At 42.4% G+C, this 71,644-nt stretch overlaps 3 protein-coding genes across 13 annotated transcripts in view; 1 reads left to right on the top strand and 2 right to left on the bottom strand.

Moving 5' to 3' along the window:
- The window catches only part of pde1ca (phosphodiesterase 1C, calmodulin-dependent a), a 170,195-nt gene extending 142,998 nt beyond the window's left edge, over nt 1–27,197 (top strand). For 3 of the 7 annotated variants that reach the window (XM_045702121.1, XM_014157412.2, XM_014157411.2), the window contains 9 exons: nt 934–1,035; nt 4,127–4,247; nt 5,688–5,769; nt 6,081–6,201; nt 11,725–11,751; nt 16,469–16,644; nt 17,096–17,395; nt 17,887–17,958; nt 24,796–27,197. In XM_045702121.1, coding sequence (XP_045558077.1) covers nt 934–1,035; nt 4,127–4,247; nt 5,688–5,769; nt 6,081–6,201; nt 11,725–11,751; nt 16,469–16,644; nt 17,096–17,395; nt 17,887–17,958; nt 24,796–24,977 — 1,183 coding nt within the window. In that variant the 3' untranslated portion in view covers nt 24,978–27,197. Of the gene's footprint in view, nt 1–933; nt 1,036–4,126; nt 4,248–5,687; nt 5,770–6,080; nt 6,202–11,724; nt 11,752–16,468; nt 16,645–17,095; nt 17,396–17,886; nt 17,959–18,903; nt 24,088–24,795 lie in introns of those variants that run through there. The other 4 variants (XM_014157410.2, XM_014157413.2, XM_045702123.1 and 1 more) reach the window with 3 other exon arrangements.
- A 1,495-nt stretch (nt 27,198–28,692) lies between these two features.
- Nucleotides 28,693–30,548, bottom strand: ppp1r17 (protein phosphatase 1 regulatory subunit 17). Of its 3 annotated transcripts, none has more exons than XM_014157557.2 (4): nt 30,342–30,548; nt 29,732–29,908; nt 29,148–29,324; nt 28,693–28,878 (listed from the first exon to the last, which is right to left on the bottom strand). In XM_014157557.2, the coding sequence occupies exons 2-4, from the start codon at nt 29,808–29,810 to the stop codon at nt 28,808–28,810; spliced, it is 327 nt and encodes a 108-aa protein (XP_014013032.1). In that variant the 5' UTR covers nt 29,811–29,908; nt 30,342–30,548; the 3' UTR covers nt 28,693–28,807. The 3 variants fall into 3 exon arrangements, with proteins under 3 accessions (XP_014013032.1, XP_014013033.1, XP_045558081.1); XM_014157558.2 differs by having other exon boundaries at nt 29,732–29,872; XM_045702125.1 differs by lacking the exon at nt 30,342–30,548 and having other exon boundaries at nt 29,732–30,181.
- An 11,493-nt stretch (nt 30,549–42,041) lies between these two features.
- On the bottom strand, nt 42,042–64,509 carry itprid1 (ITPR interacting domain containing 1). Of its 3 annotated transcripts, none has more exons than XM_014157402.2 (17): nt 64,222–64,509; nt 62,987–63,119; nt 58,561–58,606; nt 58,247–58,287; nt 56,132–56,185; nt 54,298–54,346; nt 53,211–53,288; nt 52,738–52,940; nt 51,670–52,190; nt 51,417–51,477; nt 47,146–47,258; nt 45,202–46,953; nt 44,195–44,322; nt 43,800–43,911; nt 43,223–43,519; nt 43,013–43,067; nt 42,042–42,748 (listed from the first exon to the last, which is right to left on the bottom strand). In XM_014157402.2, exons 1-16 carry the CDS (start codon nt 64,246–64,248, stop codon nt 43,020–43,022), a joined length of 3,663 nt encoding a protein of 1,220 aa, XP_014012877.2. In that variant the 5' UTR covers nt 64,249–64,509; the 3' UTR covers nt 42,042–42,748; nt 43,013–43,019. The 3 variants fall into 3 exon arrangements, with proteins under 3 accessions (XP_014012877.2, XP_014012881.2, XP_014012882.2); XM_014157406.2 differs by lacking the exon at nt 64,222–64,509 and adding an exon at nt 63,314–63,399; XM_014157407.2 differs by lacking the exons at nt 56,132–56,185; nt 58,247–58,287; nt 58,561–58,606; nt 62,987–63,119; nt 64,222–64,509 and adding an exon at nt 54,990–56,108.
- Between the last annotated feature and the right edge of the window lie 7,135 nt (nt 64,510–71,644).

Below are 71,644 nucleotides of genomic sequence, written 5' to 3'. Positions count from 1 at the left end.
GTCTGCTCCTCTCTCTAACCTACCTCTAAGCTGTCTGTCTGTCCACTCCTCTCTCTAACCTACCTCTAACCTGTCTGTCCACTCCTCTCTCTAACCTACCTCTAACCTGTCTGTCTGCTTCTCTCTCTAACCTACCTCTAACCTGTCTGTCCACTCCCCTCTCTAACCTACCTCTAACCTGTCTGTCTGCTCCTCTCTCTAACCTACCTCTAAGCTGTCTGTCTGTCCACTCCTCTCTCTAACCTACCTCTAACCTGTCTGTCCACTCCTCTCTCTAACCTACCTCTAATCTGTCTGTCTGCTCCTCTCTCTAACCTACCTCTAACCTGTCTGTCTGTCCACTCCTCTCTCTAACCTACCTCTAATCTGTCTGTCTCCTCCTCTCTCTAACCTACCTCTAAGCTGTCTGTCTGTCCACTCCTCTCTCTAACCTACTTCTAACATGTCTGTCTGTCCACTCCTCTCTCAAACCTACCTCTAACCTGTCTGTCTGCTCCTCTCTCTAACCTACCTCTAACCTGTCTGTCTCTCCACTCCTCTCTCTAACTTACCTCTAACCTGTCTGTCTGCTCCTCTCTCTAACCTACATCTAACCTGTCTGTCCACTCCTCTCTCTAACGTACCTCTAACCTGTCTGTCTGATCCTCTCTCTAACCTACCTCTAAGCTGTCTGTCTGATCCTCTCTCTAACCTGTCTGTCTGTCTGCTCCTCTCTCTAACCTACCTCTAACCTGTCTGTCTGTCCACTCCTCTCTCTAAACTGCCTCTAACCTGTGTCTGCTCCTCTCTCTACCTACCTCTAACCTGTCTGTCCACTCCTCTCTCTAACCTGTCTGTCTGATCCTCTCTTTTATCTACCTCTACCATGTCTGTCCATCTGTCTGTCTATCTGATCCTCTCTCTAAAATGTCTGTATGTCTCCCCCTCTCGTAGAGAGCTACGGGCGCTGGTGGTAGAAATGGTCCTTGCCACGGACATGTCCTGTCACTTCCAACAGATCAAGGCCATGAAGAACTTCCTCCAGCAGCCAGAGGCGTGAGTGACTCTTATTTAGCTCTATAATTATCTAGACCAATATATCTAAAATAGCACCCTGTTCACTATAGTAGACTATAGTGCCAGTTCAGATTACTCCCCACACATTTGTTCTAAACCATAGCCTGCCCTACCATAAATGCATTAAATGATACCAAAAATACAATAACCCCAAGCTGCTGTCTCTCTGATCAAATATCCAAAAGACCAATATTGCTGAGACGTTTGTTGTTTTCTTAGACTTCTGTTGACTTCTGTTATAGTCTCTCTGGACTCTTGTTCCTTGCAATCTTCTCTGCTTCTCTGCTTGGTTGAAAGAATGACGCCGGAAGGGATGGCTGCCGTTTTACGGGCTCCTAACCAACTGTGTTATTTTGTTTGTTTTTTTGCGTTGTTTGTAACTTATTTTGTACATAATGTTGCTGCTACCATCTCTTATGATGAAAATAACTTCTGGACATCAGAACAACGATTACTCACCTTGAACTGGACGAAGAGCTTTTCTTTAACGAGTCCGACGCGAACGGGCCCAAATCCCAGTCATTTGCGTGAAGAAAAGACGGGGAAAAAGGGGGCAGAGGTCGGTCTGCCGTCTGAGAATTCATACAAGAGTGAGTAACCCTCCACTACCATCCGTTGTATTGGCCAATGTGCAATCATTGGAAAACAAAATGGATGATATACGATCAAGACTATCCTACCAATGGGAAAATAAAAATTGTAATATCTTATGTTTCATCGAGTCGTGGCTGAACGACGACGCGGATAATATAGAGCTGGTGGGATTTTCCATGCATCGGCAGGACAGAGAAGCTATGTCTGGTAAGATGAGGAGCGGGGGTGTGTGTCTATTTGTCAATAACAGCTGGTGCGCGATGTCTAATATTAAAAAGGTCTCAAGGTATTGCTCGCCTGAGGTAGAGAACCTTATGATAAGCTGTAGACCACACTATCTACCAAGAGAGTTCTCATCTATATTATTCGTAGCCGTCTATTTTCCACCACAAACCGATGCTGGCACTAAGACCACACTCAAGGAGCTGTATAGAGCCATAAGCAAACAAGAAAATGCTCATCCAGAAGCGGCGCTCCTAGTGGCCGGAGACTTTAATGCAGGCCAACTTAAATCCATTTGACCTCATTTATACCTGCATGTCACATGTGTAACCAGAGGGAAAAAACCTCTAGACCACCTTTACTCCACACACAGAGACGCATACAAAGCTCTCCCTCGCCCTCCATTTGGCAAATCTGACCATAATTCTATCCTCCTGATTCCTGCTTACAAGCAAAAACTAAAGCAGGAAGTACCAGTGACTCGCTCAATACGGAAGTGGTTAGATGACGCGGATGCTATGCTACAGGACTGTTTTGCTAGCACAGACTGGAATATGTTCTGGGATTCATCCAATGGCATTGAGGAGTATACAAACTCAGTCATCGGCTTCATCAATAAGTACATCGATGACGTCGTCCCCACAGTGACCGTACGTACATATCCCAACCAGAAGCCATGGTTTACAGGCAACATCCGCATCGAGCTATCGCAACATTAATCCGGACGCTTGTAAGAAATCCCGCTACGCCCTCAGACGGACCATCAAGCAGGCAAAGCGTCAATACAGGATTAAGATTGAATCCTACTACACCGGCTCTGATGCTCGTCGGATGTGGCAGGGCTTGAAAACTATTACAGACTACAAAGGGAAACCCAGCTGCGAGCTGCCCAGTAACGCAAGCCTACTAGACAAGCTAAATGCCCTGTATGCTCGCTTCGAGGCAGGCAACACTGAAGCATGCATGAGAGCACCAGCTGTTCCGGACGACTGTGTGATAACGCTCTCGGCAGCCAATGTGAGCAAGACCTTTAAACAGGTCAACATTCACAAAGCCACGGGGCCAGACGGATTACCAGGACATGTACTCAAAGCATACACTGACCAACTGGCAAGTGTCTTCATTGACATTTTCAACCTCTCCCTGACCAAGTCTGTAATACCTACATGTTTCAAGCAGACCACCACAGTCCCTGTGCCCAAGGAAGCCAAGGTAACCTGCCTAAATTATTACCTTCCCGTAGCACTCACGTCGGTAGCCATGAAGCGCTTTGAAAGGCTGGTTATGGCTCACATCAACAGCATCATCCCGAATACCCTAGACCCACTCCAATTTGCATACCGTACCAACAGATGATGTAATCTTAATTGCACTCCACACTGCCCTTTCCAACCTGGACAAAAGGAACACCTATGTGAGAATGCTATTCATTGACTACAGCTCAGCGTTCATCACCATAGCACCCACAAAGCTTATCACTAAGCTAAAGACCCTGGGACTAAACACCTCCCTCTGCAACTGGATCCTGGACTTACTAATGGGCCGCCCCAAGTGGTAAGGGTAGGCAACAACACGTCTGCCATGCTGATCCTCAACACTGGGGCCCCTCAGGGATGTGTGCTTAGTCCCCTCCTGTACTCCCTGTTCACCCATGACTGCGGCCCACTGCATCACTGGGGCCAAGCTTTCTGCCATCCAGGACCTATATACTAGGCAGTGTCAGAGCAAAGTCCAAAAATTGGTCAAAGACTCCAGTCACCCAAGTCATAGACTGTTCTCTCTGCTACCGCATGGCAAGCAGTACTGGAGCGCCTAGGAACAAAAGGCTCTTTAACAGCTTCTACCCCCAAGCCATAACACTGCTGAACAATTAATCACATGGCCACCCGGATTATTTACATTGACCCCCCCATTTGTTTTTACACTGCTGCTACTGGCTATTTATTATCTATGCATAGTCCCTTTACCCCTACCTACATGTACAAATTACCTTGACTAACCTGTATCCCTGCACATTGACTCGGTACTGGTACCCCATGTCTATGGCCTTGTTATTGTTATTTTATTGTGTTACTTTTATTGTTTTTTACTTTAGTTTATTTGGTAAATATTTTCTTAAACCCTTTCTTGAACTGCACTGTTGGTTAAGGGCTTGTAAGTAAGCATTTCACGGTAAGGTCTTCGTCAGTTGTATTTGGCGCATGTGACAAAGTTTGATTTGATTTAATTTGCTCTACACTGTTTTTCTCTGTAGGATTCTCAAGCCCAAGGCCTTATCACTGATTCTGCACACAGCTGACATCAGCCACCCAGCCAAGAACTGGGATCTGCACCACAGGTGGACCACATCACTCCTGGAAGAGTTTTTCAGACAGGTCAGTCTATACTAACCCCTTACCCCAGATCTCTAACCCCTGACCCTTAACACCTAAAACTTCACCCTAAACCCTAACCACCACTTGGGCACCATTAAGAATGCTGATATAGATCAGGGGGACCTGATCCAAGATCAGCACTCCTACTCTGAGAGGCTTCATGAATATGGACCCTGGTCAGATAGGTATGGGACAAGGTCCAGTGTACCAAGTCTAATACGTAGTGCTGGCATCTTCCTAATCCTACTACCTTCCCAAATAGGTTTTCATTCCTTCCTTGCTCAACACTAATCCCATTAATCTGATACTAGACTACCACTCCTCTCACAAGACAAGAAGTAGATCTCCAAATAGTGAAACCTGAAAAATCTGCACTTCTGAATGTCACATTGTCAAGTCATTATTTATAAGAGATATTGGACAGTAATTTCACAAGGTATTTCACAAGGACATCCAATTTCTTTAAACAAAAGGAGGATATTACTCTATATGAATTGCATAAATTACATCTGTCATCATTATGAATATAAAGTGACAATGAGTAATATAGCTGTTCTTGAAAATTCTAAATATATTTAAAAAATGGAATACATTATAAAATTGCATTGGATATTAACAAGGACATAAAGAAATTTACCCGGAGTCAACCAACAGTGAATCCTATCCCGATTTTCTATTAGGGATATCCTCACCATTACCATTACATGCTAATTAACACCTCACTCTGTTCTGTGAAAATGAAATTAGCCGGTAGAGTGTGGTCTCTTTCTAGAATTTGAAAAAATGCTGCATCCCATAGGCCTCTGGTCAAAAGTAGTGCACTACATAGGGAACAGGAGGGTGCTATTTGGAACAAAGCCATGGTGAAATGTAATCGGTTCATTCCCAGGTGCTGCTCCACTAATCATATTAATAGAAATGTCAAGTATAATGAATGACCAGGACATACCAATATTTTTTTACTATACATAGTTTTCCTTTTCTTAAATTGGCTCCTTTGATGTTGTTCTGTTCAGGCCGACTGACAAGGTTGATTTTTAGGGGAAGTCAACAGTACTGGGAGATAGAAGTAGAGTGGAGAGAACAAACTGGGGTGTAATCACCTAGGATAGAGGCTGTTTAACATTCAAATGACAGTTGTTGTTTTTTTCTCTCTGCTGGGGCCAGTAATAAATGCCCCTACTTAGGGTTGCAAAGTTCCCCAAAATTCCCAAGTTTTTCAGAAGTAATGTTAAGAGAATTCCGGATTCACTGCTTATTCCCTTCTGACTCCGGAAATCTTCCAACAGAGATTTCTGGAAAACCTGGTAATTGAATTTTGGAACGCATACCTCTTCCCCATGTCTTTGGTATGAAGTACACTTACGCTGTGAGGGACTGCATCCCTCCATACATAAAGACTCAGAAGCAGTGTTCACTGTGGTCATGTTGTGTTCTCAGGGGGATAAAGAAGCAGAGCTGGGCCTGCCCTTCTCTCCTCTGTGTGACCGAAAGTCAACCATGGTGGCCCAGTCTCAGATTGGTGAGTCAGTGTAACATTGTTGTATAGATAGATAGATAGATTAGATTAATGGATGGATGGATGGATGGATGGATGGATGGATGGATGGATGGATGGATGGATGGATGGATGGATGGATGGATAGATAGATAGATAGATAGATAGATAGATAGATAGATAGATAGATAGATAGATAGATAGATAGATAGATAGATAGATAGATAGATAGATAGATAGATAGATAGATAGATAGATAGATAGATAGATAGATAGATAGATAGATAGATAGATAGATAGATCTCAGTGGTTCTATATGTCTCTCATTCCCTCAGGATTTATTGATTTCATCGTGGAGCCCACATTCACAGTCCTCTCAGACATGACAGAGAAGATTGTGACGCCACTGATCGACGAGGCGTCTCGTTCCGGCCTGGCTGGGTTCAGACGCTCCAGGTGACACTGTCAACATACTGACCTTATTACACACACACATGCATGCATGCACACACACACACTCACACATACTGTACACACACATTCCAAAATGTGATATATCAATTTCTTAAAATGTTTGTAAATGAATGTGAACACACATCTTGTGAAACAGATAGAGCTATTATTTGTTCATCTTACCATGACATGGGCTAGTGAAAAGACAAAGGTGATTTTGTTTCAAATATGTTGCAAGGTCATTTTATTTTAGAGTAACAAATAATCATGTGGTGTGACAAAACGCTATGTATCCAGAGGTAAATAAACGCTATGTATCCAGAGGTAAACAAACGTTATGCATCCAGAGGTAAACAAATGTTATGTATCTAGAGGTAAATAAACGTTATTTATCCAGAGGTAAATAAACACTATGTATCCAGAGGTAAATAAACGTTATGTATCCAGAGGTAAATAAACGCTATGTATCCAGAGGTAAATAAATGTTATGTATCCAGAGGTAAATAAACGCTATGTATCTAGAGGTAAATAAACGCTAAGTATCCAGATGTAAATAAAAGCTATGTATCTAGAGGTAAGTACACGCTATGTATCCAGAGGTAAATAAACGCTATGTATTCAGAGGTAAATAAACACTATGTATCCAAAAGTAAATAAACGCTATGTATCCAGAGGTTAATAAACACTATGTATCCAGAAGTAAATAAACGCTATGTATCCAGAGGTAAATAAACGCTATGTATCCAGAGGCAAATAAACGCTATGTATCCAGAGATAAATAAACGCTATGTATCCAGAGGTAAATAAATGCTATACAGCAGAGCTCCAATAGAAAAGGTATCCAGATTGGGTTTTAAACAGTTACGTGTAATAAATGATCAATTATCACATAAATAAATATAAAAATAATCAATTTGTTTCAACTGTATTGTGCCTATCACATAGCCAATATATTGTATCCAGAGGGCGAACAGTGTCTACAGTCATGGCCAAAAGTTTTGAGAATGACACAAATATTGATTTTCACAAAGTCAGCTGCCTCAGTTTGTATGATGGCAATTTGCAGATACTCCAGAATGTTATGAAGAGTGATCAGATGAATTGCAATTAATTGCAAAGTTCCTCTTTGCCATGCAAATGAACTGAATCCCAAAAAACATTTCCCTTGCATTTCAGCCCTGCCACAAAAGGACCAGCTGACATCATGTCAGTGATTCTCGTTAACACAGGTGTGAGTGTTGACAAGGACAAGGCTGGAGATCACTCTGTCATGCTGATTGAGTTTGAATAACAGATTGTAAGCTTCAAACGGAGGGTGGTGCTTGGAATCATTGTTCTTCCGCTGTCAACCATGGTTACCTGGAAGGAAACATGTGCCATCATCATTGCTTTGCAGAAAAAGGGCTTCACAGGCAAGGATATTGCTGCCAGTAAGATTGCACCTAAATCAACCATTTATCGGATCATCAAGAACTTCAAGGAGAGTGGTTCAATTGTTGTGAAGAAGGCTTCAGGGCGCCCAAGAAAGCCCAGCAAGCGCCAGGACCGTCTCCTAAAGTTGATTCAGCTGTGGGATTGGGGCACCACCAGTACAGAGCTTGCTCAGGAATGGCAGCAGGCAGGTGTGAGTGCATCTGCACGCACAGTGAGGTGAAGACTTTTGGAGGATGGGCTGGTGTCAAGAAGGGCAGCAAGAAGCCACTTCTCTCCAGGAAAAACATCAGGGACAGACTGATATTCTGCAAAAGGTACACAGATTGGACTGCTGAAGACTGAGGTAAAGTCATTTTCTCTGATGAATCCCCTTTCCGATTGTTTGGGGCATCCGGAATAAAGCTTGTCCGGAAAAGACAAGGTGAGCGCTACCAACAGTCCTGTGTCATGCCAACAGTAAAGCATCCTGAGACCCTTCATGTGTGGGGTTGCTTCTCAGCTAAGGGAGTGGGCTCACTCACAATTTTGCCTAAGAACAAAGCCATGAATAAAGAATGGTACCAACACATCCTCCGAGAGCAACTTCTCCCAACCATCCAGGAACAGTTTGGTGACGAACAATGCCTTTTCCAGCATGATGGACCTTGCCATAAAGCAAAAGTGATAACTAAGTGGGTCGGGGAACAAAACATCGATATTTTGGCTCCATGGCCAGGAAATTCCCCAGACCTTAATCCCATTGAGAACTTGTGGTCAATCCTCAAGAGGCGGGTGGACAAACAAAAACCCACAAATTCTGACAAACTCCAAGCATTGATTATGCAAGAATGGGCTGCCATCAGTCAGGATGTGGCCCAGAAGTTAATTGACAGCATGCCAGGGCAGATTGCAGAGGTCTTGAAAAAGAAGGGTCAACACTGCAAATATTGACTCTTTGCATCAACTTCATGTTTGTGTCATTGTCATTAAAAGCCTTTGACAGTTATGAAATGTTTGTAATTATACTTCAGTATTCCATAGTAACATCTGACAAAAATATCTAAAGACGCTGAAGCAAGCAAACTTTGTGAAAATGTATATTTGTGTCATTCTCAAAACTTTTGGCCACGACTGTACAATGTGTGTTTTCTTTTTGGACATTTAAGCAACTATAATTTGTAACTGTCATGTAGGCTAAATGCATCATAATGCTCATTCTGTTAACGGGAGCTAACATGGCTGCCATATACTGTAATGTTGTAGCAAAGATTTTCATAACTAACCCAAGATAGACCCCAGCCTGTCGTTTCCAATGGGAGCAAATGAATCATAGTGGGCATAACAAGGAGGTGTGCAGAGCCAAGCACAAGCTAGCGAGAGCCTATTGGCCGTTCTAGCATGTATTTGCATATTTCCGTTAGGGAACGTTTACTCTGTGAAGTGAACGTGTGGAATAACTCAATTCGCCCTTGCACTCCCTCTAAACACAAAACTTAGTCCACTGTTCGTAGCAGATTTTAGTTTGGGAAACAGAAAACTGTATTGAGATCAAATGTTTCATTGATGAGAAAATTAGCAGAATGTTGGCCAAAATCCATCTTGCTCCATCTTCTCGCACTGCCACTGCCGGCCACTGGGTTTCCTCTCACCACCATATTTGGAAGTATTTGGAAGAAACACCAACCAATATTTGGAAGAAACACCAACCAGATGCTTCACATTCATACATCCGGTGAAATATCTGTCTCATTGTTCTATCTGTGGTTGTAGTGTCGTGTAAATGCATAATAATGCAGAAACCTCAATGTCACAACTCTCATGAAACTCGAAACAGATGCTACTGAATGTAGCACGTTTTGGTCAGGAACTGTGTTGGATATCGCGTTTTGCAACAAAAAAAACATTCTAAAGCAAGTAATCTCAAGTAAATGTTTTAAAAGCATGATAACATCCATAACTCATACACAATGAAAGGGACCCATGTACATTTATTTCAGATTTTTTTTAAATGCAAACATGAAAAATGTGTGTTTATCATGTTTTGGAATCAAACCCTTCATATTTACCCTGTGTTTTGGTCTAGTGAGTGATGATGATATACTGCAGGTGAATCATACTGATGTTATCTAGAGTGCAACCAAGCAGACAGATGTGAAGATGACATGCTCATCATATGTCTTGGCGAATCTATAACATAATTTAAAATCTCATCCTTTATATGACTCCTAGGGAGATGAAATAAACATGGAAAAACATACATTGACACATCAGAGACTGGGCTGTTCTTCAGATACAGATTGATCCCAAATTCCACTCTATTTCCTACATACTGTAGTGCACTACTTTTGATCTGAGCCCTATGGGCCCTGGTAAAAAGTAGTGCACTATGTAAGGAATAAGGTGCTATTTAGGATGTGGACGCAGTGATGCTCTAAAAATAACAAGCCGGGGGTCCTCCAGTCGTCTGTCTAATGATAACTAAATGAAGCTGAACAACATGTCAGCTGGTATGAGTAATTATAATCTAATTTCCTGCCCAAGGCTCTATGGCTGTGTCTCCACTGACTGGTCTCTGTCACGTATGGCTGTGTGTGTGTGTGTGTGTGTGTGTGTGTGTGTGTGTGTGTGTGTGTGTGTGTGTGTGTGTGTGTGTGTGTGTGTGTGTGTGTGTGTGTGTGTGTGTGTGTGTGTGTGTGTGTGTGTGTGTGTGTGTGTGTGTGTGTGTGTGTGTGTGTGCGTGTAAATGGCTGAAAATAATAAAATAAAATACTTCTCATCGTGCAAAGATGTGCTAGTAGTCTTATGGCTGTACACATCAGCTGTAGTTTCCTGGAATGAATTACTCCTTTTCATCGCTGTTTTAGTCAGTCTGAGTGAGACACACTAAGAGTCAACAGACACATTAAGAGAGACAGTGTTGTCAGTTAGAATAGAATAAATGGTCTGGGATAATACGTCCATGGTGACTAGGTGACAGCCAGTGTCTGGTGGTTGAAGAGGACAGACTGATTGTAGCACTTAGTAATCTCTCCATTCTCTTTATTCTCTTTATTCTGCTCTCTAATGGTCATCCATTATGGACCATGTTGCTATAGTTTTTTATCATGCAAACACTACATTGTGCCATTTATTCACACACTGATGGGCTTCATACTGAGTCCAGATCAGCTCTTAAAGGCCCAGTGCAGTCAAAAATGTAATTTTGCTCTGTTTTATAGACACTCACCAGCTAGTTTAATAGGTACACTTATCTTGTTACACCTATCTGAAATGCCCAGGAGGGCATCCGTTTCTGAGATACTGGATCTGGCGCACCTGGCACCGAGGATCTTACCACGCTCAAAGTTGCTTAGGTCACTCGTTTGCCCGTTCTAATGTTCAATCGAACAGTAACTGGATGCGATCCATTTTCGTGAACGGGTTGTGTACCTAATAAACTGGCCAGTAAGTGTATATTTCCAAACTATGTGGTTGGAATAATACTGTTAAATTGTGAAAATGATGATAATGCTCTTTTAGTGTAAGAACTGTTTGAAAAGACAGCCTGAAATCTCTTCCAGGCTGTTAATTTGTTAATAGAGCAATATTTTTTATTTTAGCCTTTATTTAACTAGGCATGTCAGTTAAGAACAGATTCTTATTTACAATGATTGTCTACTGGGGAACAGTGGGTTAACTGCATTGTTCAATGGCAGAATGACCTTGTCAGCTCAGGGATTCGATCCAGCAACCTTTTGGTTACAGCCCAATGCTCTAACCGCTAGGCTACCTGCCACCCCAAATAAGAAACAGAGTTCCAAAGCTCTTTGCTAAGCTACTTTTGTTTATTTTTTACCATTTTAATTGAAAACAAAAACAGCTGCATTGGACCTTTAACATTATCACCAGTGCCCTTTGATGGGCCTGATACTGAGCCCAGGTCAGCTCTTAACATTTCCATAGGCTCTAAAGACATGAGGAACAGTTTTAACACGCATGTTCATGCACGTACCACTTCCACTGCACATGTGTATTTACTTATATTTCTTTATTTGCCTCTTCTTTTTTACTGGATGCTTGTGTTATCTTTCTTACTAGATTTTTTATTTAATATTTTTTTATATTTCTTTTTAGTTGCTGTACTGAGAGGAGAGCTGGCAAGTAAGCATTTCATTGTACTTTGATTTGATTTGACAATAACACAAATGTTCTTTCACCCTTGCTTGCACACACACACACACACACACACACACACACACACACACACACACACACACACACACACACACACACACAGTCTTGTACAACTAACCTTGTGGGGACACACAATTCAATCCCATTTAACATCCTATTTTCCCAAACCCCTAACTCATATCCTTACCCTGACCTTGACCCTAACTTTAACTCGAAAACCTAACCTTAACCCTAACCCGGAAAAACATTTTCTAATGGCGGTGGAGGAAATGGCTGCCGTTTTACAAGCTCCTAACCAATTGTGCTTTTGTGTGTGTTTTTTTGGTTATTTGTAACTTATTTTGAACCTAATGTTTCTGCCACCGTCTCTTATGACCGAAAAGAGCTTCTGGATATCAGAACAGTGATTACTCACCTCGTACTGGACGAAGATTTTTTGTTTAACGAGTCGGACGGGAAGGATTTACTTCCGACACCGGACAGGGCATAAATCCCAGTCATTCGCATGAAGAACAAATGGAGATATAGGGGACGTAGGTCGCGGTGCCTTGTAAGAATCCGACGGTGAGTGAGTAACCCGCCTCTACCTTCGTACTATTATTCAACGTACAATAATTGGATAAAACACTGGATGAGCTCCGATCAAGACTATCCTAACAAAGAGACATTATAAACTATAATATCTTATGTTTCACCGAGTCGTGGATGAAGGACGACATGGATAACATACAGCTGGCTGGGTTTTTGGTCCATCGGCAAGATAGAACAGCTGCCTCCTGTAAGACAAGGGATGGCGGTCTGTGTCTATTTCTCAATAACAGCAGGTGCACGAAATCTAATATTAAGGAAGTCTCTAGGATTTGCTTGCCTGAGGTAAAATATCTCATGATAAGCTGTAGACCACACTATTTACCAAGAGACTTTTCATTTATATTTTTCATAGCTGTCTATTTACCACCACAAATGATGCTGGCACTAAGATTGCACTCAACGAGCTGTATAAGACATAAGCAAACAAGAAAATGCTCATCCAGAGGCGGCGCTCCTAGTGGCCGGGGACTTTAATGCATGGTAACTTAAATCCGTTTTACCTCGTTTCTATCTGCATGTTGTATGTGCAACCAGAGGAATTAAAACTCTAGACCACCTTTACTCCACACACAGAGATGCGTACAAAGCTCTCCCTCGCCCTCCATTTGTAAAATCTGACCATAACTCTATCCTCCTGATTCTTGCTTACAAGCAAAATCTAAAGCAGGAAGTAACAGTAATTCGCTCAATACAGAAGTGGTCAGATGACACAGATGCTAAGCAACAGGACTGTTTTGCTAGCACAGACTTGAATATGTTCTGGGATTCTTCCGATGGCATTGAGGAGTACACCACATCAATCACCGGCGTCATTAATAAGTGCATCGATGAGGTCATCACCACAGTGACGTACGCACATACCCCAACCAGAAACCATGTATTAGATGCAACATCCGCACTGAGCTAAAGGGTAGAGCTGACGCTTTCTAGGAACCGGTGTCTAACCCGGACACTTGTAAAAAAATCCCGCTATGCCCTCCGACGAACCATCAAACAGGCAAAGCATCAATACAGGACTAAGATTGAATCCTACTACACCGGCTCCAATGCTCTTCGGATATGGCAGGACTTGGAAACTATTACGGACTACAAAGGGAAGCACAGCCGCAAGCTAACCAGTGACACGAGCCTACCAGATTAGCTAAATGACTTCTATGCTCGCTTCGAGGAAAACAAAACTGAAGTGTGCATGAGAGCACCAGCTGGTCTGGACGACTGTGTGATCACGCTCTCCGTAGCCGATATGAGTAAGACCTTTAAACAGGTCAACATTCACAGGGCCGCAGGGCCAGACAGATTACCAGGATGTGTACTCAGAGCATGCGCTGATCAACTGGCAAGTGTCTTCACTGACATTTTCAACCTCTCCCTGACCGAGTCTGTAATACCAACATGTTTCAAGCAGACCACCATAGTCCCTGTGCCCAAGAACACCAAGGTAACGTGTCTAAATGACTACCGACCCATAGCACTCACGCCTGTAGCCATGAAGTGCTTTGAAAGACTGCTCATCATCAACACAATTATCCCATAAACTCTAGACCAACTCCAATTTGCATACCTCCCCAGCAGATCCACAAATGAAGCAATCTCTGTTCCACTCCACACTGCTCTTTCCCACCTGGACAAAAGGAACACCTACGTGAGAATGCTACTCATTGACTACAGCTCAGCATGGGCCGCCCCCAGGTGGTAAGTGTAGGTAACAACACGGGGGCCCCTCAGGGGTGCGTGCTCAGTCCCCTCCTGTACTCCCTGTTCACCCAGGATTGCATGGCCATGCACGACTCCAACACCATCATTAAGTTTTCCGATGACACAACAATGATAGGCCTGATCACCGACAACAATGAGACAGCCTATAGGGAAGAGGTCAGAGACCTGGCAGTGTGGTGCCAGGATAACAACCTCTCCCACAATATGATCAAGACAAAGGAGATGATTGTCGACTACAGGAAAAGGAGGGCCGAGCATGCCCCCATTCTCATTAGTGGGGCTGTAGTGGAGCAAGTTGAGAGCTTCAAGATCCTTGGTGTCCACATCACCAACAAACTATCTTGGCCCAAACACACCAAGACGGTCGTGAAAAGGGCACAACAGTCTCCCCCAGGAGACTGAAAAGTTTTGGCATGGGTCATCAGATCCATAAAAAGTTCTACAGCTGCACCATCAAGTGCATCCTGACTGGTTGCATCACCGCCTGGCATGGCAACGGCTCAGCCTACTACCGCAAGGCACTACAGAGGGTAGTGCGTACGGCCCAGCAAATCACTGGGGCCAAGCTTCCTGCCATCCAGGACCTCTATACCAGGCGGTGTCAGAGGAAGGCCATAAAAATTGCCAAAGACTTCAGCCACCCTAGTCATAGACTGTTCTCTCTGCTACAGTACGGCAAGTGGTAACGGGGCACCAAGTCTAGGTCCAAAAGGCTTCTTGGGGGACCAGTATGAAAAAAAAAGAAAAAAAAGAAATGTATTCACTACTGTAAGTCGCTCTGGATGAGAGCGTCTGCTAAATGACTAAAATGTCAATGTAAAATGTCTATCCCCAAGCCATAAGACTCTTGAACAGCTAATCAAATGGCTATCCTGACTATTTACATTCACCCCCCCTATTTTTACACTGCTGCTACTCTCTGTTTATTATCTATGCATAGTCACTTTACATCTATCTACATGTACATATTACCTCAATTACCTCAACTAACCTGTGCCTCTGCACATTGACTCATTGTACCGGTACCCCCTGTATATAGCCTCGCTACTGTTATTGTATTGTTGCTCTTTAGTTATTTGTTATTTTTGTAAATACTTTCTTAACACTTATTTTTCTTAAAACTGCATCGTTGGTTAAGGGCTTGTAAGTAAGCATTTCACTGTAAGGTCTACACCTGTTGTATTCGGCACATGTGACAAATAAAATTTGATTTGATTTGAAACCTAACCCTAATTCCTAACTCTAACCCTAAAACTAACCTTAGCTCCTAAACCTGACCTTAAACCTAATTCTAACCCTAACACTAATTCTAACCTTAACCCTAAACCTCAGAGAAATAGTATTTGACCTTGTGGGGACCAACAAAATCTCCCGAGGTGGTCACATTTTTTGTTTGTTTACTATTTTTGTGGGGACTTCTGGTCCCCTCAAGTATAGTTAAACACGTCCACACACACACACAAATAGACCTAACAACATCAGCTGGGATCATCAACTGTCCTGCTGTTACATCAACAAAGTCATGCCATCATCATCAACAGAATAGAAGGATTATAAACATTACTTGGAACACTCATCCATCCCTCCCTCCATCTTCCTCCTCACCCCTGATTTGTCTCTTTCTCCCTGTCTCTCTCGCTCTCACTCTCTCTCTTTCTCTCTCTCTCTCTTTTCTCCGAGGCATATCTGGATAAAGAGGCTTAAACACTTCCTCACTTTCTTTCTCTGTCATACACAAACAGTCATACACACACACACACACACACACACACACACACACACACACACACACACACACACACACACACACACACACACACACACGCACATTAGTTGTAAAGTGGTTGTAATGACGTCATTCCAACCAGCTTTGCCCGCTAGACACACACTTGCAGATCGTGTTTGCAAACAGCCACATCTGTCCACCTCCTCTTCTTACCCCAGCCTCTGCAACCCAGTCCATCTGTCTATGTATATAATGCTCATTATACACACGCAGGGTGATTATAGTGGTACTAGAATCACTGAACTGTAAACCCTCATTTCCTCAATGTCTCAAATTGAGGTTTTTCAGTTCAGACATCCATTAAGCATGGCTGTGATGTCCAATCACATGTTCAATATAATCCCTCTGTAGAATCTCAATAGATTCTCAGTAGTTCATTACGTTGTTTTGTGTATGACAGGTCAGTCACGGAAGTGTACCACGGTGGTGGGTTCAATTCCTGCAGGGATCATATACAATGTATGCAACTACTGTTCTGTGGTTTAAGTCACTGTGGAATCGAGTGTCTGCTGTGGCCATATTCCCAGTAAGTATGTAAGGTGTGTGTTACAGGCCAGGTGAATGACATTCTCTGTCTCTCTTTGTATACAGTCTAAACAGTATTCCAGTGGGGGATGGGAAGCGGTCCAGTGTGATCAGTACAGGCTCAGAGGGCAGTGGAACACTCAACTGTTCTCCGGGAACCATCGACTATAAGGGCTTCAAAGCCACCTGGAACGAAGAGGTGCACCAGAACAGAGAGAAATGGAAGACCCAGGCTGCTAAAGGTACACTGGGGCTAGGGCCCCTCAACCCCTCACAGGGAAGGGTCTGGCAGGGTTGGTGGGTTTGGGGAGTAGGGTATGAGACAGAATGAGGAGGATGAGAAGTGGAAGACATAGGAGGCAAAAGGTACAGAAGAGCCGCAGGCAGGAGAGGGCTTGTCAGGGTGGGTTTGGTCCAGGAACAAAGAGGTGCACCAGAACCGAGAGAAATGGAGACCCAGGAGGCTATTGGTAAAGCAAAACAAAAAAATAGGTGGGTTATGGGAATGATCAGTCCAAGGCCATGAGGTGGAAGTATTGTCAGTCTTAGGACAAGAGGAAATGAAGACCCAAGCAGCTAAGATATACATTAGACACCCTACGCAGGATAGGGCTTGGCTGGGGGTTCGGTGGGTTAGGGAGTAGGTGGAGTAGGGCTCTTTCACACATACAAAATATGTTTTGGTTCTGACAGATCTGGAGGAGAAAACCAAAAGGGAAGCAGAGGAGAAGGCTTCGCAGGAGGAGACAGAGCCTGGAATGACAGAAGAGAAGGAAGAAAAGAAAGAGAGAGATGAAGAAGGTACACAAGCCGAGGGGGCGAAAAAGGAAGTGGTGGAGGACGTGCCCAAAGAGCAGGAAGGGAATAAGGACCCAGGGGGGGCCGTCGGGACCACAACAACATCAGGACCGGGACCGGGGCTGAATCACTTGGACCCCAAGGAGCCTGAAACCAGCAGCACCAGCACAGAGAAAAACCAGCAAGTGCAAAACGGTACGTGTTAGTTTACAGTCAGTTACAGGCTCCTACAGATATGCTCTCTATTTATAATACTTGGTTTAAAGAAGTTGTGAACAGCATCTACTTAAAGTGCCAAGTAGTGATTAGAATATGGTGGACCCAAAGTTTGAGTCAGTTTGTCTGGTGGTCTTCTTGGTGCTCTCAAACTGTTGTTGCTATTGCTTCAGAAATGGTAGTGGAAGAGAATGTCTTTGCTGAATCCTTGGCTGCTCTCCTGATGATTTTGTTGTAAAAGAGTGCCCTCTGCTGGTCAAATATGCATGTAAAATGATTTTAAAATTGCATTTTGAAACTGTTATCATATCCTCTTCAATAAGTCTGTATTTTATATACTCAGTGACTATTTTGTTTAATCAGTGTTGTCTGTCAGGGGGATGTGTGAGGCATCTAGTGGACAGTGGTTTCTGGCTTGGTTTGTGCTGGGGCATTGTGATGGTTGATGACAGTGTTTTATTTGACTCCAGGGGAAGTCCCAGAGGACCTAGACTCACCTGACTCTGGCTCTGATGATGACAGTGAGAAAAACACTTCTGACGGTAAAACAACATTTTCTTTCCCCTCGGGGCGAACCTCAGCTACGTTTCCACAATCAAATACACGTCTCCTGTTTTTAAAGCGAAGAGTAGAAAACAAGCAGTTTCGGTTATGACAAGGTATGGAAAAATCACATTAAAACATTGTAGTTTGGTCCTGCAATTTAGAATTTCTATTCAGAATTTTTTTTGATTTGACTAAGGCTATGATGTGACAGCACAGGACTGTGACTGACTCTCTTGTGGAAACATGTCTAATGTCACTCACACGCTCACTCACCCCTGCCATCCTCCACCACCTCCTCCCTCTCAAAGGCAACCTCTTTCTATCCTTTATTTCTTTTATCCCTTCCCCTGAGTCTGTCCTTCACGTTACTATGGTGACAGTGTGTTCAATGATCATTATCTACAGTCTTGTTCCAGCCTGACAGGGACTTTGTCATTGTCCCTCTATACATAACATGTTCTTTTGTTATCAGACTTATCTCTGAAACTCAAAGCTATTCTTCCGAGCAAACACAATCGCTCTCATTTAGCTGTTAACACCCTTTGACAACTGACTCTCAAAACCATCACCCCCAACCTCAGTTACGAAACTGACCATGTGCAATTTTTGGGGTCATAATGTACCTACAGCTTTCCTGTCATTTCGACAGACTTCCCGAGCGTAGACGTTGCTGACGCCTGACAGATCCTATAACACCTTGATAGGTATTTAAGTATCAGCTAACCACATCATATGTTATAGCAATTTGCCAGTCGATGACAAAGTCGATGACGTGGCATGCAACCATTGGTTGTTGCGTCAGCCTCGCCTTAGCTGTGGATCACGGCCTATATTGTCATTAACCCCTCCCCCTTCCCAGCATGCCATGCAGCGGTCCAGGAGACCAGGAAGTTGGAGCAGGAAGTTTTAAGTGTGCCATATGTCCTCTTCCCCTCCCACAGATACAGAAGAGGAGGATTCTGACGACAGTAATCATGACAGTTTACCTGCGTCTCTAGCGGCTGCAGCAGTGGTGGCTGCTCCTACGTCCAATCCAAACTAACTGCCCATTCAGTTCCCCAACAAAGACTTAATTTACCAGGGGACACCTCTCTCTCTCTCTCTCTCTCTCTCTCTCTCTCTCTCTCTCTCTCTCTCTCTCTCTGTCTAATGTTCCAGATTGCCCTCTGCTGGATGTGTACTGCTTTTATTTTGGTGTATTCTTTTTTTTCAACACTATACTCTTAGAAAAAAAGGTGCTATTCAGATCCTAAAAGGGTTCTTCGACTGTCCCCATAGGAGAACCCTTTAATAACCCTTTGTGGTTCCAGGTGGAATGCTTTTGGTTCCGGGTAGAACCCCTTTCCACAGAGGGATCCACATGGAGCCCGAAAGGGTTCTACCTGGAACCAAAAAGGGTTCTTCTATCTATGGGGACAGCTGAAGAACCCTTTAGGAACCCTTTTTTCTAAGAGTGTAGTTCCACTTTTGTCTGTCTCTGGTGGAATCCTGCTTTTCCGTCTGCTTTTTTCTCCCAAATCAAAGCTTAACTTGCCGGTCCATGTGTTACCATGGTAAATGTGCTGGTTTCAAATTAGCACAAACATTTCGACCTTTGCCATTTCTTGAGCCATGATGGACTTATAGGCTCTTTCTTCCAACTGGAGAGGGGCAGGCACACGCACAGGCTGATACATGAGAGGGTAAGGCTAAAGGACAGGACAGTGCTGCCCTGTGTTGGCCTGGCCTCCACACTAGCTAGGCCCTTCCAGAGGAGCTGTCAGTTTGCTCTGTGTATCTTCCTCTGCTCCTACTCATCACAGCAAAGTTCTGGGTGATGGAAGAGTGGCCTGGTTTGCATTTGGACCTTCAGACCACTCTGTGTTTGTACAGTATGTGCATCTGTGTGTGTCGAGCAAAATGTAAACAATGACGAATTTAAGAAGGGTGTTGAAAGAATGGCGAATCTACATACAACTGTTATTATTATTTCCACCAGTGTAATTAATGAATAAAGTACAACGACATTTGTCTTGCTTATATTGCATACATAAAATATATAAGATAAACGATTGTTAGATTTGTTTCGCTTTTACATTTCATTTTGCAACTAGAATGCACTTTCTAACTAGCACACATCAAATAAAGTGAAATGAAGTCATGGTTACCCGTTAACGTACAATCTAAATATGAAATCCGAAACGTATTGGCTTCATCATTGAAACGTCTTCTTAGAGAGAAATAACACATATTTAGTAATACGAAGAAACAATATTGTGTACGGTAATGTATATAAATATAATGATGTATTGTGTTGACCTATGATTCTCTAGCATTAGAATTCCCATATGTTTATTGTAAATCTAAAGAAAAAAGTAACTATGTCCAGAGAACCATGATTGATTCATAAGTTGTCTCTAAATAGTATGTCATGTTCTTATTTTTACAATGTACTGTAGGTGATTTATGTTTTCCACAGTGCAGGCTTGATTGATTTCCAACCATCAAAACGTTATTGTGATGACATCATACGACTGTTATTAAGCCGGGCGCAACAACCATATTCATTTTACGGGGCAGGGGAAATCAACCGTTTATAACATGTTACAATGCCAAAATATACTGTATATGTGTGCTTAGGTTTCGCTGCTTACTTTTCTCTCCAGTTCCTGGCATATCTAGCTAGGGGAGTTCCCTGGTTACCAGAGTATAATATGTATTTATTGTACAGAACATTTCTATGTTATTTATGAATTATTGTGTATAGTTATAATTTTGAATGTCTTAATGTAGTCAACAGAGAGAAGTAACATGTTTCTAAGACTTCTGATGTACAGTGTCTCTGCTGAATCTGTGCTCCCCAATGACATGGATGAGTGGGTTAATGTTTCATTATTTCAAAGTGGTGTGAATTCATCATTATGAGTTGGTTATTTGCGCTTTGCACTTCAACTCCAGGACTTCTTCTGACTTTGCTTTAAGACACTGCAGCTCAACACAATATCCTCATATCCTCAAGTCTTTCTTTATCAAATGCATTGGTGCATACAAAGCATGAGAGTTTAACCATATGTGGATAAGAATTGGGTTGAGAGAGTCAGTTAATTCCCACTCAACGTTCAACTGTGATGTGAAAACTGTTGAACAAACTTGGAATCTGATTGATCCATCTTGATTTACCAATACATACATTTTCTACAAATCATTCACAGCATGTAAATATAATTTCATTTTTTTGTGTTAATAAATTAATTTAGCATTAACAGAATTATTATATCTCAAAAACAAAGAAAAACACAGAAAACGAAACCAACAGAACAAACACTAGGTTACTACACGTAATGAAATGTAGAAAGTAAAGAATCAAAATATTTCATGTTGTGTTCAAGAAGCAGACTTATAGTACATGTACAGTATTGACTGGGTCATCTTTGGGGCTTTCCAAAATGGCCTCCAGGTTCGCTGTGTAGAAATTCCTGTTGCCTTGACCAAAGATAGAAAAACAACAGATATTATAGATATGCTAGAGTTAAAATAAAACTCAATCTACAAAAGGGTAAATGCTTCTGTTTAAGCTCCTCAAAATGATTTATTTTGCTCCAGAAGGAAGAATCTTTGCCTTAAAATAGATATGTCTTTACTACTCACTTCAGTGTTGCCCTGTAGAACAGTCTATATGTCTCTATCTAGCTAGCTTGCAAGCTTTTGTGACATCTTTCAGCACAAGATCTTGTCAGTGTTTAGTGATTGTTAATACTTTGTGGCAGCTATCCCTTTCCATGATTTCTAGATGTTGTTTCTTGTGATACAAAGGGATAGGGTCTGTGTTACCTTTTTCTTTCTTTTTTTACCATTACATATATTTGTATCTGACCGCTACCCTGTGGTACTAGTTCTGTCATTCAAAATCGTACTTAGTCATGCCTGTTATCTGGACTGTGGAACATTGTCATAGTGAAGAATCCCTGAAGAACGTAAAAACATGCACAGACCCATTTTTATGGCCACATTCTCACGCCTTCATTTACTATTTTATGACATGCAATCTTTGTGAATTTGCTCCCTTTACTTCAACTCAAAACCAGCAATATCATGCCTTCCTGAAACAGCGTCATATATTGTCAGATATTTACATTTTGATCGGTTACCATCCTTGCATTGAAAATGGTTACATACTGTGTGTGAAGGGTTTAAATGGACATGTGTAAATGAGGATAAGCTGATAGGTGAGTATAGAATCTATAGATCATAGTTTTTTGTGAATTGGTGTGTGAGTGGGTATATGAAGTGTAGTATGCTTCTATGTTCTATTGCTAGGGATTAGTATAGGTTGATATTGAAATATGACATTATTGATAACAAACTATTGCCAGTACAGTAAGTTCGAGGCCCACGGTTTAGTAGTGCCAGTATAGTCATTTCTGTGACCCCCACTTTCTCTATGACCAACTCATCAGCAAACCCTGGGATGAAATCACAACAGACGAAACCATGTTCATCTTGTTCTAGTTTTTTCGCCATATATCCCCTTATTTCAGTTTTTTTTACTGTGCCATGAAAAAGTATTTGACCCGTCTGATTTTCTGCATTATTGCACATTTTCACATTGAATTTGGTCAGATCTTTTTGTGGGATGGTCTCACAGGAGGTTGGTGACACCTCAATTGGGGAGGACTGGCTCGTGGTAATGGCTTGTAGTGGTATATAGAGGGAATCTGAGAGAAAAAATGAGGTAACCAAACTTAAGGTGTGAAAAAGTTATTGCCGCCCCCCAGTTAATTCCACCCAATTAAAGGGATAATTACAGTCAGCTGATAATTACAGTCAGCTAAGGTCAGTGTTTATGATTCCACCATCAGAAATCCACTGGGCAAAAATGGGATTCATGGCAGAGTAGCAAGGTGGAAACACTTGCTCACTAAGAAGAACTTGAATGCTCATCTCAAGTTTGCCAAAGAATCACCTGGATGATCCTCAAGAGTGGAACAATGTTCTATGAAGAGATGAGTCAAAAGTGGAACTTTTTGGCTGACATGGGCCCTGTTATGTCTGGCGAAAATCAAACACAGCATTCCACAGTAAGAACCTCATACCAATGGTCAAGCATGGTGGTGGCAGTGTGATGGTTTGGGGATGCTTTGCTGCATCATGACTTGGATGCATTGCCATCATTGAAGGAACCATTAATTCTGTTATATTTATTTTATATTTTTTTACCCCTTTTTTCTCCCCAACTTTGTGGTATCCAATTGGTAGTTACTGTCTTGTCCCATCGCTGCAACTCCCGTATGGACTCGGGAGAGGCAAAGGTCGAGAGCCGTGTGTCCTCTGAAACACGACCCTGCCAAGCCGCACTGCTTCTTGACACAACGCCCGCTTAACCCGGAAGCCAACCACACCAATGAGTTGGAGGACACACCGTACACCTGGCGACCGTGTCAGCGTGCATTGTGCCCGGTCCGCCACAGGAGTCGCTAGTGGGACAAGAACATCCCTGCCGGCCAAACCCATTGAGATGTGGCAGGACCTGAAATTAGCAGTTTATGCTTGAAAACCCACAAATGTCACTGAGTTGAAGCAGTTCTGCATGGAGGAGTGGTACAAAATTCCTCCACTCGCTGTGAGAGACTAATTGATAACTACAGAAAGCGTTTGGTTGCAGTTATTGCAGATAAAGGTGGCATGACCAGTTATTGAGTATAAGGGGGCAATTATTTTTTCGCACGGGGGCATTGAGTGTTGCAACTTTCTTTAATAAATAAATGTCTAAATGGTTTGTTATTTGTTCACTCATGGTCCCTTTTATATAATATTAGGTTTTGGTTGAAGATCTGATAACTTTCAGTGTAAAAAATATTCAAAAATACAGAAAATCTGACGGAGAAAGTACTTTTTCACAGCACTTTATGTATTTGAAGCCATAACAATGTTTACTTTTTTTCTGTGAGTATTGCTTCAAGGGGTTTCATTTGGTAATCATCAAACCGGTTGTTTTTCCCCACTTTTTTGTCTTATTTTGTTTGAATTGAAGATTTTATTGATCACACACCAAGAACAAACTGTGCAGCAGGCCATGTGGTGGTGTTTGTTCCAACGCTACGTTAGTGCACTGTTGTGACAATAAATCTGAACTCAAAGGGCTCAGATCACGACTCAGTGTCTTCATTGTGTCCAGTTTAAAACTTTTTGTAAAACCTATTATGTAGTAAGCACACAAAATGTTTGTATTGTCAGTACTGTATGTGTGAGGTCTAACACCAGACTACCTATAACAGAATAACCCATAAAAGTACCCAACAATGGTTTACAAAATAATATAATAAACAATAGATAGCACCACATCAGATCTGGGTTCAAATACATTTGTATTTCGTTATTTGTTTTTTAACAAATTATTTTCTGTGTTTTTGAGTATTTTCAAATAATGTGGCCTGAATCAACTGCTTATATTGGAAATATTTGAAAGTATTTTCAAATAATTTCCTATAAATAGCCTCCTATTTGAAAGTATTTTCAATTAATTATTTCAATTACTATTTTCAAATGTCTGGGTTTCAAATACTTGGGAGTGTATTTGAGTCAGTGTTTTTGAGTATTTTCAAATACTTTCCAAGTGTATTTCCAAACACATTCCAGTATTCAACTACTTGTCTTAAAAAAAAATACTTGAAAGTAATTGAAATACCTTAAATAGTATTTTAACCCAGGTTTGCACCACATACACATATACTGTATCTGCATATGAGGATAGAGATGTGACCATGTATAAAACATTTTTTTAAAAGATAAACAAAATAAAAACACTGACGATGGTTTTTCCCTGACAACTGACATGGTGACCTTTTCTCTTGCAGACTTGTCAGGCTCGGAGGGCTATGACCTGATTCGCTACTACAAGAGACCGAGCTACTGTGCCAACTCTCACCTGGCACTACCCTCCAGAGAGAAAGAGAGGGAGAGAACCGAGGGCAGGCCCATCGACCCCAGGAGCAGAGTCAGGAAGCTTCAGGGCATCTCCCTGCGCCGGAGTAAGTGACATCACAAGAAGTGACCTCAGAGGCAGAGACCTCACAGGAAGTGACCTCACGGGAAATGACATCTGTAGACATTGCAACCCACGTTGTTCTCACTTATACTTATACTGGTGACAACAAGGCAAAGCTGTACCCAGACAATAGATTATTAAATTATGATTTTATATATAGTAGTTAAAGAGTAACTGACAGTGTTTTAGACCCATTCAATCTTGTTAAAATATGTTTATCTACACCCCCTCTGGAAGAATATGGCGCATTTGTTTTGACATTTTGTGACAATAAGCATTTTTCACGTTTTCATGTTTGGGAATGACGTTGAGTCGGGTATTTGTGAAAATTTGGGCAAATTTTACTCCACTGTAAATGAAAAATAATAAAAACGTGGCAGTCTTGTCGAGGCCCAGACTCTACACAGACCTGTGCACCATAACCAATCTGAGCTACAGTCAGCCTATATGCAAATAAGCCATTGCCATACGGGGATGTGCCAATGAGGGGATTTGATTAATGCCCCGGGCATGCCCCGGCCCCCTGGGTGAACCGGGTTAGCATTGATTGCAATCTATTTGGAACCGGGCTGCCTCCTGGGCATGAGCCATGTGAATACAAAAGTGACATAGATTAACTAGAGTTGAGGGCCGCACAAAAATCGAATTAGCATAATAAAACAATCCCGTCACAATCTCTGTTTAAGCTAGATAAATCAGTTTTTTAGCATGGGCGCGTCTCAATCCACCACATCCACTGATGTTGGCCTTCCGCTTCTGCGGTGGAGGGTGGCAGAGCTACAGTAGTGTTTATCAGACCAGGTGACGTCCCGGAAATCTGTCTTTTAATGGAAACGTCTGCAGAGTCCAAACGGTTTGGGCTAGAAACGAATGTACACCACTATGGAAATCTGAGACACTCAAAAAAAATGATGATGCCCACTGGGCAAAAACTTGCTGAACCAACGTTGTTTCCAAGTTATTTCAGCAACAAAAATTCAATGTGTTGACGTTGAATCAATGTGGAAGACTGATTGGATTTGAAAAAAAGTAAATCAACATAAGGAAACCTAAAATCCAATGACATGGTGAAATTCTTTGTGGATTTCATATAGAATTCAGGTTATTTGTAAATCAAAACTAGACCTGTGTTCTCTGTTTTGCTCTAAGACCCACACAAGCTTCACGGGACTTGTCTGAAGTTGGTACCACAATGTGCCAACTTCTGTCTGTAGTGTCCGAACTGTTTGGGCTACCCCACCATTGAAAGCTGAGACTATTACAAACACGTACAAGCCTCACAAGGGAACCCAGTTCAGAGCCAAAAAATGAATTGAAGTCAATAGGGCATTTCCACATAAAATAATTTATCCTGAGCTTTCTTATATCTCTCTGATATAAGACAGACACTTCAAAACACATTTCCTTTTCATTTATCCGTCAATGCGTCTCTATGGGCTAATAGCAATAAGGACCAGGGCTGCCACAAAACATGTGGTGAGCTGGCATTTGCCCCAGCACTTTTAAATCAGGGAGCGCAACACCCCATCACTTTTCATTTAGGTTAATATTGACAAAATAGGGACAAAGTGCTGTTTTGTTGACAGATTTTTGCTTCATGGTTTGTCTACTCATGCACAATTTGTCCTTCACATCGGAGTGCTGCGTGCCTGTCTTGACCAATAAGATTCACGGAAATCGCAAGGTCGCGCAGGTCAGGCACAAAGCTTAAGGCACTCTCCACTTTCCTCCGGTATTTATTTAGCAAAGGGGATAATGCATCACACCCGACAGACACAAGCAAAAACTCTTTACAAAAATGTTGTAGCGGCCTATACCTAAACATTAGCGATCTGACATGCTGTGTTGCATGCATGCTGTGTTGCAGTCTGATCAAATGTAGGCTACTAACAACACCAACTGCATACCGTCTACTATGCCCTGTCTCTCTGGCCAGGGTAAACTAAGTGGGAATATTGTCTATTTATAGCTCATTTGTTTGTGTTACAAAGAAATGTTAATGAGATGAAATTTGGTAAATATTCAAACTTGGGCTGACTAGGCTACCTAGACTTTTTCCCCAAATAAATATTAACTGGAATTAATCAATAAACATAGTAGCTGACATAGACTGTGAGTAACTATTTTATTGGGCCTACAATTGAATAGCGCAAGCCAACACGATGCAAATCTGTATAAAGCAAGCTCAGCCCTGTGAGTTCTATTGTCCAATCATGTTGCTGTCTCTGTGTCTGTATCAGTGACGGCTGGTGGGACGAGCTGGAGCTATAGGAGGACAGGCTCATTGTAATAGCGGGAACGAAATCAATGGAATGGTATCTAACACATCAAACATAAGGAAACCACATGTTTGACTTTGTTCCATTTACTCCATTCCAGCCATTACAATGAGCCTGTCATCCGGTAGCTCCTCCCACCAGCCGCCACTAGTCTGTATGGAAGAAACCTCCCCTGTTAGTCTAGCTTTAAAGGCACCCACCAGATGTAATTCCTGCCCTAGACAAATATTGTCTATTATATTGACAAGACAGTCAAGTGATCGCTCTAACAATGGAAATGTATGTCCTCAAAGATGGAACACATGTGGGAGGAGGAGAGATCAGATGGGACCATTCTAGCCAATGAGAGGTCAGATACGCACGTGAACAATAGGTCATAGAGGTATATAGAGGACTCGTCTTTGCATCTGTGCCTTTATAGCATCTGGGACAGCATGGGCAGCACCATTGAGGCTCTCTCTATTTTAAAGTAGTACATTTTCTTCTTCATTAGCTGATTTCTCTGGCTCGGAATACCGACCCAGTTGACTATTTTAAAATTGTGGAAGTCCTCAATGGCAATGTCCATGCTAAAACGGCTAGATCCATAATGAGTCCTCTATATACTGTATCTCTATGACAACAAGCACAACTCTGATATTAACAAAAAATGTTCAAAGTGGCCTAAATCCCACATGCATCCACTTACATCAGTGCATTCGTAACAACCTAACCATTATGAAACTTCTATTAGATCAAGTAAGCCTCTTGTTGTAAATTAGCAGTGACATTTTTTGCTGTCCAAATTTGATACTCTTGACTTCCATACTAAAGTTATTCAGTTCCTGGGCTTATTTACGTAAACAGATTTGGGCAGATTAAAACCTCTCGCTTTGCCTCTTCCTCTCTGCCCTAGAGCAAGAAGGCTTGTTTAGGTTGCACTTCTGATGAATGAGGCAGGCTACTTATACATGTTTAAGAATTGGGGGTGGGAAAGAACGTCATGGTGATTTCGACGTGGACTGGAGAAACATCCACAAATAGGGAACTGACAGCTGTCAGTGTAGATAGCTAGCATGCTAACCTTAGCTAGCATGCTAACCTTAGCTAGCTATCTTGCTAACCTTATCTAGCTAGCTAATATCATCTGTTGTTGCTGTTTTTTTAACTACACCATATTCAAAAGAATAGCCAGCTGGCTAGGCTGGTTCTGGAGCTGGATTTGTCATAACCATTTAGGGAAACTTTGCCACAGATGGAAACCAGTAACTTTGACTTTGCATTCTATTGTTTTCGCCAACGTTTTGGCATCTTCCATAAGATGTGCTTTTTTCTACATTGTAATGGCCACAGTGCAACCTTTGGCAAGATACAGTATATTACATTGAATGCATGCATTGACATCAACATCTTTATACCTTGTTTGTAAATGAAAGATAACTGCCACACAGTGTAGAACTACTTTTAATAAACAGGTATAGGCTACATATTAGTAATATGACAACTGAAAACAACAATGTCAACAACAAAAAATGTAGGCAAGAAACTCTCCTCCAATGACTTCTAGTTCTTTCCATCCTTCTCTTCATCCTCCATGTGAATCATTCTCTTCTCTCCTTTCCCCATCCTCACACCTGATGAAGGCAAGTGACGCAACACATAAAAAATAATGGGAAAAGATTCATACTGAGAATCTGTTATGACACCAACATCAATTTATAAGTCCACAATGTACAGAATGTCACCCTTCTAAATACATTACTGTCCATGATTTAAGCATAGAGGTTACTTACACATCTTGCTACTGTACATTACATCAACATATTAAGCCAAACCACTATTTTGCAGTTTACTTCAAGTCACATTTTGGCTCTAACAGTAACAACTAGAGAGTGAGACTGACCTCGTATGAGTGGAGGAGTGTTGAGGACGGGCGTGTCTTTCCTGCGTGGTTTCTTCACTTCCTGCTCATCTGGCTGCTCCTCGGGATGCACTGCCTCAGGACAGTGTTTCCCCTGCACAGCTCTGGTCATCCCTGTCCCCTCCTCTAGCAGGGTCCTCACAGGCTCCACCAGCTGATCTGTTACACAGAAATATAACATACATGTTATTAATATTTCTACAGTAACTTTGAGATATGTGTTGTTTGTTGCTATTGATAAGTTAATCACAGAAATGGCACGGAAACTTGTGGTTTCAAAGAATAGTATTACGTATTCGATTCCATACAGATATAATGCAGTATGTGGTCGTGTAAAGTGGTGGTATTTCATAGTGTGTGCGTGCGTGCATGCGTGCGTGTGTGAATCTACACATACGTAATCCCCATCACGAATACACAGAGGCATTGTGTGACAGTAAGCAGACCTGGCTGCTGTCTTACCATCTGTCACTGTGTTGGTTGGTCCCAGTGGAGATCTGCTCTCTCTCCCTCTCCTTTTCTCTTTCTGTTTCCCTCCCCCTCCCCTCTGTCTCTCAGATACTCACAGTGGTGCTCCTGTCCACCCGTCAGTCTGTGTTCCGCTGTCTCCGGGGGCGACCTCACACAGCCACAGCCTGTAGACATCTTCTCCTCCTCTTCTCTCTCTCTCTCTCTCTCTCTCTCTCGTTTATCCTCTTTCTCCCAGTCTGGACCCAGATCAGATAACACAGCCCAGTCTCAGTCTGGACCCACATATATCCATTATTTATGCTCATGTCAATAAGGGACTTCAACACATCAGGGAAACTGTAGTCTGAGATTGTCTAGCTTTCAATGACTCAGTTAAAAGTTGATTTTGACTGATAAAACCTCTTTCTGTTAATGCTGTGTTTTGCTCTAGTTCAACTGACTGTTGCAAGTGGATAAATTGGTAAACTGCCGTAAATCTCCTTGCCAATTAGAAACATGAATAGAAATCACAATTGCATAAATACATCTGTAACGTTATAAGAGACTCACTAAAACTTTTCACAAGCGCTACAAAGCAATGATAATGCCATTCGGAGGAGAGAGTAATAAACACAGAATAGACAGATATATAGATATATATAAGACAGACAGACAGAGACAGAGATATAGAGAGCGACAGATAGAGATGTAGAGTGTATATCTTACCTCAGCTGTGCAGTGAGCAGACAGGACAGAAGGAGTGAGTGCCAGGCCAGATCAAAGCCATGGTGTTAAGTAGCTCGGAGGAGGAGCATCATCACCATCCATCCGCCCAGTCCACCGTCTCCATTAGCGCCCGTTGTCACGGTGACAGGAGTCCTCTTATCCTGTGTCTGCTGGACCGCTGTCCAAATGGTATGATGAATTTGAATGGGATCTTAATTAGCGAACTTCAACAGGTTCAGTGACAGCAGCAGTGCCCGTGGGGGGGGGGCTCTATGTAGGAGAGCAAGGGAGGAGGAAGAAGGTGGACGGAAGAGAGGGGAAGTAGACAGAGAGAAGAAGAAACGGAGAGAGGAATAGGAGACAGGACAGTGGCAGTGGAAAGAATGAGACAAAATAAGAGGAAAGCGAAAATTAGGAGAATAAAAAAGGATGACATGGATAGGTGGAAGGGCAGATAGGTTAAATGAAGAGCAGATTTTTTATTTAACCAGGCAAGTCAATTTTAAGAACAAATTCTTATTTACAATGACAGCCTAGGAACAGTTAACTGCCTTGTTCAGGGGCAGAAAGACACATTTTTACCTCGTCAGCTCAGGAATTCGATCCACCAACCTTTCGGTTACTGGCCCAAGGCTTTAACTACTAGGCTACCTGCCACCCCAATGGAGAGCAGATAGGTTAAAGGAAAATCCTAGATGTCATGGAGTAAGCTTACGCTACCCGTTCAACCATCCCCTGCTTTTGGTAATTGATATCCGCTCTATCTGCTCTGTCATCCCATGATATTTTCTTTCAATATGAGATCACAGTGATATTTCCCCTGGGCACAATATTACATGTGATATGACTAATATCCAGTGTCTAATTTCACAGCGCTAAACTATTCAATTTGATTGTTTTAGTCAACTTTATTTTACAATACCTTCGTGGCTTTTTGATTAAATGTACATAATAGTTCTCAATTTCACCCAGGTTTCAACTAAATATCTGCAACAGTGCTTTAATGTTTGTATTTAGTATTTTATTTGGATCCCCAATTAGCTGCTGCCAAAACACAACAAAGAAAATACATAACACTACATAATACAATGATAAATACAATACAAATATTCACAAAAAAAAAAAATATATATATGCAATTTATACACATCCAGCAAGTGGATGGGTTATCTTGGCAAAGGAGAAATGCTCACTAACAGGGATGTAAACAAATGTGTGCACATGAGGTTTAGGGTTGTGTGAGTGATTTGTCCCAAAAACAATGCTTTTAGTTTAACACCAGCCTACTGCTAGTTACCCATTCTAAAACTGTCTGGATCTCTATGTTAAAGGTGTCAATTATTTATATTACTGTTGTAGCTGACATGTATACAGTTGAGTCAGCGCACATAGACTCACAAGCTTTACTTAAGGTCAGTGGAAGTTCATTAGTAAACACATAAAACTATAATGGCTCAAGTCAGCTGCCCTGTGGTACACCACACTCAACTGAATTTGCTTTAGAGAGGCTTCCATTAAAAAAAAATACTCTGTGTTCAATTAGATAGGGAACTCTCAATCCATGATAAAGAACATGTAAATCCATAACACCTATGTTTTTTCAGTAATGGGTTATGATCAATGATATCAATAACTGTAATGAAATCTAACGAAACAGCTCCTACAATCTTCTAATAATCAATGTCTTTCAGCCAATCACCAGTAATTTGTGTCAGTGCCGAGCATGTTGAGTGCCCTTCCCTATAAGCATGCTGAAAGTCTTAATTATTTCTCTGTAAAATATCATTGGTTGATTGAACTTCTGCTTATTTGTAACTAAATCTAAAAAAGTTATGGACATTTATCTGACATAGTTGCCCAGTTATGAAACACAAATGGTAGGTAGTGCAACATGACCCAACATAATCCTTCTATAGGGGATACCATTGACTACATTACCAAGTTGCTGAGAGCATAGAAGCCTATTCTATTTCTAATAAATTAATTACATAACCTGTGTTGTCTGCTTATCACAAACCACTCATGTTTCAATCAGGCGGGGCCCTTTGAAGTCTGATGGGAGACTGAGTTGTTGATGTGTTTTTGTCACATGGCATTTTCTTCTCTAGTATCAAGCACTGTGCGACTATGAAGAAAAATCCCCCAGATAATAGTAATGATAAGGCTTTGCTGTACGATTGTTTCTGAGTTCCCTAGAAAAACACAGATTTGTTAAAGTCATTCTTGCACCATTACTACAGTAAAATTAGATTACGTCTAGCCCAACAATATTTTTTTTTTTTTTTTTTTTTTTAAATCGTCCTATAGAGAGACATAGTAATTGCGTCTTTTTGTAGGCATTAACTCCACCATGGTTCGTTGAACAAAGCCTATGTAGAAATGAATGGCGTTTTTGGATAAATGCCGAAAATACAGTCTGTGGTAAACACGGGCTTAGGAGATTTTATACGGTTTGTTCAATCAGATAATCGTCATCAGCTAACGCCACTTTTTGAATATTGAACCATTTATGTAATAATAAAAAAAGCACATAAAGGCTTCATAATTCATAAAGGTCAGGTTAACTGACTGATATTCTCTCATGAAACAAAACATCTCCTAAGATTGGTGTTAACCTCAGAACCTTATTTTCTGTGTTTCTCTCTAAACCCTATTATAGAGTTTTTAAACCCTGAGGCGCAACATCGCGAGACTTCCGGGAACACGTGTGTACCATAGACCCAGGAAGCAGGTGCATATGGTGAGTTTAATAATAACGAACATGGAGAGTTACAAAACAAGAGAAGCATCTGGACATGACAACATAACCAATACTGCCTGATGCTAGGGAGTGCTAGGTAAATGAGAAGTAATTAAGTGTAGTGATGAAGTCCACGTGTGCTTCATGAGGCGCAGGTGTGTGTAATGAGGGTTGCCAGGTGTGCGTCTTGATGGGTTGCCAGTACCGGTGGTTAGTAAACCGGCGACGGCGAGCGCCAGAGTGGGATTAGACGTGACTTCTCCCCCACCCCCTTTCCCACCAATGTGCAGCTCCAGCCGCAGGACTACACGGGCCAGGGAGAAGGCCACAAGGGCGAGGAGCGGGTCAGTCCGGACAACGAAGGGAGATATCTCGGATGATGTTGGGATCTAGAAAGTCATCCACTGGAACCCAACACCACTCCTCTGGACCGTACCTCTCCCAGTCCACCAGATACGGGAGCCAACCCCCATGACGTCAGAAGTCCAGGAGGGGGAGGGGTGGCAGTCTGCCTGATCGTTCTGACGGCAGAAGGCATGCTGGAGCCTCAGGTGGGTGGCGTTCCATACCACCACTGGTACCACTCGTCAACTGCAGGGGCCTCGGTCTGGCTCGGAGTCCACAGAGCCAGGGCCAGCTGATATCCCAGGATGCACTGTAAGGGAGTCAGCCCAGTGGACGAGTGACAAAGTGGGTTCCCACTCAGCCTGCCGGTCCTGGCAGTGACTCCTTAGGAACCTCCACAGCTTCTGGTTGTTCTTCTCCATCTGCCCGTTAGACTGAGGCCGGTACCCGAATGCGAGGCTGACCGTGGCCCCCAGCTTCTCCATAAAGGCTTTCCAGACCCGCAACGTGAATTGGGGACCACGGTCGGAAACAATGTCCTCCGGAAGGCCATAGTACCAGAAGAATTGTGCTAGAATAGTGCCTCAGCGACCTGGAGAGTGGGAGGTAGACCAGAGAGGGATAAAACGGCAAGATTTTGAGAATCTGTCAACAATCCGAATAGTCGTAAAACCATCAGAAAGGGGGAGATATGTTACAAAGTCTATGGACAGATGTGACCAAGGCCACTGATGGAGGGGAAGGTGGAGTAGTTTACCTGCTGGAGCAAGTCGGTGAGATTTGGATTGAGTACATACCGAACATGAGTTGACATAGTGGACAACGTCCTGCACCAAGGTGGGCTACCAGTATTTATCGGAGAGGGATTAGATGGTGCAGGTGATACCTGCGTGTGCCCAGGTCAACAGCAAGGGATGTGTGCGCCCAGGTCAACAGCCGATCGCTCGCCCCGTGGAGATGTAGATGCACTCTAGAGGGCAGGAGCGGGTTACCTCGCCAGAGTCTGGCGGATGTCAACATCCCTAAACACGGGGCCAATGATATGTGAGGATCGCTTGATGGGCTGGAGGGCACTCACAGGACCCTCCACCGATGTTGAACTACAGGGTGTGGGAAAGCAGTTCCTCCGGCATCCTGGTCCCCAGGCGATGATTCTCACCTTTGACCAGGAGATGGTGGGATTATGGAGTTTGAGCCATGGGAGGCCGAGGATGACTTTGTGTATGAGTGCGGCATTGATAAAGTAGGGAAGGGTGTCCTGGTGCTTGGGTCCCACGGTGAGGGGTGCTGTGATGTGAATAATTGTGCCGGATCCCAATGGTCGCTGTGGTACCCCGGGAGGTCTGCCCCGGGGGTTGGTGATAAAGGGGAGGTACGTGCTGCAACGTTGGCTCCCTCTGCTGGGAGTACACAGGCTGGGCACCCCGACGCTGATGGCTCCAAGTAGAGGTAATTAGGGGAGAGTGCCAACCAGCCGTGCAGGAGCACCGTGGCACACCGTGAGGAGAGACAGACACGGAGCAGAATCTGAGAAGGGCTGAGCCAAACCTACATTATTTTGATGCTACGTTTATTTTGTTGTCTAGTAAAGTCGTGGTTTCTGACTAGAGCCTCCCTGTTTCTGTATTAATCTCTGTGCACTTAACCCAACACCCCACGGTTTACCACATTGCATATCCAGAGCTTGGACAGGAAAAGGAGACCAGAGCAGGTACGAAGTTAGGTTCAGCGAGGTGGAGAGGGCCGGGTTGATGAAGTTCCCAGCAGCACCGGAGTCCACTAGAGCTATAGAGACAACAGATAAGGCATAGCCAGCGAAATTGACACCAGAAAGGGTTTGGCGGAAAGTGATGATGGAATACTCACTCCTAGCCTGGGAGAAGGAAGGTCACTGGGCTACCCCTCTGCTCTAGTGGACCCCGGGTTAGGACGCACCGGCACCGCTGAAGCCCCTCCTGGCCGCAATAGGAACGGAGCCCCAGCTGTCTCTGGCAACGCCGCTCTACCGCAGAGAGGTGCATGGCCTCTGCTTCAGGACAGCCAAAGGAGGGATGGCCATCGAGATGAGAGCGTCCAAGGCTAGGTTGTCATATCGACATGCCAACTCCATCTGGACCTCCTTGCGCAGTCCACTGCGGAATAGAGTGCGGCGCTCTGGCTCATTTCATCCGCAGGAGGCTGCCACAGTCCGAAAGGTAAGGGCATACTCCGCAGCGGTCTGGGCACCCTGCTGCAGTTGAAAAAGTTGCCCACCTCCCTCTCTGCCATCTGGAGGATAGTCAAAGACCTCCCTGAACAGAGCCATGAACCTCTCATTGGCATCCAACTCATCCTCTCCCAGACGGCCGTAGCCCACTCCAACGCCCGTCCGGTCAGCAGGGAAATTACAGTGGCAACCTTGGACCTCTCGGTGGTGGGTGGGAGCTCCCGTCTGATAGGCGAAATAGAGGGAGCACTGGAGGAGGAAGTCACAGCATTTCAATGGAGTACCGTCATACTTCTCCGGAAGGGAAAGTCAGGCATCACTGACTTTGATGGAAGGCTGGGTAGGCTAGGGGACTGGCTCACTGTGACAACCCATGGTAGGAGGCCTTCCGTCAGAAGTATGGAGAACCTCACTGGCAGTGGCGAACGCGGAGGACCTCCATGATCGTACATTGTAGAGCCAGCTGGTCGTGGTATTGATGGAGTAGATTAATCAGTTCCTCGACCATCTGGAAGATGGTGTAATCCTCTGCTGCTTCCATCATTGCTGAGGCAGTATTCTGTAAATGTAGAAGCAGGTGCAGATGGTGAGTTTAATAATAACAAACATGGAGCGATACAAAACAAGAGAAGCGTCTGGACATGAAAACTAAACCAATACTGCCTGAAGAGTGATGCTAGGGAGTGCTAGATAAAAGGGAAGTAATCAGGGTAGTGATGAAGTCCAGGTGTGCCTCATGATGAGGCGCAGGTGAGTGTAATGAGGGTTACCAGGTGTGGATCATGATGGATTGCCAAGACCTTGTTGTTAGTAAACCGGCGACATCGAGCGCTGGAGTGGGGGAGCGGGAGTAGACTTGACAGCTTGCGGAGCAGTAGTTGTTCATTCTTCTCGAAATCTAAAGGCACAACCTAGATTCGAGCCAATGTCTTAAGTTGTTTTAAGCATGTTATTACTCCAACCTTGTGAAAGTGACAAAATGACATTTTCATTTTCGTCAAAAACAACTTTATATCAAAGGTGTGCATTTGGTTTGACGGCCTGCACATGCGCAGTTCCGCACGAGAGACCGTTATTTTTCTGCGCATAAGCTTAGCTAGCCAGCGTTGCCATGACATCACCTACAAGCGTGAGCGGGGATTTCTATTGGAGAAGCATACTTCACATCGGAATGGCTAGCTAGCTAATCACTTGGTAACTATCAGTATATCAAAACATTTGGGAGCGCAGAAAGAAAGGAAAAGTGATAGCTAGTTTCTTCAGGAGATCAATGATCATGGCAATGAATGAATGTCGCATTCCAAAAAAATGGGAACCAGGAAATTTCCGACTTCAGTGCGTTCAAGACAACCAGGAAATCGGGAAGAAAAAAACAAGCTCCAACTAGGAAAAATTGTTTTGAACAGTCGTCCAACTCGGAATTCCAAGTCTTAAACTCGGGCATCTTTCTGGGAGAAGAGGGTAGCTGCATCCCTATGGTGTCAAGTCCGACTAAAAAGTTGAATGGGCGCAAGATGGTGCTTGTGAGCAAGAAAAAAAAAACATTTTTGCAGGAGAAAACACTTGAGTCGGGAGAGAAGAACTGTGGTCGAGCTAGCAGAGGACGGATGGCACGAGTGCAGGACAGCATGGTGTGTGCAAATTAAATTTGAGAGATTGCAGGTGTGACTAAGCGAGCAGAACTGCATTTTCGCATCCAGTAAATTAATTTGAGAGCAGAGATTTTCATTCGCCTGAAGAAATACATGTCAAGACTCAGAAATTACTGCACTCACAAATACGCCGGGTCCCCACACAGGTGTATTTTCTCCCTCTGAAACCAATTTTTCAGTTGCTCTCCAAAATCCATTTTGGTCTCGCAACTGCTTACAATAATCATTTAATAACGGGGTAATTCTAGCCAATGAACATAGCCTGTAGCAGTCCACTGAAACACAATTTGTTATGTTTTTGGACCAATCATGGCTTGACTGGTTTCTAACCAAATGTTGGACCATAGAGATGAGGGGACGGTGAAGGTGAACAATGGCTGACAAAAATAGAGGTAAGTTTGATAGTTTTTAAGTAGAGAAACTAGCTATCCAACTAGCTAGCTAATCAACTATGATTTCAATATTGAAATTGAAGTAGGTAGTTATTTGGTCTAGCAAGGAAGCTAGCTTGCTGACGTTTGCTAGCGAACTAACGTTTAGCCATGTGGTTTAACTAAAGCCAAAGCTGCTGTCTATTAGTTAGAAAGATGATTCAATACTGAATATGTGTGATAGTTTTACAGTAGTGAAACTATGCCTATCGAACTTCTCTTTTTGTCAGCCATCGTTCACCTTTCACTGTATGGTCAAACATTACGTTAGAGAGCAGTCAAGCCCTGATTGGTCCAAAAATTTCAGTAGACTGCTACATACTATGTTTATTGGCTAGAATTTCCCCCTGTTATAAAAGTATAGTAAGCAGTTGCAAGAGCAACATGGATTTGCTGTGGTCTAAAAGACATCGATGTGGGGACGCAGCGTATTTGTGAGTGCAGCCATTTCTGAGTCTTGACATGTACTAAGTATTTCTTCAGGTGAACAAAAATCTCTGCTCTCAAAAATATTTACTAGATGCAGAAATGCAGTTCTGCTCGCTCATTCACACTTGCAAGCTCTCAAGTTTAATTTGCCCGCACCGCGCTAGCCTGCACTCGCGTCACCGTCCTCTGCTCACTCGACCACAGTTCTTCTCTCAATTGTTTGCTCCCGCAATTATGTTTAATTTTAGGCACGGGCGCCATATTGCAGCTGTTCAACTTTTGAATCTGAATTAACACCATACATACCAATATGGTTACCGGAGTGTGGGTGCATCGAAAGGAAAGAAGTGCAAGTGTGGAAAGGAGTGGGTTTGTCGAAAACACCTTGTTTTTTTCTCCTTCCGTTTCTTACCACTCAACTAATATACATTGAGGTACAGTACCACTAGAGTTTAGACTTCTGTTTTTAAGCCAGAGGGTGAGTTTGAGTCGTATTTCAGCTTCCAGGAAGTGTGTACAAATCAAATTTTATTTGTCACATACACATGGTTAGCAGATGTTAATGTGAGTGTAGCGAAATGCTTGTGCTTCTAGTTCCAACAGTGCAGTAATATCTAACAAGTAATCTAAGAATTCCCCAACAACTACCTAATATACACAAATCTAAAGGGGTGAATGAAAATATGTACATATAAGTATATGGATGAGCGATGGCTGAGCGGCATAGGCATTGTGCAATAGATGGTATAAAATACAGTATGTACATGTGATATGAGTAATGTAAGATATGTGAACATTATTAAAGTGCCATTATTTAGAGTACATTGAATAAAGTGACTAGTGATCCATTTATTAAAGTGGCCAGTGATTGGGTTTAATGTAGACAGCAGACTCGGAGTTAGTGATTGCTGTTTAGCAGTCTGATGGCCTTCAGATAGAAGCTGTTTTTCAGTCTCTCGGTCCCAGCTTTCATGCACCTGTACTGACCTCGCCTTCTGGATGGTAGCTGTGTGAACAGGTAGTGGCTCGGGTGGTTGATGTCCATGATGATCTTTTTGGCCTTCCTGTGACATCGGGTGCTGTAGCTGTCATGGAGGGCAGGAATTTTGCCCCTGGTGATGCGTTGTGCAGACCGCACCACCCTCTCGAAAGCCTTGCGGTTGAAGGAAGTGCAGTTGCCGTACCAGGCTGTGATACAGCCCGACAGGATGCTCTCGATTGTGCATCTGTAAAAGTTTGTCATGGTTTTGGGTGACAAGCCCAATTTCTTCAGCCTCCTGAGGTTTCTTCACAACACTGTGTGTGAGTGGACCATTTCAGTTTGTCTGTGATGTGGACACCAAAGAACTTAACTTCCCACCTTCTCCACTGCTGTCCCTTCGATGTGGATAGGGGATGCTCCCTCTGCTGTTTCCTGAAGTCCACGATCATCTCCTTTGTTTTGTTGACGTTGAGCGAGAAGTTGTTTTCCTGACACCACACTGAGTGCCCTCACCTCCTCCCTGTTGTCTGTTTCGTCGCTGTTGTTCTTCAAACTTGATGATTGAGTTGGAGGCGTGCATGGCCACGCAGTCATGGGTGAACAGGGAGTACAGGAGGGGGCTGAGCATGCACCCTTGTGGGGCCCCAGTGTTGAGGGTCAGAGAAGTGGAGATGTTTCCTACCTTCACCACAATGGCATTCAAATTGCCATCGATAAAATGCAATTGCGTTCATTGTCCGTACCCTATGCCTGCCCATACTATAACCACACCGCCACCATGGGGCACTCTGTTCACAGCATTGACTTCAGCGAACTGCTCCCCCACATGACACCATACACGCTATCTGCCTGGTACAGTTGACGCCGGCATTCATCCATGAAGGTCACACTTCTCCAGTGTGCCAGTGGCCATCGAAAGTAAGCACTTGCCCACTGAAGTTTACATTTTAGTAATTTAGCAGACGCTCTTAGCCAGAGCGACTTACAGTAGTGAATGCATACATTTCATACATTTTTTTCTCCATACCGGTCCCCCGTGGGAATCAAACCCACAACCCTGGCATTGCAAACACCATGCTCTGCCAACTGAGCCACACAACACCGAGTTGGTTATGACGCCAAACTGCAGTCAGGTCAAGACGACGAGAACGCAGATGAGCTTCCCTGAGATGGTTTCTGACAGTTTGTGCAGAAATTCTTTGGTTGAGCAAACCCACCATTTCATCAGTTGTCTGGGTGGCTGGTCTCAGACGATCCCGCAGTTGAAGAAGCCAGATGTGGAAGTCCTGGGCTGGCGTGGGTACATGTGGACTGTGGTTGTGAGGCCCGTTGGACATACTGCCAAATTCTCTAAAATGACATTGGAGAGGCGGCTTATGGTAGAGAAATTAACATTAAATTCTCTGGCAACAGCTCCGGTGGACATTTCTGCAGTCAGCATAACACAAGACTGCCAAATCGAGGCAAAGGTAAGAATCTCTGGATTAACTATCTAATGTTAGCTAAATGTAGTAATTAATAAATTGGCTATACGTCTTTAAATTAAATTTTGTGAACTGTCTTGTGCAAGTTTTGAATTGACACTATCTGTTAGCAAATGTGTCAGAGAGATGACATGCAGGAGCTTGCAGGGATTTGTAGTCTTGCATGATGTCTACTTTGATGCTAATTAGTATTTTCAAATCTGAGAGTAAATAGGGCCGAATATATTGATTAGTCACTTTGTCTGGGAGAGATTTACATGGTTATCAAATGTCATGCTATGGTAAGCATACACAAAAGTGTTTCTAAAATTCCCTATGGGAAAAATGAATGGTGGAAAAATGATTGAAACCATTTACCTGTTTGACCACTATGTTTTATGTGTATTATGACAACTCCACTGTGGGGTTCTATTGGGCTGCAGCTACCATACTTACTTTCCAGAGCTCCGACTTGAAGATTACTGACGTCATGATTAGACTGAGTTTTTTTCCCCGGTTGTCTTGAAAGCACAATGTTGAACGACAGATCTCTTGAACTTTGCCATCACAAACCTGACCTTTTTGAAGGGAAAGTGTGCAATTATCTATGTAATGCATCTCAGTAGGAAAATAGTGCTTTTACACAACGTAGAAACTTAATATTCCACAAATGACTTGAACATTTTATAATAAACATATTACTTTCTAGGGCACAACATTTGCTTCTAAAGTAACTAGAATTCATTTAGGCCCAATAGAGTACCACAGTATGAGTCATAATACCCATAAAACCTAGCAGTCAAACAAGGAAATGGTTGCAATTGTTTTTCCACCATTCATTCATTTTTCCCATAGGGGATTTTACAAACACTTAAAATAAGAGCTGTGTTGTGTAGGCTTACCCTGGCGTGGCGTTTTGATAACAATCTAAATCTGTCAAGGACAAGGTGACTCCCTGTTTGACCGTTAGGTTTATGGGTATTATGACACTTCCACTGTGGGGCTCTATATACCGTAGGCTGTATTGCAATAAAACATTTTTTTTAAATCTTATTTTCTGGTGTTCCTAAATGGCATGTGGTGCTCTTACATTTTAGTTGGGAGCACCAGTAGAGGGAGTCATGAAATGCATCAGGCTCACAGGCTGGAATGTTACTACCCAGCTGCTAATTGGGGTCTGAAGAGGCAGGAGACGTGAGCAAGACCACCTCTTGTGCTAATAAGGACATAACCCAGAACAGGAGGGTGACACATAGGAGCTCCTCTCTATAGCATACACATACTGCATGGATCTCATGTGGATGGGGAACTGTCTTACCCAGAGCATTGATGCAGGTAGGTAACAGTAGGAGACTTCATGTTACAATAAGAACACATCCTTAGTTGAGACGAATGCTGTTGTTGATACGTAGGGAATGACAATACACACAAATAAACTCTTTGGACAGTATGTTATGCATTGGATCGGCACGTTATAGAACAAGCACACATGATTTCATGCATTCGTGCTCTTTATTCATTATGTGGACACTGGACTACTTTAGTAGTAATAGAATCCATTGATTACACCAGCCTGGTTTCATAGACTAGACATAGTCAACGTAAATCCAGGACACTCAAATGAATATGATATGGTATGTTTGGTAAGGTTACATAAGGCAAAAACAAAAGGAGGGTGGTGGGTCGGGGTGGATAGGTGGGCATATAATGCAAACTTCTAGCACCTCTAAGGTTGCGTCTTCCGATCTCATCACGGACAACTTGAGCATTTAGGCTAATTAGCTATTTTGAAACGTACTACTTTTTGCACCTACTTAGCATGTTAGCTAACCCTTAGCCTAGTTAACGTTAGCTACTTTAATGTTAGGGTTAGCCACATCAAACTGGAATTTGTGACATATCATACTTAATCGCAAATTCGTAACATATTGTACAAATTGCAATTCGTAACATATCATATGAATTGTTATTTATAACATAAGAAATGGATGATGGACATCCACAAAGAAATACATACCTTACCACACCTAACATATCATACTAACTGGAGGGAGACAGATTTACGTTTATTATGTTACATCTACCCGAGTCCAGGTTGATTGGACACACTATAACTTAGACAGCAGATCATTTTCAGTTAGCTACAGCAGAAGCAGCATCTGTAAGACAAAAAAACAATACACGGGTTGGTGAGGACACAGGCAGTGTTTTTTTCAGTAAAGTTTAGAGAGTATAGGTCTGGTATTCACACGAAGGCGTGTTACAGAGCAGAGCACTATTATAAGACTTTTAAAGGTAATTTACGTCTGAGCCGACATGCACAGCGTTTACCATGAACGCGATTGTCGCCTATATAGTACGCTGCCCTATGAAACGCTTAGGCTTGAATCCCGGCCTAGATCTGTCAGTCAGGGCTACCCCACCTCTCTTTTACTCCAGTGAGTCAGTATTGACAGAGTGGCGTATGGACTCCTTCAGCTGAAAAACAGTAAAGAGATGTGACGACATGTCATTATCAAGACAAAAATGTAAAGCAATACGCAGTCAGTACATTTCTGTATTTTTGTCCAGTAAACCTGAAACTACATTTTGATATGTGGTTGTGTATGCACCAGGGGTCAAAGGTCCCTTACTCTCTGGATGAAACCCACAATGTCCAGTTTGTCTGGCTTGGTGCCGGTAGAACCATGGTTTAGTCTCTGGCCCATAGAACTGGAATCTGGCAGAGCTGATCTGGACTCCAAATCCCAGGTGGCCTGCGGTGAGGGGTGTGGCCTGGACATGTCCGTCAAAGGCAGCCAGGGCAGCAGGCAGCACTGAGTGGCCATGCTCCTAGAGGAGGCGGAGCCAGGGGTGGTCTTGGGGATCAGGGGGAGGAGCCTTAGCTGGGTGTAGAGGTGAGATTGTTCATCGAGTAGTCTGTGCATCTTCTATGGAACCGAACAACATCACAATTCAATATCAGTTCTCAGATATTTGTTTTTATGCCCATTTATGCTGTCATCCATGGCTTTGAAATGCTTATTCCTTTGGATATTGATTCCGATCTCTAGTTTCTATCACATACAGTACACAATAACACATTTTTACTAACTGCTGTAATTGAAGGAAAGTGTAAAGGGTGTTATAGTGCTGAGGCAAAGTAGAAAAACAATGTTTTCATTTCTCATTAATATAATCCACAGTCAGGGGTGTGTCTGTGTAACCTACCATTTTGAAGCTGTCGTCATAGCGATGAACCAGGTCAGTGAGCTGCAGTTCCAACTCTCCTGCTTCCTGTTTCACAGCTTTCCTCAGCTCCAAGATGTCTCGCACTTCATCTCTGAGACAGGACACAGGCGTAGGGACAAAGAGGACACAAAAAGGTGACACCATCGTATGTCAAATCTAAATCATTAGCCAACAAAACAGGGTTGAGTTCAATATCATTTCAATTAAGTCATGACACGGAACTGACTCCAACCCTGCAGCATAAACATAACACTAAAACCATCAGTCTCAAACTGTCCTCATTATACCCAAGCCTGCTCAATGCTCACTCTAAATGAGAGGGTATGAGTGAGTTGAAGTAGCCCAAAGCGTCCGCTAGAGGGGCTATTATCTACCTGTCAGTGTCAGAGAGTGAGCTGTACACCGAGGCCTGGTCTTCTGACAGCTGTTCCTCGATGTCTGTCAGGACGCAGCGGAACTTCCTCATACAGTGCATCATCCCCTCCAGCTCATCCAGGGAATACTGCACAGAATAATATCATGAGAGAGGATAGAGACAACACAAAGTCAGGAATACTGTACAGTGAATCAGCGCATAAGGGAGGAAAGGTCTGTTTTTGCCTATCAACGAAATTGCAGTGGTTAGCTCGAAGAGGTTGATAATTAAACCAATTAGAACAACCAAATGGACTCAATACAAATATGAAGGCCATAGATGTTGAACTCAGATGAACGCCATAGTGTAGATGTTCTGTTCTCAGAAGTATCAAATTCAGCTGTTCACAAAGATAAATTACAGTAGCCTACTCAACACATAATTTCCATCAGAGCACAATGGTGGTCACCTCCATAAAACAGGCATTACGTGAGAGACAAAAAAGGGTCTACTAAAGACTCAAGTAGCAACCCCAATCCTATTGACCCTTCTTGGTGAATAGGACCTTTCATATAATTTTATTTTTTTAGAAGTGAGCTGTGCTTGAGGCCACTAAAGAGCCAGAGAGAGAGTGGTGAACTTCCTCCTCTACTGCTGCTCATCATGCAAAACAGGCATTCACATGCAAATGCCCACTGCTGCGTATGAAACCAAACCACCATCTTTAGAAGGGCCAATAAAGATTCTAACATGCAAAGAGGATTTGTTCATCATGTCAACAGGAAAAACACATGTGATGTGCCTCAATGCCTCCTCAAATATTCTATAAATATACAGATAAGGAATTGAATAACTCTTTTAATGATCAGACGTAGCCATAGAAAGGGCACTTTTGTTGCAGACATTTTCATGGGTGAGGCTGCATTATTTTAGTTATTTAGTCTTGTATTTGTTCGTATATTATCCTGTGTGAATCAATTGAAGGTTTGCCAAAGAGAGAGTAACTGAATTGTGTGTGTTACTTACAGGGAAAGCTGAAACGGAGGATGGTTTGAGGTGATTGTTCTGAGAACAGCAGCTACAGCGGTTATCACAGGAGCAGCAGCAGGAAAGCCCAGAGAACAGGGCTCGTTCCCACCGTCTATCCTCATCCCCCACTTCATCCCCCTCTTCCTCCTGCCACAGCCCCGTGTCCAAGGAGGTGGACTTCATCTGGAAACTTCCGGATCTTCGTGAACCGTCGCGAGACAGCCACCGATTGGACGATGACAGGGAGGGGACGGGGGACAGGAGGGATATCATCTCAGGTGTCATGACTGCCTTTCCCATGGCAACCGCAGTGTTTCTGTGTTCTGCAAAGTGGGAGACATCAGCATCTGACCACGCCTTCCTGGAGAAGGAGTTCCGCCTCTGCCGGAGCGTCAGGTCAGTCAGGGGGCGGGGCTCGAAGGAAGGGCCGAGCGGGGAGGGGGTGTGGGGGACGCCACCTCTCCGGAGGGCAGAGTGGGAGACAGAGGGCAGGGAGGAGGGCATCTGGACAGACACAGACCGGCCTGACCTGAAAGCACCACTGTGGGGGACGAGTGGAGTTGGGGCTTGAGATGGAGCTACGGTTAAGGAATGGGCTGATGGCGAGTTTGGAATTGAGGATGGGGTTGGTGTTGTGGTTAGGGCTGATAGAGAATGGTTTGGGATTGGGGAATGGGCTTGGGTTGGAGATGAGCTGGATGCTGCCGGAAAAGCTGAGGCTGGAGGTTGGTGTGGCCACGAGGCTGGGGATGGAGATGGTGGTGGGGATGGAGGTGACACTTGCTCTGAAGGTGAGGTTAAAGCTGGGCCTGGAGGTGGGTCTGTCGATGGGTCTGCTGGTTGATATAGTGGTGGGACAGGCTCTTGGACAACCAAGCTTGAGGATCCCTCTGAAATCTTTGAGCCACCTGTTTCCCAGTGCACTGGGGGGAGGGAGGCAGAGAGAGGCTCTGCTGGGGGGAGAGAGGAGGCAGGGAGAGGCTCTGCTGGGGGGAGAGAGGAGGCAGGGAGAGGCTCTGCTGAGAAGTTAGGGTCAGATCCTAATAGAGGATCTTCAGAGTACCGGTCCTGACAAACAGATCCAGTCTCAGAGCCTTGATTCACCACCTCAGGAACAGCAACAGGACCCAACACTGGACCTTCCAAACCAGAACTAATCTGTACTTTCGTCTTCATCTCTGTCTCTTTCTTCATCTGCACCAGAGCTACCGAGTTCATCCGAGAGCCTTCATGTGACCCATAACAATCGGTGTCCTGATCACCAACAGCCTCTGTTCCTGTCTGAACATTGCCACTTTGTTCCGCTATGTCCTTTTCCTCTCCTCCTATTGGAACAGCTTCCTCTGATTCCACAGTAAAGTGTTCTGTTTCTCTATCTGTTTTCATGATAATAATAACGTGCCGTAACGGAGAGTCTGGCTTATGACAAGGTGAACCGCAGGCCGAAGAGAATCCATCTTCCTCAGTGACAGTGTTTTCCATTAGGCTTGGCCTGGCTCCAAAAGCAGAGTTAGTCATCTCCAAGGCATCAGAGAGGGAGTGGGGTGTGGGGGAATCCTGGTGTCTGGGTGTCTCCTCTGTAGGGCTTGTTGTCTCTGGTCTGTATAGAGGAGACTCGGGTCTTGGGTGGCACATGGAGAGGGAAGGAGGGGAAGGGTCCAGGGAAGTGGATGGGGGGGACGAGGGGGGTGAAGCTCCTTTTACAGTGATCTGGCTGTCAGTGCTGCCTCCAAATATTCCCGACAAAGCCTTTAAACAACAACCAAACACTGTCAGTTTAAATTAATGAATGACCTCTTAAATTGTGCACCATGAAATAGACAGAATATCAATTCAATATTATATTTTAATAATTTGGGCTGGTGAAGTATATAAATTAGTAGCAATAACTTAAAGTAACACGCCTAGATTGTTGCACTTCTAGAATGTTATCTGTGTAACCTTCATGAGCTCGGGTCCAGGTGAGGGATGCTGGGTAATGGAAGGGATGAAGGGCTCTTCCAGGAAGCCACTGCTGTCAGACTGGCAGCTGTTAGTCCTCATCACACACACTGCTACATAGGGAAGGGGGAAGAGAGTAGAGGGAGGGGAGAGGGGGAGAGAAAGAAAGTTCATGGAAAATTACATCACTTTAATCATATCCTTCAATCAGACTCATCTGGAGTATAAAGGAGAACTATGACTCAGGGCAATAAACAGAACTTTACCTTTGCCTGGTGAATCAACTAAAAGTTAGGACACAATTTGCTTATTCTGTTAGCAGTGGAGGCTCCTCAGAGGATGAAGGGGAGGACCATCCTACTCAGTGAATTTCAGAAAAACATTTTAAAAAGTTATCCTTTTTAGACAAAACTATACTAAATATATTCACATCACCAAATAACTGATCAAAACAAACTGTTTTGCAATAAACAGGTCTACAGTAGCCTCAACAGCACCCTCTAGGGTAGCACCATGGTGTAACCGGAGGACAGCTATTTTTCATCCTCCTCTGGCACTTTGACTTCAATACAAAACCTAGGAGGCTCATGGTTCTCACACCCTTCCATATACTTACACAGTAATTATAACAACTTCCAGAGGACGTCCTCCAGTCTATGAGAGCTCTTGTAGTATGAACTAACATCTTGTCCATTCAATCAAAGGATCAGATAGTGAGTCTAGTACTGAAAGCATAAGCTACAGCTAAGTGTGGTGAGTAGGTGACTCAAAGAGAGAGAAAGACAATAGCTAATTTCTTTAAAAATTAAGGAGAAGCAGCAGAGAGAGCTACAGTGGCTTGCGAAAGTATTCACCCACTTTGGCCCTTTTTCTATTTTGTTGACTTACAACCTGGAATTAAAATAAAATGTTTTGGGGGGGTGTGTATCATTTGATTTACACAACATTCCCACCACTTTGAAGATGCTAAATATTTTTTATTGTGAAACAAGCAAGTAATAAACATGCCTACCTGCAAAGTCCATACTTTGTAGAGCCACCTTTTGCAGCAATTACAGCTGCAAGTCTCTTGGGTTATGTCTCTATAAGCTTGGCACATCTAGCCGCTGAGCTTTTTTCCAATTCTTCAAGGCAAAACTGCTCCATCTACTTCAAGTTGGATGGGTTCCGCTGGTGTACAGCAATCTTCAAGTCATATGGGCAGCAGCGTAGCCTAGTGGTTAGAGCGTTGGACTTGTAACCGAAAGGTTGCAAGTTCGAATCCCCCGAGCTGACAAGGTACAAATCTGTTGTTCTGCCCCCGAACAAGGCAGTTAACCCACTGTTTCTAGGCCATCATTGAAAATAAGAATTTGTTCCTAACTGACTTGCCTAGTTAAATAAAAGGTAAAAAAAAAAATACCACAGATTCTCAATTGGATTGATGTCTGGACTTTGACTAGGTCATTCCAAGACATTTAAATGCTTCCCCTAAAATCACTCGAGTGTTTCTTTAACAGTATGCTTAGGGTAATTGTCCTGCTGGAAGGTGAACCTCCGTCCGTCTCAAATCTCTGGAAGACTGAAACAGATTTCCCTGTATTTAGCGCCATCATTCAATTATGACCAGTTTCCCAGTCCCTGCCAATGAAAAACATCCCCACAGCATGATGCTGCCACCGCCATGCTTCACTGTGGGGATGGTGATGGGAGGTGTTGGGTTTGCGCCAGACACAGCATTTTCCTTGATGGCCAAAAAGCTCAATTTTAGTCTCATCTGACCAGAGTAACTTCTTCAATATGGTTGGGGAGTCTCCCACATGCCTTTTGGCAAACACCAAATGTGTTCACTTATTTTTTTCTTTAAGGAATGGCTTTTTTTCTGGCCACTTCCATAAAGCCCAGCTCTGTGGAGTGTACGGCTTAAAGTGGTCCTTTGGACAGGTACTCCAATCTCTGCTGTGAAGCTTTGCAGCTCCTTCAGGGTTATCTTTGGTCTCTTGGTTGCCTCTCTGATTAATGCCCTCCTTGCCTGGTCCGTGAGTTTGTGGGTGGCCCTCTCTTGGCAGGTTTGTTGTGGTGCCATATTCTTTCAATTTATTAATAATGGATTTAATGATGCTCCATGGGATGTTCAAAGTTTCTGATCTTTTTTTATAACCCAACCCTGATCTGTACTTCTCCACAACTTTGTCCCTGACCTGTTTGGAGAGCTCATTGGTCTTCATGTTGCCACTTGCATAGTGGTGTTGCATACTCTGGGGCCTTTCAGAACAGGTGTTTATATACTGAGATCAGGTGACACTTAAAGCCCACCTGTGTGCAATCTAACTAATTATGTGACTTATGAAGGTAATTGGTTGCACCAAATCTCATTTAGGGGCTTCATAGCAAAGGGGGTGAATACATTTTTAGTCATTTAGCAGACACTCTTATCCAGAGCGACTTACAGTAGTGAACGCATACATTTCATAATTGTTTTTTTCTGTGCTGGCCCCCCGTGGGAATCGAAGCCACAACCCTGGCGTTGCAAACACCATGCTCTACCAACTGAGCTACAGGGAAGGCAGAATACAGAATACATATGCACGCACCACTTTTCTGTTTTATATTTTTTTGAAACAAGTTATTTCTTTAATTTCACTTCACCAATTTGGACTATTTTGTATGTTCATTACATGAAATCCAAATAAAAATAAATTTAAATTACAGGTTGTAATGCAACAAAATAGGAAAAACACCAAGGGGGATGAATACTTTTGCAAGGCACTGTATATTTCGTGGTATATTTTTTTCCTTTGTTTACCTTTCACATACTTAGCTAATGCAGCTAATTTAGCTTACTCAACAACCTGACTCAGAGAGGAATGCTGTTTATGTTAGCTGGCTAAGGCTATCCAACACTGAAACTCTTCCAAGTCAAGGTAAGCTTTCAGTTTTATAAATGTATTGCCACCAGGGGGCCACCGGTGTAACTGCTAAACTGCTTGCTGTACTGCATGATTGTACACATGAATTGGATTGTTGGTTAACTAATGCGTTAGTTCTAGTCTGTTGACTATAACGTTAGTATGGTGACAATGTAGTTTGTGTAGTATGAAGGTTTGGCTTGGAGAGGTTTTTGTGCCTGGTCACATACAGCTGTTATGTACTGAAGGGAAAAATGTGAGCGGAGGGGGGCTGGTAGATGCGAGAAGGAATTATGCAATGAGCAAAGTGATGATGATGCTGTATGTGGCTGCTATGAAAGTGAACTGTGTGTACGGGTGAACAGGGGTGTATTCCTTCCTCCGATTCTGTTGCAAAACGTTTCTTAAACGAAACAAGGTGGGGGGGGGGGGTTCTACCTGAATTTGTCCAATAGAAACTACGTTTTACAACTGTTTGGACTAATAACAACACCCCAGTTTAGCTATTTGCAGACAAGTGTCCATGGCCATATTGAATGCGTAACTGCCTGTCACCTTGATTACTCCAATTTGTCTCTCAACCGGTGCACATTATAAACTTCCATTTGTAGGCTAGGTTGTTGCAACCTCATGATGGGTATAGGGAACACTTGAGAATTTAATTGAACCTTTATTTAACTAGGCAAGTCAGTTCAGAACAAATTCTTATTTAAAATGACGGCCTACCCCGGCCAAACCCAGACGACGCTGGGCCAGTTGTGCGCCGCCCTATGGGACTCCCAATCACGGCCAGATGTGATACAGCCTGGAGTATCAGGTAGTAGCCTAAACCTATCAATGTTACATTGAGCTGGGTAAATGGAATATGAATGACAGTCATCTAATATGATGTAATAGAAATAAGGCCATGCTCAAAAAAATGAAATCTCCCTAATGTTAAACGGCACCGACCGCCACTGTTGGTCGGTATCTTGTTTTAAAACCCCTTATGAAAATGATGGCACTCTAATTGCTACAGTATATTTGCATTTTTTCACCATAGGAGATTGTACCATGCTGAAGGTGGGCCAACAGAGTTTAAAAATAAACCTAGACATTGGATAAAGAGAGCTTTTATCTGGTCGAGGGAGAGAATTGTGTTTACAAAGCTAGAGGACTGTTTTAGTAGGTTACTTTTTAACACTTAAATCATGAGAGAAACATCCACAGCAAGGCAGGGGAATACTTTCCATGTCATTAGCGCTCTTTAAAATATACACTAATGAAAGACAAGCTACTGTTTAAGATCTTAGTTGTAAACCTCACATAAACCACTGACAAGAACTATAGAAACCAGGAAAATGGACTGGAGAAATGTGAGTGTTAAAACAGTGGTGCACATACCTGTGGTGTCGGATGCTCCCATGTAGCTCCCAGAAATACTGCCCTCATCAAAGCTCTGGATCTGACATGGAAGAAAACACAAATATATAGCTCAATATACATATGTAGTACAACTACAGTTACACAGTTTAATCTGGAAAATGAAGCAACACAATGCAAGAGGTAATTCAAGACATTTCAGTATACTATACCCCTTTCCACAAACGTTAAACCACCAGATTCTTTTAACTTGAAGTGACACTTTGACATTTACCTCCTCCATCTCAAAGGACTCCCTGGCCTCCCCAGGACTTTTCTTTCTGGTTGGAATACCACTGGAGATCAGGGGTTGATACTCCTTCCCCACCTCCAGCCAGAGTGCACCCTCCTGGTGGACCGAGTGGGGCTCTGGTGCTTCCGAGGCTAGGCCTTGCTCCTCTGCCAGCGGGGTCAGACATATACTCTCAGCCAGGCCCTGTCTGGCTCGTTTCAGCGGGGTCCGCCTGTCAGGGAGGCCAGCCAGGGGCTGCGGTAAGTGGGTTACAGGACTGTGGGGAGTGGGGTTTGTGTCCTGGGAGTCCTGGGTCTGGTTTTGTGTCTGAAACTGGGTTTGGCTGAGGGTTTTTCTGGAGACCCGGCGGAGCAGCATGCCCATTCTCTTCCTCTTCTCCCTGGCCCCGGCTGAAGCTAAAGCTGGAACTCCGCTCTCGGAGACGGAGTCTGTAGACGCACCACCGACCAGGGATGAGAATGCAGTGGTAACCTGCTGCAGCACCTCCAACTGCCTGAACCTATCTGTGAGTGAGTGAGTGAGTGAGTGAGTGAGTGAGTGAGTGAGTGAGTGAGTGAGTGAGTGAGTGAGTGAGTGAGTGAGTGAGTGAGTGAGTGAGTGAGTGAGTGAGAGAAGGAGAGAAGGAGAGAAGGAGAGAAGGAGAGAAGGAGAGAAGGAGATTGTTAACATTTATCTGTGGTTGACAGATGCAAAGTTGGCAAACCAGCTAACCATGTTATCAGTCTTATAGGACTGTCTCCATCAGGTGGAATAAATGCACGGTGTTCTCACCAGAGAGGACACTGGATACACAACAGTTTCAACACATAAAGCACAAAAAGAATCCCATGACCATGTTCATGCCAGTAGTTGCCAAGGTTCCTGGAGCTAGAACATGTATGTGGCTAGCTTAAACATCATATGACAGCACATGACATAACTACAGTACAGTATTTGTAAAGTGTATAAAGAGAATGACAGCATGTCAAGGTATCTACAGTATGTTTTCAGTGTATTAAGAGCACATGACAGAATGTCTGAGGAGTATGTTTACAGTGTAACATCCCTTACTGCTGACATCAGGGTTCTCTATGTCCATGCGGTTCTTCTGGGCGTCCAGGAACACCTGGATGTTGATTCCCCGGGCGCTGGACTGGTTGTTGATGAAGCGGGCAGGGATCCGTCCAGAGATGTCAGGCTCGTCACAGCCGAAGCCCAGATCTAGTAGGACCTCCTCTGGGTCGTCACTCCACAGATTCAGCACATCCATTACACTGGGATAACACACAAATGCACACATTCATATAAATACACATGCACATGAGCTTGCAGACACAAACACACAAGCACACAGGCAGGCATGCAAACGCACACACACACAAGCATGCACACAGAGGGATGCACACTTTCTGTAAACGTACATCACCTCATGCCAGTTATTGCATAGTATGTTGCAATTGCAATCCAGCCTCAGATCCTCACCGCTTCAATAAGGATAAATACTGGTTAACAAAAGAGCGCCTGGAGTTGGCAGCATGACTAACCTGAGTGGAGCTGACTGTGCTGAGAAGGCTGAGGTCAAGCTGTTCCACCTGGTGAGAACTGGGCTGGACCTGGAACTCCTGGACCATGACGGAGACACAGACATGGTCATAGAAGGACAACAGTCTCTGAATCTAGACTCTCATCTTAGGTATGTGTTCCTTTAGCCATTTATTCCTCCAAAAGGTGAAGACATGAAAGAACACCGGTGCAAACGGTCTCTGATTCTCATGTCTCCATACAAGCTAGCCACTCATCCTTCTACAGACAAAGACATGATAGAACGCTTTTCTGCATAATACTACAATGCACCATAACAGAATGGATCAATAATCTGAATTAACACTGCTCTCACTGTCATCTCCACACACACATTCCTTCATCTAAACCCTGTTTAGAGTTGTCTCTGCTGTTCACTACGCAACAATCATCTCATATTATTCTCCTCCTCGTCGTGTCATATCTATGTCTATGTCATCACTCTTGTTTCATGCAAACCATCCCTTCATCCATGTCTGCGTCCCAAATGGCACCCTATGCCCTACATAGTGCCCTATGGGTCCTGGTCAAAATTAGTGCACTGTATAGGGAATAGGGTGTCATTCAGGATGTATCCCATCTGTTTCTGTGAAGGTCAGGTGAGTCTCTTATATTTGCATGGTAAATAGGAGTCACTGGCAGGTGGGCATGTATCATGTGAACATTATTCATAACTTATGACAACATCTGTCAATCAAGCCAGCTCCCTTCACTACCAGTCAGTTAATGACAAGTGACTGAAAATTAGCCCAGGGTGAGGGTGTTCAGAGTTTGAACATATTTTATTTTTGATCACATCAATCTAACCTCACTTTGAGAGAAATGTTAGTATTTTTATGGGGTCAATAAAACATTTTAACCCATTTATGCATAGTAATCATATATGCAAGTTAAATATTGGATAACATAACATCAAATGTGACAGACAAATTATTTATACATGGATGTGTAATCTCGCAATGTATAGACCCTCTGTTGTAATTCATTTCAATGCGCCAAAAGTTTGACAGCAACCAGCCGACAGGACAGTAGAGAGGGAATGTTCCTTACCTCAGAAATTCCTGGACGGTCCTCACTCCCTGTTTACCATATAAAGACGCTGAGGAAGAGAAAAAAACAAAACAAATAATCTAGACCTGAAAGCAAACAAGGCTGAATATTTGGAATATCTTGCTATGAATGACAACGAGCTAGCTATCCACTGTGTCTCTGCTAGTCACAACTGCTAATTCAGCACATCCTGTGTCTGGGATGGCTCTGTTTAGTAGCTATATTAGGCATTAGTGTTCTTTCAGTCAGTGTTTTCTCTTGGCTGTCCTCTCTACCTCTATTCAAGGTTGGGACTCCATTTTACCCTGGCATGGTGACAGGGACAAAGTGGTCTGTGCTGCCGGCCGAAGCTTTATTTTATTTCATTACACAGGACTTTTTTTGTCCAAGAATGTCTCCAAGATTCCAACATCCAACTCTTATCTTATATCAGGTCTCGTTCCGCAAAGTTCTTCCATCTGAAGAGTTCTAAAATGAGTGTTTGGAAAGTTGGTGATGATGCATGCCATTTCATTCCATTGGGTTCTGTTCTGTTCCGAGCTGACTCCCTAAAGTGCCATGTCATTTGGTGTTACATAACCAGGTCTCCTGATCCACAGATAAGGTGGTGCTTTTCAAGGCCAAGAGCTACTGAACTCTATATTCCCATCTAACATCTGAGTTTGGGGTAGCATTCTTTTCAGTTGACTTACCTTTCTGTTGAGTACACTGGCAGTACCTTGGAGGAGATAGAGTAGTCTGATCAATCTTTCCTTAGGGTTTGGGGCAGCAGTCCCTTTTGGTTGACTGGCCTTTGTAAGTAGCCAATCCCTTTAATATCTTGAGTAGCCAGTCCTGGGAGGAGATAGTGGACAGACCAATCTCTCCTTGGGTCAGTGTCTGGAATTGACCCCCTCTCCTCTCTGTAAGGACATGTTCTCCCTGTACTCTCTCTCTCTGAGGAGAATACAGTGGTTCATGCCAAATATCCTTGGCTGTCCCTTCTAAGACATCCTGTCTCCTGCTTCTCCACTTTCTTCTCTTCCTTTACTGTCTCACTGCAATTTTATTTGATTCTGAGGCCAGCCTAAGTGATGACTAAGAAGGGATACTGTGGAAGTAATGCTACTGTACACACACGGGCACACACACACACACACACACACACACACACACACAACCCCCAGTAGGTGTCAATGAGGACTGGTGAGCATCAGATCCTAGCTGTGTTTGTATAAGATTTGCTGTGGTGTTTGCCAAAGCTAAGCAGCGCGATTTTCCTTAGCCATGTTTAGGGTGAACTGCCTGGAGGTGTGTATAGTCCAGACCTGGGCTCAAATACTAGTTAATCATTTCAAATACTTTATCCATGCTTGATTGCACTTGCCCGTCTTAATGAACCAATAGAACAGTCCCAAACCCAGACCACAAGGCATTCCAGGCAGGCTAGAGCAAACGCTCAAAGTATTTTGAAGGTTTTCAACCACTATTTGAACCCAGGTCTGGTATGGTCTTCTCCCTGTCTCTGAGACTTTCATCCTGGTCTTAACTGTCCCTCCCTCTGTCTACTGCTGGATGCTCAGCCCTGAGATTAGCAAGAAGTACAGACACCACCTCTCCTCTGCCAATATTTTACCCCCTCACCTAAATACACCAGCCTTCAGCAACATTTTTCTCATTGTGTACCCACTCTCAGACAGCTCAAATGTTCCTCTGAGCACACAGTGGATAAATCATTGAGATGTTTTAAAACCACAGAACCTGTTTTTAACTTACTCCTCTGTCCTCGGCTCGGTTCTACCTGATGTTCATGTCACCCTAAAAACAACGACTACAAGATGAAAGATCTATTTACCTTCGACGCCCAACGCTAAGTCATCCTCACTGCTGGCGTTCCTCTTAAGAAGCCCTGTAATATTTTAAACATAAAAACAGAAGAGATTCAGAGAAAACACCAAAGTGTACTATACTCTATATTACACTGAGCAAAAATATAAAAGCAACATGTAAAGTGTTGGTTCCATGTTCCATGAGCTGAAATAAAAGATCCCAGAAATGTTCCATTGCACAAAAAGCTTATTTTTCTAAAATGTTGGGCACAAATTTGTTTACATCCCTGTTAATGAGCATTTCTCCTTTGCCAAGATAATCCATCCACCTGACAGGTGTGGCATATCAAGAAGCTGATTAAACAGCATGATCATTACACAGGTACACCTTGTGCGGGGGACAATAAAAGGCCAATGTGCAGTTTTGTCACACAACACAATGCCACAGATGTCTCAAGTTTTGAGGTAGCGTGCAATTGTCATGCTAACAATTGTGGTCCACCAGAGCTGTTGCCAGAGAATTGAATGTTAATTTCTCTACCATAAGCCTCCTCCAACGTAATTTTAGAGAATTTGTCAGTATGTCCAACTGGCCTCACAACCGCGTGTAACTGCACCAGCCCAGGACCTCCACATCCGGCTTCTTCACTTGTGGGATCATCTGAAACTGAGGAGTATTTCTGTCTGTAATAAAGCCCTTTTGTGGGAAAAACTCATTCTGATTGGCTGGGCCTGGCCCACCCATGGCTGCGCCCCTGACCAGTCATGTGAAATCCATAGATTAGGGCCTAATGAATTTATTTCAATTGACTGGTTTCCTTGTATGAACTGTAACTGAGTAAAATCATTGAAATTGTTGCATGTTGCATTTATATTTTTGTTCAGTTTACTTTCGACTAGGGCCCTTAGGAAATTGGGTGCCATTTGGGATACACCCTTACTGTAAAATATAGATTAGACAGAGCACAAACACAGAACGAGATAACAAACATCACCGTCTGATTCTTGAAATACCAAGTCTGACAAAAGAGGCAGACTTGGTATTTCTGTACTCAGCTTCTAACAGATACAAATGACCTCAGAAGAAGAAAGTGATAGAGGAATCAACAATAGCAGTCTTGTTTTGTGTGACATAATAAACCGGTGATGGCTAAGACCAACAGTAAAGGACATTTAATGGATGTTTAGGGGCTGGTTGGTTACAGCACAGACTTATTGTCACACCCTGATCTGTTTCACCTGTCCTTGTGCTTGTCTCCACCCCCCTCCAGGTGTTGCCCATCTTTCCCATTATCCCCTGTGTATTTATACCTGTGTTTTCTGTCTGTCTGTGCCAGTTCATCTTGTTTGCCAAGTCTCTGGTTTTCCTGGTTCTGACTCTGTGCCCATCTGCCTGACCATTCTGCCTGTACCGTTTTGGACTCTGACCTGGTTATGAACTCTTGCCTGTGCCCGACCTGCCTTTTGCCTACCCCTTGGACTATAATAAATATCAGAGCTCAAACCATCTACCTCCCGTGTCTGCATCTGGGTCTCGCCTTGTATCGTTATATTTATAACAAGATGTCGTTCCCATGGTTTTCACGGTCCTAGTTTGCATGTCGTTTGAATCTATCTATCTGCCTTGCCGAGTCTCTGCCTTTCTAGCTACACAACCTCTTCATTACCCAGAGACAACACCCATGTATGGTGAATATGACAATTCCAAGTTACGTATACAAATACATTTCCATATATCATCTCTGTTATACTAAGGCTTGATTTTTAACCTTTACATAACAGGATGAGTTGATTGGTTTTGTAATGACTTTAGTGTATTGTAGTGTAACATTTCTTACACTCACATTTTCCAACAGTTTCAATCTAAATCAACTGTTGGTATGTCATGCTCAAGTTTAAACTTGACTTAAATCCAAACATCTTTCAGTAACTACTGGTCTATGGCTAATATTGAATGTACTTCAATGTGTTAAGCTGAAGTGTCACCAAAATAACCGTAATGCGCAACTACACTGTAGATAGAACTACTACTGTACCAGGACTAACAACAAATGACTCATGAGAAATTACTCAAACATTTTTAGATGAACCTTCTTGGTATTAAACTCCAGTAAATCAAAGTAAATGTCTATGTGCCGTACCTGCTGCAGCTTCTCTGGTGTGGTCTGGTTTTGCATCCGCCCTGCAAGTAAACGTCAAGCGCTATTAGGAGGGGTAGTCAGGAGGCTCACAACCAACCCAAACAGCACACAAAGATGTGGAAAATAAACAGGCAAGGAGTGAGCTATGAAATCCCAATCAGTTATCTGAAAATGAACTCTGTTCAATAAAACAAAAAATACAACTCTATTAACTCCAAGTCCACTGTGTAGATATTGGTGGAAATGAATTCTAGATATTTTCCATCAACAAAGCAAAACATCTGTCATATGTAAATAGACGTCCTAATACTCACTCATGACTTCTAAGCCACTGTTGGACGTTGTTCTGTCTACAGATTCCTGTACAAAAGGCATGGACACACCCATCAAGACTCATCCAAGAAACATTCATCAGTTTTATATAGGATGTGAAATCATACCTGGGATAAGTACACTCTTAGAAAAAAAAGGTTCCTTATCAAACCAAAAAGGGTTCTGTCGCTTGCTTCATATATGGAACCCCTAAAAGTTCTATATGGAACGCTTTTATGGGGTTCTTTGATCAGAATCCTATAGGTTTTTCTTCACTGAACCAAAATGGTTCCATATAGAACCCTGTATGGTGCCTTTTATGAATTATGGCTACTCATAGCCTCGTGAAGTAGGGGTGCTGATAAATTAGGGGGTCGACAAAAAATATGCAGCACCCCCATCACTAAACATTTTCCTGTGGCCATGTAGCAACTACTATTCATTAAATAGTCATATTTTTAGCTACGGACATAATTTAATACACAATTAAACAATGGACAAAAGAATACCAGCATACTTTTTAGAATTTATTGGCATTATATGCAAACATAGTTTGGAAATATGCACTGGTATATAGCTTACTTTGTCATGTTCTTCTTATTTATATTTCTTGTGTTTTTGTTCTACTATACTTTATAGCATTATATTGATATTGATTGCCGCATTGTTGGGATAAAAGCTTGCAGAAAGGCATTTCACTGTACTTGTGCATGTGACATTAAAAACTTGAATCTTGGTGTCCAGGGAGGCATCTCTTTATTTGAATGATGGCCTATGTCAACAGTGACTGACTTTACAATACAATACAGTCCATTAGTTACAGCAAACAACAATGGGTCTTGGATGGAGAGCATGTTGTGTATTTTTCATTATTTTTTATTATTTGAAGGGACTTGCTCAAGGGCCCAATGGTAGGGGAATGTTTTGAGGATGTGAACCCAGTAGCCCTCCAGTTTTCAGAACCCGGCCCAGGATTTGAACCGGATACTTTTCGGCCACAGGTACAACTCCTTAGCCGCTGGGCCACTATTAAAGTACATGCAACTTTCACATGTTCTACTGCAAACAGTCATAAACAAATCTCACAAGTATCAGACACCGCAAGCTCCCAACTACTATGTAATAGAGTACCACAGTATGAGTCATAATACTGATAAAACCTAACGGTCAAAAAGGGAAAGGTTCCAATTGTTTTTCCACCATTCATTTTTCCCATAGGGGATTTTAGAAACACTTACAATAAGGGCTGTGTTTCGTGTAGTCTTACCCTGGCCTGACGTTTTAATGACTGTGTAAATCTCTCTAGGACAAGGTGACTTTTATCAATATAATCGCCTGTATTTAACCCCCCCCCCCCCAACAAAAAAATGTGGCTATCATAAAGAACCACAAATGCCATGATGATCTGGACAAGACCGCCAAACAGAGGCAAAGGTAAGAATCTCTGGTTGAACTATTTAATGTTAGCTAAATGTAGTAATAAATAAATTGGCTACATTTGTTTAAATGGACAATTCTTCAAACTCTCTTGCGCAAGTTTTAAATTGACACAATACCTGTTAGCAAATGTGACCGCTCGAGATGGCTTGCAGGGATTTGTAGTTTTGCATTATATCCAAGTTGATGCTAATCGCCTTTTTGAATCTGAGTATAAATGGAACTCAATATATTGATGAAAGTCACCTTGTACGAGAGATATTTACATAGTTATCAAAACGTCCTGCCAGAGTAAGCCTTCAAGAAACACAGCCCTTATTTTAAGTGTTTCTAAAATCCCCTATGGGAAAAATGAATGGTGGAAAAACGATTGGAACCATTTCCCTGTTTGACCTCTAGGTTTTATGGGTATTATGACACCTCCACTGTTGGGCTCTATCAACTCAACATTGACAGTATCCCACCCCTGGTTAGCCACTATTGGCTTAAATAGCCAAGTCTAACACAATATCTGCCAGTTAATTTCCAGCAATATTGCACATCTGTGTGGTGTGTTCATTTGTCTATCACTCTGTGTGTATCCAGTCTATATGATAAGCGGTCTTGTAGGTCGACAGAAATACTTTCCCCAAAACCTTCTCAATTAAATGTTAACTGCAAAGTAGGCTTACCTGGCAGAAGTATATCATGAGTAAGTATATCGTTTGTATCTATTATTTGCAAACTTTGCCATGAAACGAGCAGCAGCAGTACAGAACCATCACTAGACCGGCACAATAGATGCACATTCCTCACTTGCTAGATGCACAATTAAAGGGCCAGATGCGTAATCAAAGGGGAATTACTATCAAAATCTACATTTGTTCCAGACCTTCTTCCAGACCTAAAAAAAAAACAATTATGTGATTTAAGCATTGACTGTAACAGGCGTCGTAAGGAGTAGACCAAGGTGTAGTGGGAACGTGTTTACTAATCTTCTTTGTTTATTGAAAAGAAGGAAAAACACATATACAAAACAACGAACGACACTAAACTGTCCTGTCCTGTCCTGTCCTGTCCTGTCCTGTCCTGTCCTGTCCTGTCCTGTCCTGTCCTGTCCTGTCCTGTCCTCAGACACAAAACAGGAGACAACTACCCACAAATCCCATTACAAAAACACCCCTATACATAGGACCTTCAATCAGAGGCAACGAGGAACAGCTGCCTCCAATTGAAGGTCAATCAACAAACCCTAAACATAGAAGTAGAAAACTAGACTGAACATAGAAAAACACTAACCTAGAACATAGACCAAAAACCCCGGAACACTCTAAACAAACACCCCTCTTACATAATACCATAGCCCAACAAACCCCGAACCACATAAAACAAACACCCCTTACCACGTCCTGACCAAACTACAATAACAAATAACCCCTTTACTGGTCAGGACGTGACATTGACATAGACTTAGAACATCCAATTTCGTTGTTTCTCAATGAACGATTGTAATTTTAAGATTGAAAAACCCATAAATCTAAAACCAGGAAAATGTTTACTGAGAACATAATTTGGGAAAATATAAAACATTATTTGGGGGTACCTATTTGAAAGCTAGAAAAAAATGTGTAGCTTGCCAGGTTTATTTTTTGTAAGTAGCTCCCATACTAGAAAAGGTTGGAGACCCCTGTTCTATATAGAACCCCTTTTTATCTAAGAGTGTATGCTTTTATTAAACACAGCATTTCCTCTTTCTTCCAGCTAGCATTTAGTTTGCAACAGTACAGGTTTGTATGAACCTTGCTGTTTGCCACTCAGACCTCAACCACAATGTTAATAAAATATGAATTTGATCTTCCCCCACCAAAGAGATCGGTGTGTGATGTCAGCTAGCCATTGTTCTGACCAGGTGAAATCATACAGCAACATCATTCATATGGATATAAATGTCAATGCGAAATAGCTGAAACAAATGAAAAGTGAATGTTAGCTGTCATTTCAGAGTTTGATGTGACTGGGTTAGCTCTTGTTAGTGGTTGTTTAAAAAAATTCCCATTAAACTCTGGGGTAGGGATAGAACCCTCAAGGTTCATCTTCACCGGTTGTACAAAACATTAGGAACACCTTCCTAATATTTTGCCCTCAAAACATCTTCAATTTGTCAGGGCATGGACTCTACAAGGTGTCGAACACGTTCCACAGGGATGCTAGCCCATGTTGACTTCAATGTTTCCCACTGTTGTGTCAAGTTGGCTGGTAGTGTATCTCTACTCAGAAGAGCTCATTCCATTTCATCCCACAAAAGCTCAATTGAATTGTGATCTGGTGACTGGGCAGGCCACTGCAGGAGGCTGAATTCACTGCCATGTTCGTGGAACCATTCCTGGACAATCCTAGGCTGCAGTGTGGCAGGCCCTGATCGCAAAGATACTATACTTTTATGAGAACTTTATGTCAAGTGTTATTGTATTACCTTATGTACCTCATTATGAAAATATATTTGTTTGCCGTTTTGAAGCTGCAAAAGTGGTCTACTCTAATATTGAGGTGAATCCATCTCCCTCATGAATTTAATTCTAGGCTATAGGCTATACTAAGATTCCTATCTAAGAGCCCTCCAAAACATGTGGTTATGGTCATATATTTAGACTAATTCAATTAACTGTTGTACTTTTTGGTTCTTCTTGAAATATTTGTCAGCCATCAAATAAATATTTTTTTGTTTACCTTCAAATATTATTTGTTTTTCTGAGACCTTTATTTGAATATCAAGGAAAATAGTTGCCTTTTAGTTGAAACTCAATATAAAATATATTCGACTACAATTAGTATTTGAAAAGCTGGTATTTTCTGCCAAGGTCTGAGTCAAATACATAGATATAGAGATTCTAGACAGTTCCAAAAATGTAATCTACAGTCTCTAATATCGCACAGTTTTCTAAACAGTGTCATATTCCTCAAATTGAAAATCTGCAATCTACAGAACAATAGACAATAGGAAAGAGGTCTTACCAGCTCTGTCACTGCCATGTGACCGTTCTGGTGCTGACATAGGTACGTCATCCCTGTTACTCCACATGACTTTAGATGCCACCAAGTTGGCTCTCTTCTCTGTGGCCCCTTCAGTTGCCATCCTGGTGTCTCTCTGAAGATCAGAACCACACAACACCGACCGTCAGTCAACCTGAAAATCCACTGCAACATGAGGCTCAAGCAAACACCACAGGATCGGGTTGCACCCAGGCATCCAGGCTACACTATCTACACTAGTAAACATGCCAGTCATGAAAGAGATGCAAATGATGTCAAAACTTCAACAGCGAACACATCACAGCTCACCCCTGCTTCTCTGACACACACAGAAATATTGTTTCCTGCTGGCTTATTTAAATGTTTTCATCGTTTCCTGTTCCAGTGTTTATCGGTTACGAGCAGCTCTTGCCAAAGGGATGTGCTTTTTCAGGAACTCTATCTCAAGTTCAACCTCCCCCTTCTATTCCCAGCAGGAAGTAGAAGTCAATCAGTCAGACTGGATGGTCTATTTTCTGGCGTAAGCTATAGGTGATAGTCAGAAGCCTCAGTCACTTCTATAGAAGAAAGAAAATCATATTATATGTATGTTATCAATTTATATGACAATTTCATTGATTTCCTTTTTATCGCATGGTTCAAATACCATTTGGTGGTTTGTCTTACTGTAACTGGGTCAGTATTTTGGACACTGTGAATCGTAAACTGCATTGGCAAATACTTGATACAGGAAACAGACTCATTTCAAGACATATTCCAGGAGGATTTTGGGCTTTTATAATGCCAGTCACTTCCACTTAAAGTCATTTATACTCAGTGTGGATTACCATGTTTCAATAAACTTTTTAAACATTTAAGTTACTAAGAAGAGATTATATTTGAAATCCAACACTTGCAAAATGTCCAAAACACCACTGACATTCATAACGTAGGCTAGTCTCACTTCCTTCAACCAAGACACATCTAGCAAAAACTCTGGAAAGAGAAATTGGTTGACACAGTGTTGGCTAAGTTCTTCCTATGGTTAACATAATACTAAATATACCCTAGTTCTTCATAAAGTTTATAGTACCTATAAAAATGATAGCTCAAGTTCATTCAAACTGTGACAGTCAAAATAGATTACCAATCAGGAAATAGTAAAATAGGTGCAGAACAAAACTACATATCATGATTCATTAGAATGAAAGGATTCACCTGTGAATGAATAGACTTACATGATGTATCCGTGGCCGCCACTGCATTCAAACTCAGTGCACCGATGACAACAGTCCCTGTTGTCCGCAGTTTGTACTTTGCATAATTGCATGCTATACATTACAAGCTACAGTTCAATTTGGTTTCTCAAATAAAAGTCACATGCAAATTGGAACTCGACTTTATACCTCGATAGAATTTCTGACAAGGCACATCTTATGACCTACGTGACACTGAAAATCATTAAAGAGGAAATTACAGTCATGCACAAAAAGCTGAAGCTTGATATTTGCTGCATAATGAAACGACAAGGAACAACTAAGGCCTAGAATGAAACACCAAAGTGAACCCCCTGTTGGTTTCAGTGTGTGAGCACAGCAAATAATCCAGGGTTAAATCAACACTGACACTAACCAGGTTTCCATCCAACCTTCATAAGCGAGTAAAGTACATGTTGGATAAAAACTTTCATGACAGACCTGATAGAAACAGAACATTTTTCGGTAAACTTTCCAAATGTTGATAAAACAAAATATACTAGACAGGGTGTGATCTTTTGTGGTAAAATGAATTATCCGAGAAATGTTGGTTGGAAACGCATTTATGCGCAAATGTTGATATAATAACTTGGAGTCATGCCATGACATGTTGTGTGGTCCTCCCACCACGACTGGTCAGGAAAGCATGCAGTTTATTAGGCTACAGATTAAACAAATTATGATAAACGTCACAGGGTGGTGAAAGTGCAAGGTGATGAGCTTGATGCTCCTTTCCAATAAATATCGAGGGTCTTATTCTGGTGACATGATCATCGATGCTTGGGTGCCATTTGACAAATAAAAATAATAATTTTTTTAGAAGAAAGAAAATCATATTATAGGTATGTTATCAATTTATATGACAATTTCAATGATTTCCTTTTTATTGCATGGTTCAAATACCATTTGGTGGTTTGTCTTACTGTAACTGGCTCAGTATTCTGGACACTATACATGCTCTTTAGCCAACAGCGCCCAGACACAGTAACTGGATATATATACTCTATCTGGGCGCTGTTGACTAGAGAGCACATGCCAATATCGGAGTGGGCACACTCGCTTTTATCTGCAACAAGTCAATTTGATGGAAACATCTTTGGTGGGAAAATGCGTTTAGTTTTTATGCAGATTTGAGAATACTGGCATGAAAATCTGTTGCCAATTGGACAGAAACCTAGCTAGTGTTAAATTTAACGCTGGTCCAGTGTCTGTACAGGTCAACACTTTTCAGTGTTGAATTAACACACTGAGGGGGTTTGTTTATCTAGCCCACGTTACCCCGGTGGGAGGAGTTTGAACCAGGTTTAAAAGTGATCGCATTTGTTTTGGAACATAATTAAGCGCTGGGAATGATGAGTTGTCACGGCTGTTCAAAGGATCGGACCAAAATGCAGCGTGTTCGTAGTTCCACATATTTTATTACCGTGAAACAAAATGCAAACACTAAATACTTGAATACGCAAAACAACAAACCGTGACGCAGAGAGAAAACACACTACTCAAGAATTAATCACCCACAAACACAGGTGGGACAAACATCAACTTAAATATGACCTCCAATTAGAGACAATGACAACCGCCTGCCTCTAATTGGAGATCATACCAAACAAAACCAACATAGAAATACCATACTAGAAACTGAACACAGAAATACAAAAGATAGACAAACACCCCCTGTCACGCCCTGACCTACTCTACCATAGAAAATAACAACTTACTATGGTCAGGACGTGACATGAGTAGGATTATGTGTTTTCACATGTACAAGTGATTGCTTTAAATAAACAAATGCTTTATCTTCCTTCCCAATGAAAACTAGTTTGATAATTCAAACATTTACTTTATGTAAAAGAAATGTACTGTATATTTCTGGATGATGCACCATGCTGCCTTCTTGACAACATGACAGAGTGGTGCAGATTACTGTTTGATTTGAGAAGGGCTCTTCTCCAACTCCACTTTCGCCAGATGACGTGATGGGCCATTGCCCTGTACAACCCGGGCCAGCGTCATAGAACTCCCTGCCTTATTTGCATATTTCCCAGAGTGCCTTGCCTTTCGAGTGAATTTTAGAGATACCACTCATGACTGTATTTGTTAGGAACAAAGACATTGTCATGACAGGTTGTTGCATTCCTCCATTTTCAGTCCTGTGGCCTTCACAAAGTGAGATCCTAAGTGAAGATGTTATCATTCAAATTAAATGATTTACCAAAATAGAACAAGTATTTAATAATGCCTTATTTTGAGGGCCTAGTTTTACCCTAATACAGTGGCCTGAAAGTCAAGGTTGTCAGACTTGTAAGTCACATTATGATGTCTTGCAAAGTGATTCCTATTGGAATCCAGACAAAGTGGGGATATCCAACATTTGGAATTTTTATTCACCTGCATCCTGCATTCAGAATGACTGCCAGGTTGGGAAGATTAAGATATGAAACTACTTAAAGTCCAAACCATGTAAGCTGGAACAACCATTTCAGTAATGGGTGCAACAGTGGTGTGTGTTCATGGATGCCAAGGGAAGCCAGGCTTCCCCAAATATTTGACCAATAAAAAATGTTTAACAAAAAATATTTGTAATTATCTTTCATCTCTCTGTGTTTTCATAATGTTCCGTCAAACGTGGGAAACAGCACCCCTCGGTCTCAGTATGTGTAGCCCATGTATCTGATACTGTCTGGAACAAAAGAGTATGACATGTTGCTGCCGTAGCATTTAATTGATGCCAGTAAGCATTTGAGACCTGTTGAATGGTCTCAAATAGTCCTCTGTTGTGTTTTTCGCAAGGTCAGAGGTCACTGGCAGTTCACTGGCAGAGCTCAACTGTGGGTTGTCCTGGCGCAGCAAAACGCCGCCCAAAGGAGACCAGTTTGGATTTGGCTTCACACCAATCAAATCACATCCTAAGCAAAAGGCCATCATTGTCAGAAAAACAGGTCTGCTAGTGTTGATTTCCTGCAGTAGCTAGCTTGCTAAATCGGCCATTTCCTAAGCCATGGATTGAGATGTGGATTTGGACTTGTGGTTTGACTTAATTCTCTGTACAGGCCACAGGAAGTTGGTGGCACCTCAATTGGGGAGAACAGGCTTGTGGTAGTTACTGGAGTGGAATAAGAGGAATGGTATCAAATTCATCAAACACATGGTTTCCATTTCCTACTAGGCTCACGTTAACTAGCTTGCAAACTTAACTGGTTCATGCAAGAAAGCTAGCAAGCATTTTAGCTATGTGGGCTATGAAAACCAAAACTTAAAGTGTACTGTATGACAGAGCCATAGACCATTTTGCCAACATGAAAGAGAGGAGGATGGCATTGACGTTCAACTAGTCTACAAGTAGGTTGAGTTTTTTTTAAAATACTTCCGCACATACACACAGAAAGAAAGAAATCAGTACCATGGACAGCCACATTATATTTAGCAACATTGATTGGACAATTTTGTTTTCAGTGTATACACTAAGCACATATAACCTTGTTGATTTGATGATGTTTAAATGTTTAAGTTGAAATGGTTCTGGATAGCAGATGCAGTGCTCCTGTTGTCATTGTTCTGACTTGTGGTAACTCTGTGGTTCTAAATCAGTAGTTGTTTAGTAAACTGTCGAAAACATTAACTTGCTTGACCATGCTGCAGGTCATATACTGTGAGGGAAAAAGGTATTTTATCCCCTGCTGCTTTTGTACATTTGCCCACTGACAAAGAAATGATCAGTCTATAATTTTAATGGTAGGTTTATTTGAAAAGTGAGAGACAGAATAGCAACAAAAAAATCCAGAAAAACGCATGTCAAAAATGTTATAAATGATTTGCATTTTAATGAGGGAAATAAGTAATAGCGCAAGCAACGCAAATATTACAACATAAGTTGTAATATGGCTTTTTTTGCTGGCTTGGCTTCCCCAGTGATTTTTTATATGTATCTTATTGCACCGCTACTGGGGTGCAATAAGTTCAAGTAACAGATGGGATTAGTTTAGATAAATGTATGTTACTTATATTTCAGTAGCATAAGATTAATCAATAAATGTACATGCAAAAACAATTTCAAAAATCAACATGCAATGGAGCATGCTGGAAAATATGATAATGATGGGTGTGTTATGGATTAACACAGGTTATTAAAAACAACACTGGGGTTCTTTTACACTAATAAGTGTTCATTTAACACTTAGAGTTCATTCAACATCTGAATCAACACTATAAATGTTATACTGAAAAATCAACACAATTTTCTTGTGTGTGTGTGTGTGTGTGTGTGTGTGTGTGTGTGTGTGTGTGTGTGTGTGTGTGTGTGTGTGTGTGTGTGTGTGTGTGTGTGTGTGTGTGTGTGTGTGTGTGTGCATACTAGTGATGTGCGGGTTGACTCATTACCTGCAGTCCCCTGTGAAAGGAGGGTTGAAAAAAAAGAAAATGGAGGGCCAGAAAAGTAATGTTTGGAAAATATTTGGTGAAGTGGTAAAAGAGGATGATAGAAGTGCTTGCTATGTTATGTGTGATGATTGTGAGGCATTATACAAAATCGAGTCAAGACGGAACTTCAAATAGGCCTATGGTATGTCAAGGGAACTGTAGACAATTATTTAGACGCGTTAAATGTACATTGACTAACCAGAAAAACCTACAGTTTTTGGGCAAACTCCAAAGTCCTCTGCTAATACTAGTCCCGTGTGAATCAACATCCCTGTGTTTTGCAAGAAATGTCTGAGTTTGACAGGTATAGCTCACCGGTTAGAGCAACAAAACAATAACTGATTAAATTAATTTAACAAAGTGATGCGCATAGCCTACAGTTGAAGTGGGAAGTGTACATACACCTTAGCCAAATACATTTAAATTCAGTTTTTCTCAATTCCTGACATTTAATCCTAGTAAAAATTCCCTGTCTTGGGTCAGTTAGGATCACCACTTTATTTTAAGAATGTGAAATGTCAGAATAATATCGGAGAGAATGATTTATTTGAGCTTTTATTTCTTTCATCACATTCCCAGTGGGTCAGAAGTGTATTATACACTCAATTAGTATTTGGTAGCATTGCCTTTAAATTGTTTAACTTGGGTCAAATTTTTGGGTAGCTTACCACAAGCTTCCCACAATAAGTTGGGTGAATTTTGGCCCATTCCTCCTGACAGAGCTGGTGTAACTGAATCAGGTTTTTTAGGCCTCCTTGCTCACACATGCATTTTCAGTTCTGCCAACACATTTTCTATAGGATTTTCTATAGGTCAGGGCTTTGTGATGGCCACTCCAATACCTTGACTTTGTTGTCCATTAAGCCATTTTGCAACAACTGTGGAAGTATGCTTGGGGTCATTGTCCATTTGGAAGACATATTTGCGATTGACTGATGTCTTGAGATGTTGCTTCAATATATCCACATAATTTTCATGCCTCATGATGCCATCTATTTTGTGAAGTGCACCAGTCCCTCCTGCAGCAAAGGACCCCCACAACATGATGCTGCCACCCCCGTGCTTCACAGTTGGGATGATGTTCTTTGGCTTGCAAGCCTCCCCCATTTTCCTCCAAACATAATGATGGTCATTATGGCCAAACAGTTCTATTTTTGTTTCATCAGACCAGAGGACATTTCTCCAAAAAGTATGATCTTTGTCCCCATGTGCAGTTGCAAACCGTGGTCTGGCTTTTTTATGGCGGTTTTGGAGCAGTGGCTTCTTCCTTGCTGAGCGGCCTTTCAGGCTATGTCGATATAGGACTCATTTTACCGTGGATATAGATACCTTTGTACCTGTTTCCTCCAGCATCTTCACAAGGTCCTTTGCTGTTGTTCTGGGATTGATTTACACTTTTCACACCAAAGTACGTTCATCTCAAGGAGACAGAACGCGTCTCCTTCCTGAGCGGTATGACAGCTGCGTGGTCCCATGGTTTTTATACTTGTATACTATTGTTTTTACAGATGAATGTGGTACCTTCAGGCGTTTGGAAATTGCTCCCAAGGATGAACCAGACTTGTGGAAGTCTACGATTTTTTGGCTGATTTCTTTTGATTTTCCCATGATGTCAAGCAAAGAGGCACTGAGTTTGAACGTGGGCCTTGAAGTACATACACAGGTACACCTCTAATTGACTCAAATTATGTCACTTAGCCTATCAGGAGCTTCTAAAGCCAAGACATCATTTTCTGGAATTTTCCAAGCTGTTTAAAGGCACAGTCAATTTAGTGTATGTAAACTTCTGACCCACTGGAATTGTGATACAGTGAATTATAAGTGAAATAATCTGTCAGTAAACAATTTTTGGAAAAATTACTTGTGTCATGCACAAAGTAGATGTCCTAACCGACTTGCGAAAACTATAGTTTGTTAACAGGAAATGTGTGGAGTGGTTGAAAAACGAGTTTTAATGACTCCAACCTACGTGTATGTAAACTTCCGACTTTAACTGTATATATGAAGGGCCTACAGTACATGTATCAACTTTCACAGTAAATGCTTTTGTTTAATACGTTTTGTGTAAATGAATTGAACATCGCCAAATGCATCATTAAAACATATTGCGCCTATTTAACGCAACCCTTGTTAATAGATCGCAAAACAGCATACATCAGTAGTAAACATTTGGAACAAGTTCACTTTCTCATCCATATCCTAAAAACGCATAACAAGGGCAAGTTAGCTGAAGGCTGGGGGGCATTTAGGACGTCTTCTACTGCAGATCGCTAACATATCCTAATTATTATGAACACACTTGCTTCAAATTAAAATATTATGACGACACTATACCAAAGATTTGTTGGTATAGATATGAAACTTGGTAACCAAACTCGAGTTATCAGTGCAGCTTGTTATCGCCTGGACTTGAAATATATGACTTGAAATATCTTCAAGCCTAGAAAAAAAAACTCCAGGCTTCCGTAATAACTGTCAGATTATAGAAAAAAAAGAGAGAAGGTTCTCTAGTAATACTAGTCCGTTGCGAATAGGGCTATAGCCTTAATAATAACTCATGCAGAATTAAGCATTTCTCGCAGTAAAATTATACACCAAATGTAGGCAAAATGTGGACTTGGGAACAGGAGTGGAGAAATATGATTTATTTATTTTTGCATCTTGAGAGAATGCAATGCTAGCTAGATACCATTTGTCCAGGTGCTGTCTTTATCATAAAAACATCATAAAAGCCTATATTAGGTCTATTTCAACAACATAAAATATGCATCGAAGCCGAACTGAACACTTATCAGAAACAGTTGGGTGGTTTTCACAGCTTTATTTTCCCTTACAAACGGTCAAGCTGATGTCATTTGGACATTTCCCGGACATTTCTTTCCCCCGCTATTCTTATTTTCTATTCCCTGAACTTCTTTGCTCCCCGAAAGATGACAGAGAAAACTTTACCGATGTCAACTAGATTGAATAATGAATTATATCGATCTAT

Source organism: Salmo salar, chromosome ssa19, assembly GCF_905237065.1.
Source record: "Salmo salar chromosome ssa19, Ssal_v3.1, whole genome shotgun sequence".
Taxonomy (NCBI): Eukaryota; Metazoa; Chordata; class Actinopteri; order Salmoniformes; family Salmonidae; genus Salmo; species Salmo salar.
This window is presented reverse-complemented; position numbering and strand designations above follow the sequence as displayed.

What these genes read in the sequence shown, in the direction of transcription:
- ppp1r17 (XM_014157557.2), bottom strand. Translation starts at nt 29,810, where the DNA reads ATGTCTACAGGCTGTGGCTGTGTGAGGTCGCCCCCGGAGACAGCGGAA. An exon ending in GGGTGGACAGGAGCACCACT is followed by an intron (nt 29,325 to 29,731) that starts GTGAGTATCTGA and finishes TCTGTGTAACAG; the next exon opens with ATCAGCTGGTGGAGCCTGTG. An exon ending in CACTCCTCCACTCATACGAG is followed by an intron (nt 28,879 to 29,147) that starts GTCAGTCTCACT and finishes TGCCTTCATCAG; the next exon opens with GTGTGAGGATGGGGAAAGGA.
- itprid1 (XM_014157402.2), bottom strand. Translation starts at nt 64,248, where the DNA reads ATGCAGTGGCGGCCACGGATACATCAT. An exon ending in CTTAGCGTTGGGCGTCGAAG is followed by an intron (nt 54,347 to 56,131) that starts GTAAATAGATCT and finishes TCTCTTCCTCAG; the next exon opens with CGTCTTTATATGGTAAACAG. An exon ending in ATGACGACAGCTTCAAAATG is followed by an intron (nt 43,520 to 43,799) that starts GTAGGTTACACA and finishes TCGGTTCCATAG; the next exon opens with AAGATGCACAGACTACTCGA.